At 34.1% G+C, this 72,089-nt stretch overlaps 1 protein-coding gene and 1 non-coding gene across 3 annotated transcripts; both read right to left on the reverse strand.

The window, feature by feature from the left end:
• Window positions 1-16,911: 16,911 nt before the first annotated feature.
• LOC128032121 (small nucleolar RNA R71) lies at window positions 16,912-17,018 on the reverse strand. The gene has a single exon (XR_008188251.1). It is a non-coding gene; the product is annotated as a small nucleolar RNA R71 (small nucleolar RNA).
• Window positions 17,019-26,665: 9,647 nt separating this feature from the next.
• LOC105791324 (ABC transporter F family member 3) lies at window positions 26,666-35,330 on the reverse strand. Of its 2 annotated transcripts, XM_052634263.1 has the most exons (19): window positions 34,958-35,330; window positions 34,624-34,836; window positions 34,341-34,530; window positions 33,957-34,165; window positions 33,683-33,841; window positions 32,269-32,397; window positions 32,086-32,187; window positions 31,837-31,983; window positions 31,291-31,353; window positions 31,140-31,186; window positions 30,969-31,028; window positions 30,664-30,746; window positions 30,225-30,319; window positions 28,734-28,820; window positions 28,539-28,626; window positions 28,071-28,156; window positions 27,887-27,949; window positions 27,615-27,774; window positions 26,666-26,845 (listed from the first exon to the last, which is right to left on the reverse strand). In XM_052634263.1, exons 1-18 carry the CDS (start codon window positions 35,159-35,161, stop codon window positions 27,649-27,651), a joined length of 2,151 nt encoding a protein of 716 aa, XP_052490223.1. In that variant the 5' UTR covers window positions 35,162-35,330; the 3' UTR covers window positions 26,666-26,845; window positions 27,615-27,648. The 2 variants fall into 2 exon arrangements, with proteins under 2 accessions (XP_052490223.1, XP_012474808.1); XM_012619354.2 differs by lacking the exon at window positions 26,666-26,845 and having other exon boundaries at window positions 27,275-27,774.
• Window positions 35,331-72,089: the final 36,759 nt, after the last annotated feature.

Consider the following 72,089-nt stretch of genomic DNA (forward strand, 5'->3'; position numbering starts at 1 on the left):
TATTGGTAAGGTATAGTATGAATGAATTTTTGGCTTGTAATTGATGATTTAAATGTGGTGCCAATGAGGGTACATTGGTTAGGCATTTAGGATTTATGATATTTGCATGTTTTGAGTTTTTTTGAAGTGTATTTGATGATGTTTAGATGATATTTTTATGCTTAAATTTTTAACCAAGATATGTGTGGTAATTGCCTTGTATTAGAAGCAAATTGTGGTACACATGTCCTGGGACACAAGCTGCCACACGGTCATGTGTCACACACAGTCTAACCACACAGTCGTGTGTTTTATTGTACCAAGGTGCAAGTTTCACATGGCCTGCGACACATCAGTGTATCTTAAAACAGTTTGCTACACAGTCTGAGACACGACCAGTGACACCGCTGTGTGACTCAACATTGAATACACATAAAGGTAGGCACACGACCTATGACACAGCCGTGTGACCTTAATTCAAATATATGCATGGGCGGACACACAGGTTGGGACACAGTTATGTGTCCGGACTTCAAATGTCCACATGGTCTAGGCTGTGGCACACGGCCGTGTGTCCCATTTTTTTTCAAAATTTTCAACTTTTTCCTAACTTTTTCATTTTGTTTCAAATTAACCCCCATAATGTTTTCAATATATTTTTAGGGCCCCGTAAACTCGATTTAAGGCCCGTAAGTGTATGTTTATTGTGAATGGATTGTGATTTGATAAATTCTAATTATAATTGAATATTTGTTTTGTAAGTAGTTTTAGATGTTAGAACTGTTATCGTAATACTTTGTAACCCCAATCCAACGATAGAGATGGGTTAAGGGTGTTACACCATTCTTGGATTTTTTCTTGCCGCCCTCAAAATTGGTGAATCATGGAATCATCGATTATGCTTCGAATGGGGTGTGGAATTGCTTAGTTGTCTCTATAGCCACCTAGGCTTTACAACATAATTTCGTAACTAGGTGTGGTAAATAGATACCAACCGTGCCTCCAGCTACACACTTTCTCATGTGTTTGTTGATCCATTTCCCTAGAGAAACACGCTTGCGTTGCAAAATAAAATACAACAAAAAAATCGAAAAACATTAACTATGTTAATGTTAAGCGCAGGGATAACACAAGTACAAATTAGTTACATCCACATTTTTGCAATATAGAACATGATATCCTAATCAAATGAGAGAGGAAAGTTATTCTGTACCTCTTTCTTCCATTCTCCTCTATTTTTAGTTAAGTAAGCCATTATGGTATCCATATTGACATTGTGAAAATGTTTTAAAGCAGTTGAAGCAATGTCGTCTTATTTATAAAATGAGACACCATAGTGATCACTCAGTTTTTATCATTACATTTTCGGTTGGAGTAAAAATCCAAAAAAACGAGTATAATCCTAGTTGTTTTTGGCAAGAGGCAAAAGCTGTGCCACTTATGGAACCGAACTAGATCCCATATCTCATTACACAAAAAAAAAGGTTGAGTCAAAACCATGTTCAAGGATGAATGTTCGTCCTTGAAGTGTTAGGAAAAGATTTCTAGCCTAATTGGTTTTAATTTTTTTCAGAACGTACTCCGATGACGAAGGTGGTTTCGATTGGGATCGAGTCCATTGGTTTTTTCTAGGATACATGGTTCTATTTTCCTCACTATTCAAACAAGCAAAAATTTCTTGACCTAATCTAACCAACTAACCACAACAAAAAAGAAATTCTAGTTTTCAATAACCAATTTTTTTAAAATATTTAAGTACGTGCAAATAGTTAAATCAACATGAAATGAAATATTTTGCAAGTATAACAAGATAATTGAAAAATAAGGGAGTTGGAATGTCTAACCTTCATAATTTTTTGTTGTTGAAAGCAAGATGGATTAACTCCTTTTTTGTGCAAATATTTCCCAACCAAAAAGAGAACCTGAAAAAAAATAAGAGAAGAAACAATAAATAATGCAGAAAATTTGAAGGAGAAGAGATTAGAAGATTATCTTGAAAGGGAAAATAAATTTAGGATTTATTAATGAAACTAACTGAAATGGGTGTTTTCGAGGAGTTTTTTGTTGTTAAATAGGCTAAAATAGGGGAGAGTCACGACTTTTAAACATGTATATCTCAAAACCTGATAATGATGTCACAACATTGAGGTTGTGGCATTGGGACACTAAGGGAAAATTAGTCCTAGTGTCGTGACTTCCACCCTTTGATGTCGCAACATCCTTGCACATTTTGAAACACCTATCTATACATAGTAAATACTAATCCTAAGCATGAAATAAAGTTAAAAATAAAATAAAATAGTCTCTACTCAAATAATTAAATTATTTACAAAAAATATCAATTTTTAATGGAAAACAAAAGAATATTATTATTTTAGGAGTTCCACCAACAATACACTTCTCGATAATACAACACAACCTCTCGGCATCATCATTTTCCTCACTTGTTTGGTTGTCTATTTTATCTCGATAGGGGCCACAATTCAAGTACTAGAATTCTTTAAATGAGTCCATTGTGTCTCCTAAATACGATTCCATCCTTTGCCCATTTACTAAAAATAGCTAACCATCTTTTGTTGTGAGTTCGTTTGCTCTAATAGTTAATACAGAGCTGACGGTGTATAGCCCAGATCACCAGGATATTAACTTCTCAAGAAACAATTTAAGACAAGAATTGAACAAAAGCATTTGTTGACCCGACACGAAGTTCTTCTGTTTGATCATTGCATCATGGAATAGTTTATTTTTTCCTTATACAACTTAGCGCTCTTGTACGCTAGAAACTAAAACTCTTCAATCTCATGCAATTGAAACAGGCGAGCTTTCTTCACTAAGCCAGGGTTTAAATTCAACTCTTTAACTTCACAATATGTCTACTTCTCTAATTCCATAGATAAATGTCAATTTTTCCCATAGATGATGCAACATGGGGACATTCCTAATAGGGTTTTGTAAGATGTCCGAAAAGCCCATAAGGCGTCATTTAATCAAATTGACCAATCCTTCTGAGCCAGATTCATTGCCTTTTCAAGGATTTGCTTAATCTCCTAGTTTAACGCTTTCTCTTAACCGCTAGCTTGAGGATGGTAGGCAGTGGTAATTCGAAGTCTCACACTATACTTTGAGAGAGCATTTTCCAATTTCTTACTACAGAAGTGTGACCCTTCATTACTGATAAGATCTTGCGAAGATGTTCTTGCATAGAAGTTCTTGCGTAGAAACTTCACAACTACTTTCATGTCATTTTTTGGTAAAGCCATTGCTTCAACCCACTTAGAAACATAATCCAATGCCAATAGAATGTACTGTTTCCTGAAAAAATTTTGGAAATGGTCCTAGTGGATCCGCCAAACATAAAAAATTTCAACCTTCAAATTTCCTTTTTGAAACATCTCATCTGGTTCGAAAATTTTCTTAGTTTGTGGACAGTGGCTACACATTACAAATTCATATACATCCCTGATCATCATCGGTCAATAAAATCTAGATTGTAGAATCTTCTAATCAATTTTCTTTCCTCCGAAATGGCCCTACAAGTGGAAGCATGACACCCAACTAGACTATCTTTGATTTTCTCTTTAGTCACACATCATCGAGTAAGCTTGTCTACATACTGTCGAAAGGTATATAGCTCCCCCTAAATATAATTTTTAGTATCATAGGCAATCTTCTTCTTTTATTGACTCAAAGCCTTGGCTGGAAAAATGCCTCACATAAAGTATTTAACAATATTAGCTTACCGAGGTGTGGAGGGTGCTTTATCTCTCACATGATAACACTGTAGTTGAAATAACTGCTCATTGATAGCTCTAAAATATAGAGTTATCTTCAACACTTCCAAACTAGGAATTAATGCAAATTTTAGGTGTTTGATAACAAATTTTGGATTTTTTTTGCATAATTTTTTCCTATTAGTTGATACTAAGATGAATTTTCTAATTTGATCACTTTATACACTAAAACACATGGTTTTTGTAGTTTTTGAGACAACTGATACACTAGAAGAAAATGCAGTCTTGAAGTACACCCTTTTGGTGCACAATGTTGTAGAATTTCTACAACATAAGTCATGCAAGATTTGGTTGATATCTGGTCATCTTTGGATGCCCAAATAAAGCTTACTGGCCTTTGGTAATATTCTTAACCCAACACAAGAATTGGGTTAGCAACAATGGACATCCTGATAAGGAGATAAGAGCCCAAACTGTCCACTAAGGAGGAGAAGGCCCAACCGTCCATAGAGGTGCCCAAATAAGCCACCCAAGACTTCATAATATTGAAAATTAACCAAAAAAATATCACATGAGACGATCTAACTCCCCTCCGCATTTCAAGCTTTCTCTCCCATGAATCAAGCGAAAATTTCAAAGTCATCCACCCACTTTCTTTAAATAAAGGGTCAGCCATATGAGAAGAGAATTTCAAGGTTCTATTTTGCTAAAAATAGCCAACCTCTACAAGTATAAATAGTCCCTATCTATTCACTTATTTCACTCATTCCTCACTCACCATCTCTTCTACCATTCTTCATTCTTTCACTTCTCATTTCAAATAGCAACATAAGACTTTGACGGATGCATTTCAGAAGTTCTTTGAGCAGAAAAATTTGGCATCTTGAATGTAATTGTGTGACGGAGCAAAGCAGAAGGAAGGAGGAATAGGAACACAAGCTGAGCTACGAAGAAAAATCGAATTTATCTTTTAGTTTGTTTCCCTTTTAACTTTTTATTTTTTTCTGAATTGGAACATAATTTCTAAATATTTTTCTGATTCCAATTTAATTAAAATGACTTAATTCTGGTATTTTTGGATTGATTGCATTCTTTTAGCTTAGATTGTTAAAATTTTGTTAATTAAGTTATGTGTCTTGGTTGCTTTTTCATTCAAATAAAATCATGAACGTGCTATTCATGCATTATAAATGTAGAGAAGCAATCAAATTAATTATTTAATCGAACAAGATTGTAATTCATTAACACAATATCCGAATGGTACATGTCCGATCTTTTTATGATAAATTAGGTCAAATTAGTAATAATATCGAAACAAATTTGTTACCTTGAATAACACTAGGATTAATGTGATTAAATTATTTTAGTATAGAAATATCACTATTACCTCATATAGTATGATGTCCGCTTATGAAAATTAATCATTGATTGAACATAAAATTGTTAGAGTATGCCCAAAGATCAATCATGAGATGGTTGTAATAACATACTTGATTTATCATGTTTATTAATATAAGGCGTTACCATTATTAATTCAGTTTCTTTTACGTGTGTATAAATAAACTGTTTTATAATAATGTCCTAAGAATAATATGATTATTCTTAAAAGATCCTTAGTCAAGTATTATTGTTGGATAGGAAAACGATAATGCATTAAGACTAACATGTAGTTGATTGATGATAAAGAGTTGTCATTGATATGGAATGTCGAATCGATGCATGAATATGTGTGTTAGAGAACAACATATTGGGTGACCCATTATGAGTATGTTTCTTGGATTATTATGTAATTGTCACGACATTACTCATAGTGATTAATATGTATATGATCCTCGGACTTGAGATCATCATAATCCCAACATCGTGAGTAGTATATTTTGATACTGATCAAGCGTAATCAGAATCGGTTGTTCTATAAAGGTGATGTTGGATATACCACAATCGATGTAAAGGGATATGGTTGGTCGATATAGAATAAGTCCCTCCTACATAATGGGAGTAATATCTTAGGCCACTTGATTAAGTGAGACTAAAAATGCATGGCCATGCTCAAATAAGTTGATATGAGATGTCATACTTATTTGTATATCGTAGTCTGCTTAAGATATCAAGGAACATGGAATGGACTATGCAAGTATGACTATTCCATGACTTGTGTCCAATCCAGAGATAAAGGACTTAGGATTATTGCATAAAAGGTTAATCATAAAAAAAGTTATGTCGAATCATGATCTCTTGTGAATTAGGTAGCAATGATGCATTGATAGATGCCACTCATTGTTTGTAACATTGGAATCGTTCTAGTATTACTGCTAACGTTACAAGAACCTACAGGGTCACACCCTATAGTTGAAATGAACGGAATAAACCATAGTTGGTATTGTTTTCGGGGGTCGCTTGAATTAAATTAATTATAGAATTAATTTAATTCGGTAATCAAATTTCCAACACATTATGTACAAGGTTGTTGTACGCATAATGAGGACATGAATTTGGTTAGCATATGATTTTAAATAAATATATGGTCTACCGAAATTATATTATAATTAATGTAATTATAATTTTCGGTTTAAAATATTATTATATTTATTTAATTCCTAAAAACCCTAAAATAAAAAGATATAAAAGAATCTCGTTTTTTTTGTTTTGGGTCTAGCAGCCGTCAAAGAAAAATCACTCTTAAAAACTGTTTTGGGGATTTTTGATTTCTTCCGTTCGTAGTCAACTGGGTGGATTACGTAGAGGTCGAGGTCTCGATAGATTTCGGCTTGGTTCGACTGTAGATCTGACTACACGTTGTTGAGACGTTGTTGTCTACTCAGAATAAACTTTCGGTAATTTCGTAACCTTTATCACCCTGATTCGTTCCTCACATATGGATCCTTGGTTAGGATCGCCAGATTTTTTTTGCTGCGCCATAGGGGTGCCGGCGACCCAACAGTGGTATCAGAGCCACTTGTGTGACACAGACTCGGGTTTAAATACTTGGGTGATGCAATTGTATGAGATGCATGCTTTAATTTTATTAAATTTCTGACTGTTTAAATCGTTTGAGTGTAACCTGATAATCGTTTCTTTTGACAATGGATTAAATGTTAACCATGGTGTTATGGCCTAATCGGTTTTATGTTATTACTGTTAAGTGTTAATAGGTCTATAATGGTGCGACGGTGGTGTTGACAGTTTCCAGTAAGAGTTAACTGGTTAGTGGAACAAGGGTTGTTCCGGCATGAAACCTCAGGGATTAAAATCCCGAAAACACGATTCTGTTGATAACAGTTATCAAATCATGTGGTTTCATTTTGAATGGGGTATGCGGTTCATACACCCCCTGCTCCCATCGGCTCGCTCCCTCCACCACATCAACCCCCATCTTCTTAAAGTATGTTTTTAATAAATAAAACTTGGTGGGCCATAAAAGTTGAAAGGATATGTTTTAATTCACCTTAACAAAAGTGTTTAATTATGTATGCTATTTTGACATGCACGGTGTTTGAAATGCATAGTTATAGCCTAACAGCTCATTTGATAAAAGGTTGTAATTTTATAAATACGGCCTGCGTGTCGTGCCTTACTACTAGTCTCTTGTATTTCTCTTCTCATCTTACTCCCTTGTATGCAAAATGGGTTTCTACATATTGTAATTTGCAAGAGTTGCTGTTGGCTAGCCGAGAAGGAATATGGGCCAACCAGTGTGGACTGATAGCTTGAGAAATAGCTTACACCTTTAGGTTTCCTTTTGGTTCTCCCATTGGCTTGGGTTGCACCACCTTAGTTTATGAGCTATAACTATTGCATTTGTTTATTGCTTAATTCATGTATGAGATGCTATGGATGTCTAAAGCATGCCAAATTTTAAACATGTTAAAATTTGATAATGAGAAAGTCTTTCCGAAACTAATCTATGAGGGTATTAGTTTTGTAATAAAAGTGGGAACATCATTTAATTAAGTCCTTTTAATGATTGATATAAATTTGATAAATTTTCACACGCATAATTTTATTGTTGTAGATATATTATGGCTGCAAACACTAATACACTCTCAATGCGATCGATCCTTGAGAAGGACAAGTTGAATGGTTTAAATTTTCTTCACTGGTTCCGTAACTTGAGGATTGTCCTCAAACAAGAACGAAAATTATGTCATTGAACAACCAGTTCCTAACGAACCACCCGCTAATGCCTCGAGGGCTGATAGAGATGCTTACAAGAAGCATCTCGATGACATGGTAGACGTTGGATGTCTTATGCTTGCCACTATGAATCCTGAGCTTCAGAAGCAACATGAGGACATGGTTGCTTATGAAATGATTGAGCACCTGAAAGAACTTTATCAAGGGCAAGCACGACAAGAGAGGTTCGATATCTCTAAAGCCCTATTCCAATGCAAGCTCGCTGAAGGAAGCCCGGTAGGACCTCATGTCCTTAAGATGATTGGCTATATTGAAAGCTTGTCTAAGCTTGGGTTTCCATTGAGCCAAGAGCTGGCCACTGATGTTATTCTGCAATCGTTGCCGGATAGCTACAGCCAGTTTATCCTCAATTTCAATATGAATGAAATTGATAAGACTCTGCCACAGTTGCTCACTATGTTACAAACTGGTAAAGGTAACATTAAAAAGGTTAGACCCAAGCCTGTACTGATGGTCCGTAATAATAAGGGCAAGGGAAAGGCCAAAGTTCAGAAAAAGCCCAAGGGCAAAGGTAGGCCCAAGCCTAGAAAAGTAAAGGTTGCATTGAAACCTAAATGAGGGGTGGCTAAGGAAGGAAACTATTTTCATTATGGTGCGACTGGACATTGGAAACGGAACTGCCCTATCTATCTTGAGGAAGTCAAGAAGGCCAAAATAAGTGGAACGTCTGCTTCAGGTATTTATGTTATTGATATTAATTTATCAACTACTACTTCATGGGTATTAGATACTGGTTGTAGTTCTCACATTTGTACTTCTGTACAGGGACTGCAAAGGAGTAGGACTTTGGCTAGAGGAGATGTGGACCTACGAGTTAGAAATGGAGCAAAGTTGCTGCATTAGCTATGGGAACATATAATTTATCTTTGCCTAGTGGGCTTGGTTTATGTTTAGAGGATTGTTATTATGTGCCTAGTTTGACTAAAAACATTATTTCAATTTCTTGTTTAGACAAAATTGGTTTTGAGATAATTATTAAGAATAATTGTTGTTCCTTTTACCTCAATAATATTTTCTATGGTTCGGCACAGTTGATTAATGGCCTCTATATTTTAGATCAAATGAATCCCATCTACAACATAAATACTAAAAGATCAAAAATAAATGACTCAAATCAAACTTTTCTATGGCATTGTCGTTTGGGCCACATAAGTGACGAACGCATATCCAAGCTCCATAAAGTTGGTCTCTTGGATTCATTTGTTTTTGAACAATTTGAAGTATGTGAATCTTCCTTATTGGGAAAAATGACTAAGTCTCCTTTTACTGGTAAAAGTGAACGAGCTAGTGATTTATTAGGCCTAATACATTCTGATGTATATGGGCCAATAAATATACAAGCTAGAGGAGGATTTCACTACTTCATCACTTTCACTGATGATTTCAGTAGATGTGGGTATGTCTATCCCATGCGCCATAAGTCTGAATCCCTTGAAAAGTTCAAGGAATTCAAAAATGAAGTACAAAATCAACTAGGAAAAACTATCAAGACACTGCGATCTGATCGAGGTGGGGAGTATATGAGCTTAGAGTTTGATGATCTTTTGAAGCAATGTGGGATTGTCTCACAACTTACTCCTCCTGGTAATCCTCAATGGAATGGATTTTCTGAAAGAATAAATCAAACTTTGTTAGACATGGTTCGATCCATGATGAGTCATGCTGATCTGCCGACTTTCTTTTGGGGACATGCACTTGAGACAACTGCTTTCACACTAAATCGTGTTTCATCTAAATCGGTTCAAAAGACATCGTATGAGATGTGGACTGGGAAACATCCTAGTATGTCTTTTATGAAAATTTGGGGTTGCGAAGCTTATGTTAAACGTCAAACGTCTACTAAGCTTGAACCCAAATCTGAAAAATGTGTTTTTGTGGGGTATCCAAAAGAAACCAAATGATATTATTTCTTTAATCCCACTGAGAACAAAATACTTGTTGCTCGGACTGGTGTCTTCCTAGAGAGAGAATTTTTTTCTAGAAAAGGAAGTGGGAAAAAGATTGAACTTGATGAAGTTCGAGAATCGCAAAATACCACTGAACCAGAGATAGAACAACAACAAGTTCCACAAGGATTGAGGAACAAGTAATTGCTGTAGAAACACAACCACCACGTATATCTTTAAGAGAACGCCAAGCACCTGAGAGATATGGATTTCTCGTGACAACGCATAGTGACGTTCTACTGGTTGATCAAGATGAGCCTAGGACTTATCAAGAAGCGGTGACGAGCCCAGACTCTGAGAAATGGATTGAAGCCATGAGATCTGAGATGGATTCCATGTATGAAAACCAAGTATGGACTTTGGTTGACCCACCCGAAGGGGTTAAGCCCATAGGGTGCAAGTGGGTTTTCAAAAAGAAAACCGACATGGATGGTAATGTACAAACATACAAGGGGCGATTAGTCGCTAAAGGTTTTCGCCAGGTTCATGGTGTTGACTATGATGAAACCTTTTCTCCTGTAGCTATGTTTAAATCCATCAGGATCTTGCTCGATATAGCTGCATTTCATGACTATGAAATCTGGCAGATGGACGTCAGAACAGCTTTCCTTAACGGGAAACTTGAAGAGGATGTGTACATGACACAACCTGAAGGTTTTGTCAATCCAAAGGATGTTGGAAAGGTATGTAAGCTACAAAGATCCATTTATGGATTAAAGCAAGCTTCTCGAAGTTGGAATCTTTGTTTTAATGATGCAATCAGAGAGTTTGGTTTTATCAAAAATGAAGATGAGCCATGTGTTTACAAGAAAGTTAGTGGGAGCACGATAACATTCTTGGTACTGTATGTGGATGACATACTTATCATAGGAAATGACATACCTACCTTGCAGTCTATTAAGACTTGGTTAGGAAGTTGTTTTTCTATGAAGGACTTGGGCGAAGCCACTTACATCTTAGGAGTAAATATCTATAGATATAGATCAAGACGACTACTAGGTCTAAGACAAAGTACATACATAGACAAGGTGCGGAAAAGGTTCAGTTTGGAAGAATCTAAGAAAGGAGTCCTACCTATGAGACATTGTATTTCACTCTCGAAGGAAATGTGTCCTCCAACTCCACAAGAGAGAGAACGCATGAGTAAAATTCCATATGCTTCCGCTATTGGATCTATCATGTATGCCATGTTATGTTCCCGTCCAGATATCTCATATGCCTTAAGCATGATGAGAAAATACCAAGTAGATCCCGGTGAAAGTCACTGGACCACAGTCAAGAATATCCTTAAGTACTTGAGAAGAACTAAGGATACTTTCCTAATATATGGAGGTGAGGAAGAGTTAAGTGTAAAAGGTTACACTGATGCCAGCTTCCAAACTGATAAGGACGATTCTCAATCACAATCAGGTTTTGTGTTTTGCCTTAATGGTGGTGCTATGAGTGGAAGAGTTCAAAGCAAAGTACGATGAGCGATTCTACAACAGAGATCGAGTATATTGCGGCCGGTGAGGCGACAAAAAAGCGATTTGGATCAAAAGTTTATTCTTGAACTAGGGGTTGTGCCTAGCATATCAGATGCTATAGAACTCTGATGTGATAACAATGGAGCCATTGCACAAGCTAAAGAACCTAGATCTCACCAGCGATCCAAACATATACTTAGGCGCTACCATCTTATTCGAGAGATTATCGATCGAGGGGACGTAGAGATATGCAGAGTACCTACAGATGATAACATTGCTGATCCCTTGACCAAGCCTCTGACACAGCAGAAGCATGATTGTCACACTAAGTCACTTGGTATTAGATATATAAGTGATTGGTCTTAGTGCTAGTGGGAGATTGTTAGAGTATGCCCAAAGATCAATCATGAGATGGTTGTAATAACATACTTGATTTATCATGTTTATTAATATAAGGCGTTACCATTATTAATTCAGTTTTTTTCTGTGTGTATAAATAAACCGTTTTATAATAATGTCCTAAGAATAATATGATTATTCTTAAAAGATCCTTAGTCAAGTATTATTGTTGGATAGGACAACGATAATGCATTAAGACTAACATGTAGTTGATTCATGATAAAAAGTTGTCATTGATATGGAATGTCAGAATCGATGCATGAATATGTGTGTTAGAGAACAACATATTGGACTGACCCATTATGAGTATGTGTCTTGGATTATTATGTAATTATCACGACATTACTCATAGTGATTAATATGTATATGATCCTCAGACTTGAGATCATCATAATCTCAACATCGTGAGTAGTATATTTTGATACAGTCAAACGTACACCATAACTGGTTGTTCTATAAAGGCTGATGTTGGATATACCACAATCGATGTAAAGGGATATGGTTGGTCGATATAGAATAAGTCCCTCCTACATAATGGGAGTAATATCTTAGGCCACTTGATTAAGTGAAACTAGAAATGCATGACCATGCTCAAATAAGTTGATATGAGATGTCATACTTATTTGTATATCGTAGTCTGCTTAAGATATCAAGGAACATGGAATGGACTATGCAAGTGTGATTATTCCATGACTTGTGTCCAATCCAGAGATAAAGGACTTAGGATTATTGCATAAAAGGTTAATCATAAAAATGTTATGTCGAATCATGATCTCTTGTGACTTAGGTAGCAATGATGCATTGATAGATGCCACTCATTGTTTGTAACATTGGAATCGTTCTAGTATTACTGCTAATGTTACAAGAACCTACAGGGTCACACCCTATAGTTGAAATGAACGGAATAAACCATAGTTAGTATTGTTTTTGGGGGTCGCTTGAATTAAATTAATTATATAATTAATTTAATTCGGTAATCAAATTTCCAACACATTATGTATAAGATTGTTGTACGCATAATGAGGACATGAATTTGGTTAGCATATGAATTCAAATAAATAAATGGTTTACCGAAATTATATTATAATTAATGTAATTATAATTTTCGGTTTAAAATATTATTATATTTATTTAATTCCTAAAAACCCTAAAATAAAAAGATATATAAGAATCCTGTTTTTTTTTTGTTTTGGGTCTAGCAGCCATCAAAGAAAAATCACTCTTAAAAACTATATTGGGGATTTCTGATTTCTTCCATTCGTAGTCAACTGGGTGGATTACGTAGAGGTCGGGGTCTCGATAGATTGTGGCTTGGTTCGACTGTAGATCTGACTACACGTTGTTAAGACATTGCTGTCTACTCAGAATAAACATTCGATAATTTCGTAACCTTTATCACCCCGATTCGTTCCTCACACATGGATCCTTGGTTAGGATCGCCGGATTTTATGTTTTTTTCGCTGCGCCATAGGGGTGCCGGCGACCCAACAAAAATATGCTAGAAAAACTTAATAATTAAATAAGTGTGATTTCATAGGTTAATAAATAGCAGTCGCCATGAATTTCTTTTGTAACATCATTAACACTACTTCAATAATTCTAAATTAAAGACTATAATTAATCTAACTATTTCATGTCATAGTAATTTGATCTGCCGCAATTGGGTGTACAATATTAAACTAATTTTCGTACTTTAAGAGCTTCAGAATAAGCATTACATTAGGTTTTAATTATGTTTTAGTAAGTTTAATTAAATTCAATAAAATGTGCAAATTGAGTCTTTTATTAACCTTAAAGGCCGAATGAGGCCTAAGGGTGAGCTAATGAAACTTATGAGTGTGTAGGAGACCATTAGAAGGCGTGCTAAACCGATACTGGTCATTATGTTGCAACATAGGGAGCAGAATGGAAGAATTTCGAGACTGCCTTCGATTTCATAACATAGCCTAAAGGTGTCATGACATACCTTTAAATACATCCTAAAGAAGAGTATACTGATTTTTATCTCGTGACATAGGTCTTGATATGTCATGACATTGACTCTGGACAGGAATTAATACGAGCCAGGGGCCATTTTAAGACGCACAATCCAACTTAAAGCTCAAAAATATCAGCTAACCTAGGGTTAAGGATTACAACCATATCAAATCTATAAATAGACTCATTTAGCACATGTTATTGACACCAATTACTTAGCTCAGAATCTCTCTTTTAATTTTAGTTTAGTTTTCCTCTTTTCTTAAGTTTTAGATTTATTTTCAGTTTGTTCTTTGTTTTATCTTGAGAAATTTGATTTGTGGATGCGATTAGACTTTGTGGATCCATTCTTATTCGTAATACAAATCTGACTTTTTCTTAAACCCTATACTTTTGATTCAATTATCATATTTTCGCTTTATATCAACTTTATATTGTTTACGAAAACCATGAGGAACTAACCTCTCAATGGGGGATTAGCAAGTGAAGGTATGACCTATTAATTATTTTGTAAGGTTACTCAACGGATCAACTGCTTGGGAAATGAGGAACCTAAACCCTAGGCTTGACGACCCTAGGAATTTATCAAAGTAGGAATTAACCTAAAATTAGTATGACATATCCATGAACACCTTCACCCTAAACCGATTTGGATTGTGACGTCGAAAGATAAGTAGTCCTTGCTGACTCATTATTCTAGTGGACGTATCGAAAGATGCTGCTAAGATATGGACTAATTGGTTGATGAGGAACCCAAAGCAGTAGTTGAGGAAGATTACCAAAGCAGCCTAATCACTCATAACTAGATTTGATCAATTTCACTTTTCAATTTTTCAATACTTATCTACTTGTCATGTTTTCATTATTATAAAAACCCTAAAAATCTTGATTATCTATATTTTCGTAATATAACCTATTTTAAGTACTAATTAGATCTTTTGGTGTTGACAAACTCTAGACATATTAATGTTCAGAGTGTGAATACTACAGTAAAAGATATATAAACGAGGCGATATCTACAAGTATACGGGTCCATTTGTAATATAGTTACAATGGAGTAAGTGAGTCCTCTGAAGATCATACCCAAAAGGAGGCTAGTGCTAGATCAATTTAAACCTAAACACCAAAAGATTATGCTAATATAAAAGGAGTTTTTTAATATTTGATACTAATAAAATATAATATCTTAATATTTTGATACTAATATAATATCTTAATATTTTGATACTTATCTTCTGACCTCACAGTCCAGATCAGCTTGGGGTAAAGGTGTTCACGAATAGGTCATACCGATTTTGGGTTAATTTCTACCTTAATGACTTTCTAGGGTTGTCAGGTCTAGTGTTTAGGTTCTTCCTCTCCCAAAAAGCTGATCCGTTGAGTAACCCTATAAAATAGTTAATAGATCATACCTCCACTCACTAATCCCTTATAAAAGGATTAGTTTCTCATGGTTTTCATAAACAATATAGAATCGATATAAAGAGTAAACATGATAAGTGAATCAAAACTATAAAGTTTAAGAAAAAATCTTATTTGTATTAAGAATGAATGTGAATCCACAGTTTGATTGTCTCCACAAATTAGATCTCTCGAGATAAAACAAAGAATAAACTGAAAGTAAATCTAAAACCTAAGAAAAGAGAGAAACTAAACTGAAATTAAAAGAGAAACTCTAAGCTAAGTAATTGGTGTCCATAATGTGTGACAACTAAGCCTATTTATAGATTCCAAGTGTCTGTTGTCCTTAACCCTAGGTTAGCTGACGTTCCTGAACTTTAAGTTTGATTGTGTGAACCAAAACACCCTCTGGCTCATGTTAATTCTAGTCCAGAGTCGATGTCGTGACACATCAAGACCTATTTCGTGGCATAGGAGTCAATATATTCCTCTTGAGGTGTCTTCAAAGGTATGTCACGACACCCTTAGGTTGTGTCGCAACATAAATGAGTTCTCTATTCTACTCCCTATGTTGTGACATTGATCATTCTGTGTTGCGACGTAGTGACCAATATTGATTTAGTATGCCTTCTAAAGGTCTCTTGCACATTTACAAATTTCACTAGCTCACCTTTAAGCCTCATCCGGCCCTTAAGGTCAATAAAAGACTCAGTTTGCACATTTTATTGACTTTAAGAAACCTTAAAAAAACATAATTAGAACCTAATGATAATGCTTGTTTTTAAGCTCCTAAAGTGCGAAAATTAGTTTAATTTGCTACACCGAATTATGACAAATTAGGTGTTTAGGTTAAAATTGATTTAATACTAGCCCTCTTTGGGTACGATCCTCAAAGTACTCACCTACTCCATTGTAATTATATTACAACTTGTTCCGTATACTTGTGGATACCGCATCACTTTTATATATCTTTTGGTGTAGTATTCACATTCTAGATGTTAGTATGGTTGGAGGCGGTTATAATTAAACTTGTGAATTGTTGCTTATTACTCTGCGTTTAAATTTCTCATTTATTTTTAGCATACTTAGTTGATTTTTAGTTAAGTTAATTATTTAATTCAACCTACTCACAATTATTTCCATCACCAATTTGCTAAGATTTATTTTCACAATATTTGCCTATATAGTCCCTATTGAGATGATTCTTTTTACTTACTACTTTATTACTTGTTGATGACTATGTACACTTGTACGTCATTCAAGTTATTTGTGAAATTTATTATTTTGCAATTTGATTTATTTTTCCATTAATTTTAATTTAAATATTTTTTGTGGCTTTTCAGGTGTTTATAAACGCACTTTGAGACACAAGAGAAGACAACAGGAAACTATGAGAAGAGCTAAAAAAATGAATTCCAAGCAAAGAGAATAAGCAACTAGTAAAACTCAAAATCAGATCATTGTTGCTGACGACAAAAACTTCGTCAATATGTTATGTCAATTTTTCATGAGTTTAGTCTAAAAATCGTAAAACCCAAAATTGAGGCACCATAGTTTGAGTTAAAGCTAGTGATGTTCGAAATGCTTCAAACGGTGGGTCAATTTAGTGGGATGCCTATTAGAGATCCACACATTCATCTTTGATTATTCATGGAGGTCAGAGTAATAGAAGACGCAATGAGATTAAAGTTATTTTCATACTCATTGAGGGACAGAGCATAAGTATGGTTAATTTTTTTACCACCTAGTTCAGGAAGTACATGGCAAGAACTAGGTAAGCGATTCTTGATTATGTACTACCCACCATGTAAGAATTCCAAGCTAAGGAATGAGATCACCATATTCCAACAGTTCGATGATGAATCCTTATATAAGACTTAAGAACGATTCAAGTAATTATTACAAAAATGCTCTCACTATAGGATTTCACACTGCATCTAATTGGAGACATTTTACAATGGTCTCAATGCACAGACCAAAATAGTGGTAGATGCTTCTGCAGATGAAGCTATTCTTTCTAGGTCTTACAATAAAACTTACGAAATTATTGAAAGAATTGCTAGAAATAACTACCAGTTGCCAACCAACCAAACAACCACATGAAGAAGAGTGACAAGAGTACATAAAGATGCTCTTACATCACTTTTATGTCCTCAATGCTTAAGAATTTTACTACTAACGGTTCCAATAATAGTATGTCAGGTCAGTAGCCTAGTCAATTTGAAAATATCTCATGTGTATACTGTAGAGATGAACACATGTTTGAAAATTTCCCTTCGAACCCAAAGTCTATCTATTACATGGGTAATCAAAATCAGAATAAAAGTGGACCAGGACCACAATCAAACTTTTCATGAAGTAATCACAGAGTGGGTCTTTACCTTTTTATAACTTAGCTTGTGCATATACCTTCTTTTAAAGGAAGACTCATTTATTAATATCCCCGTATATGGCTCTTAAATATAAGATTTGGTTGGTAGTTAAGCACCACTCTTCCCTTATGAAATGTACTAGTAAAATAATCTCACAGGACTTTCCCACTTCAGAACGTCTGAATAGATATTCCCAACAATATATAGTCCCTAGCAGATTATCTTTTCCTTAGATTGTCTTTAGCGGACTTACACATTATATAATCCTTGTCAAACTTCCCAACACTAGATAATTCTAATGGATGTCCTCTTCCTTTTCTTTAATCCCTAACGGATATTCCACCCAAGATAGTCTTTAACGAGCATTCCACTTAAGATAGTCCTTGATGGACATTCCATTGAAGATAGTCTTTAGCGAACTTGTAACACCTAATTTTGGTAGGTCTTAAAATGACAAGTAAACAAGAGTAATCTGAGTGGCAAGATCCTATTCGCCCAATTGATGCTTTTGGCGGATAGATCAGGCTCATAATTAATCATAGATTATCATGAAAGAATTGTTTTATGAATATGTTAAGTCGTGAAAAAGACAAGATTGGTAAGAAGGTTAATGATTCATGGGTAATTTTAGTTATCGCCAAAGGTATTGTACGCTAGTTTATTGAGTTACGTTCTAGTCACGTTCTAATGGGATAGTTAGAAAGAAACGAAAGGGTGAACCAAATATATGTAATTATTGGATTTTTTTTACAGCTATAAACCATTTGTAAAGATAGTCTTCAAAGTTTGTGACACGTGTCAAATACCACTATGAGAATAAGGGTTTTATATCATGGGCTAAGAGAGAGGAAATTTTTTTCTTTCTTTTATTTCAAAATGCTATGATCGTTTTATTTAAGAGCTGAAAAAAGATCTCCCTCTTGTTAAGCTAAAACCAAGGATCTGAGCTCATGAAGATGATTGTTTTGCATCCTGGATAAGTATTATGGTTTTGTATATTAACTTCTAAAAGAGAAAGTTTGTTTTGTAGGAATGAACAATAAAATAAGGAAGTAAGGTTTTTGCATGGAGGATTTTCTTGGTTCAGATGATTGTAAAAGTTGAATGAATGAGTTGTAATGATGTTCCTATGTTGGTTGTTACAAATTATCATTATATGCTGAATTTAGAGTTCCAACTGCTATTTATGGGTATCAAGTGAGTCCCTAGATAGACTCTTGCATGTGTAGGAACTTCTATACTAAGTGACTAAAGCATGAAATTGAAAATAGTAAAGTAAGATGTGATGAACTGATAAGAAATGTAAGACTTATGAATCTGAATGACTATGGTTTGCTTATGTTTGAAAGTAAGAACGAGTCTAATAAAAAGTGCATGTGTCTAGTAAGCATAAGAATGTGTCATGAGTAAGTCGATAGTGATAAGTCTGTATCTATCTTCGAAGTCATTTAAGGGGTCCATTGAGACTAAAAACATGAAATTCATGGCCATAGCGCTAAATACCATATCGTGTAAGACCATAACTGGTGGGTTATGGCATCACATGAAAAAAAGACCATATCATGTAAGATTGTAACCGGTGGGTTATGACATCATATGGAAAAATCTAAATTTAAAGAAGGTTATTACCTAATGTGGCAAATCCCTATTGTTTTAAACATTAGTAAAGGACAGGCTTAAAGGCAAAACTCTAGAAATGTAAACATTCGTGGTGAACCTGTTAAAGGACAAACTTTGTGGTTAGACCCTGAAAGAAAATCCTTTGTGTCAAGTACTTAATGGAAAGGACACATTTGTAGCAACCTCTATTAAAGGAAGCATTTGTGGCAATCTTTGTTAAAGGAAGGCTTTGTGGCTATCTCAGAAAAAGGAACACCTTCGTTGTGCAATCTAAGGAATGGCCCTTATGGTAAATATTTAAAGGAAAATTATGTGCGATGAACTCTATAAGAATGATATGTATGAAGGAATGGTAAGTATGGTAAACTCTGAAAGTATGGTATATAGATATGGCGAACCCTAAAAGAACAGTATGACAAACTCTGAAGAAATGGCTTTGTATAGTATGACAAGGTGAATCCTACATAGTATGAGATATGAACATTAAAGTTGAAACGTGTCAGGTGTGTGTGGCAAATCAAGAGTGTTTTGTCTATATAGTCCTTTATAACAGGAAAGGTTAAAGATTCATGAATAAACAAGACAAAAAAGTGAACGGTGTAACAATCAGGTGAAAGGCAAGTTATGATCGTTGTGTGAGGTATGGCAACTATGGCATGATGAATAGAATCTTAGAGACGTATTCGCCATAGTCAAGCTAAAAGTAAGAACAAAGAGATAGATATTCTCTACTCAGGTAAATTAAGGTTTACTCACTAAGTTCTATTGAACTTACCTCTTTGTTTTTTTTTTCACAGGTAGGCAGATTAAAGGGCTAAGCCAAGAGGGACGACACCAAGGCTATGCCAAGGGAGTGGCGAGAATAGGCTATGATGCATATAGAGCAAGGGAAGCGGCGTATTCAAATCTAATAAAAATACTGTAAATACATTACAAAAATTTTTCATAAGTCTTGTAGCGTGTACAGTATGTGTTAGTATTATAAACACTCAAATAGTAATATTTCTTAGAGGTAGAATAAGTGGAGTAATGTAAATAAGTAGGATATATGTAATTGTAAATCCTCGTGGAGTGAAAAATCTTGTTTAATGGTTGTAAGTACACTTTGTACGCCCAGACGTAAATTAGCTGGGCAATGTTATTAAAATGTATTGTTGAAAGTTGTATGTTTTGGTTAAGAATAAGTTTGTGTTAGAGTGGTAATACCCGAGATCTGGATCTAACAAATCACATCAGGTTGAAGGCGTTACAGGACTTCTTTTTTCTGACGACCTCTTTACCCATAGATACTTAAAATTAAAATCTGAAAAATCGTATCACTTTCTCATAACTAATGTTGGCTTATTCGTCATCTCAAGCGGACTCTTAATGTGGATACTTATTTGTAAATACTTTGAAAAAAAAAACCACTTTCTTTCGCATATATCTGAGTACAAGACGCTTCCACCTGTTCCTCTTACTTTCTCATTTTGGTGGGACCTCTTATTAGTACGTTTGCTTGCATTCCCATTCGCCATAACCTTTATGAGGAACTTTTCATCACGTGAGTCATAATGTGATTTCCCGGTATATGCCCTGACAACTTTCCTATTTACTATCCTGGCGATTTTTTTTTGCGATAAGGGCAAACATATCCCTAACTGGGTTATGCCATAACTAGTCATGGGTTTCCAACTTCAGAGAGTCAGGAAACCATTTTCATGGTGTCGCTCCAGAGCCTGCAAATAATTTTTATATTATCGCTCCATAGAGCCAGTAAACCATTTTCATGGTGTCGCTCCGTAGAGCCAATAGATTATTTATTCAACAAAACCTCCTCATATTCCCCTTTCAATCTGCCCATTCCTCCATTACGCCAGTTTTCTCTTCAACTAACCCACTAAATATTTCCCTCCATACACCAAATTTTATAGTAATGCATAACACCCACATCATTACAGCCAATAATACTTATTCCTATTATATTATGGAGTACGCCACATACCAGTTCATTAATACACAATTCTATCATGCAGATCAAAGATCATACTTGCAAACATTCATGTATTTACACAACTTTGTGCATGCATAAAATTTTCATTCACCGTAATCATCTACAACCATGGAACTCAAACTAAACTCAACGCAAACATACAAGCAAAACATCTAAGCAGAACAACAACCCACAAACATCCAAATGTGGAGTACAGAACTCACCAATTATCCTTCGTCCTTGCTAGCATAGCTTTTCCAAATGTTAGAGTCTCCTTTGTCCTGATAGCTAAGCACGACAACTCATATACCAATTAAATTGAAAGTATTCAAACTTTAAAAACCTAGAATCCAATATCTTGTAGAAGTTTTTTAAAGATTTCAGAAATCTTTCTCTTTTTCTCAAATTTACGAATATAGAGAGATTAAAAAAACTTACCAGTTCACTGGATTCTCTACTTTCCATACTCAACCCTCACGATCACTGCCCATGCAGAGTTTTTCTTTAAATTTCTCTTCTTCAGAGCAACTAAAAAAGATGATGCAAGAGAGAAGAAAATAAAACAGAAATAAAGAGAATTCTACCTCCAGAATAATTCTTCTCACACATATAAGTAACCCTTCACACACGGCTACCAAAGCCCCAAATAACCATACATCACCAGCCATTTTGTTTCTCACTAAGGAACTAGTCGGTTCCAACTTAACTGAACCAGAATTAAGGCTCAACTAATTACTATTCAACCACTAAAATTTCTAGAATTCCCAATAGAGTTCACCGATCTTACTATCTCTTTCAACTAACTTCTAATCTTCATTAATTTTCGAACCTTAATGAAAATCGAGTGTGACAACCTGAACTTGAATTTTCGAACCTCAACTTGGATTGAGCATCCTAACCCAATATGAGCACCACCTCTAGCTCAATTTCGCATAGCTGGCTAGATTAAAATTAGGAGAATCATATCAGATTGTATTGTAATTAGACTGATTGGTTTAGATTAAATAGATCTAGAGGTAGTTATTGACATTTAAAGAAAATCATTCACCATATAGGAGAATTTGGATCCACCCTACAAAGCTTTAAAACAAGAATATTCCTAAGAGATACAAATATTTCTAACTTCGTAGATATTATTGAATTTTGTGAGGTGATGTGAACTAAATTTCTGAATTTTGGATTTCTGATGAATTTTATTGTGAAATCTTGATTGATTGTTTAAGCTTAACTTTGGATTTATCATTTTATGTTGTTTGGCTATTGGACTTGATATGGAAGAGTTGATTGAATGAGAAATAACTTTAAAATAAATAAAATAGCTAAACATCTTAATTGTTAATATCAAAAGAATTGAGAATGCCAAGAAACAAGAGAAAATTGACTCTAGCATAGATGGAATAACTTAATATTAAGAGTTAACAATACTAAGGAACAAGGACGAGGGGACTTTAGGCTGTGTTTTTTATTGCTTTTCAGATGAGCTTTTGCATGTAAAATTACTTTTCCCTGAAAAACAATAAAGAACAGACATCATTTTAGAAAAATTTTCAACTTAAAAAAAGCACTTTTTGGCAGATGGAGAAGTTTTGGCTTCTATTTACATTTTTAACCTTTGTCTTCTCCCAAAATTTTTAGTATTTATATTTAATATATAAATATTATCCCTTTTTAAAACTTTAATCTAAATATATGTAATATTTTAATTTGTTAGGTTTATATTTTTATGTATATTAGCATCTAATATGAGTTATATATTCAAATACATTTTAAAATAAAATAATACAAATGTGTTAAAAGCATTAATTAAAAATAAAAATAATTTTAAAATAATACAATTGTGTCAATATCTAATTATAAATATTTAATTTAAATATTTAAATATAATTTATATATTCTAATTAAATTTAATAAATAAATAATATTAATTACTTAGAAATATTTAAAATTGATATTATATATTAAAATATTAACAATAAGTTATAATAAATTATTTTCTATAATTTTGCTAAAATATCATAATATTAATTAATTTGAACATTATTTAAATACATATTTGTTACTTTATAATATCATGTCTAAAATTAACATTTAATTTCCCAAAACATTTTTCAACAAAGAATACTAAACATTCAAATTTTTCAAAAATACTTTTTAAAAGTATTTTTTTACAGCATTTTTCAAAAGCAATAAAAAACCGACCTTTAGTATGGAATTCCATGAAAGCATTGCTTAATTACCTTAGGATAGTGGAACAAGATATGCTACTCTCCCATTTATCTAGTGAGGAGGCTAGTAATATCAGCGCAAAAGTTGATGACTAAAGATATGATTCGAGTTCATCGAGTTTGACTAATCAGAGAATTCATAACTACAAATTCATCCACTCAACTTGGTGTCTTTTTAAAGAAGCTTTACTTAGATTGCTAACTTAATTTCACTTTGCTCAATTCATAATCAATGGTGCAAATACAGATGTCTGGGTAATTAGTTGTATCTAGTAAACTCTTTTAAAAGTCAAATTTTGCATTCAGCTCTATGGAAACACTTCCGTTCCTCAAAAACACACTTACCACCCTTAGCACAACCTTGGACGTTTACCATCCTTAAGCTCACAATCAGTCCAGTTACAAGCGAACTGATAGGGAGGGATCCATATAATCAACAATTTTACTCCAAATGTAGAATTCCTCTACCTCTAAAGTAAGAAAAAAAAAAGAAAAAAAAAGAGGTACTATGCATTTGAATTCCTCGAAAAACATGACATTCTAGATGATTCTTCTTCTTCTTCTTCTTCTTCTTTAGTTTAGAAGACAACAGCATCAACTGTTCAGCTGGCCTTGATGGACGGTTCAATATCATGTTAGACTCTTAAGGGAGATCTACAAAGCAGATGAACATAGTGTAGAGAGTGAGAAGGTGGATATGCCCCTCAGAGTGAGTTCAGTTCCACAATGAAGCATTCAGAAATTGGAACGACTTGCAGCATTTCATACTCATCACCGGAGCCCTTCAAATACAGATTCTCTTTTACCAACAACAAAACAAGAACCATAAATACTCGCAAACTTAGAGACAAGGGTAATGCCTAGTCGCCGGCTACTACTTGTGATTAGGGTTTCAGTTCTGTTTTTAAACAAAGGACGAGGATGGGGGTTGGGGCCTTTAGGCTTTCCTCCGTAGGGCTGGCCCACAAGGCCCAATTACCTTGAAATTTGTATATTGAGGGCAGCCTCACATACATTACTGGTATTACTCTCCAATAGAAATTAGATTTCTTACATCCATAGAAGACTCGAGAAAGAGAACCCATTCCCCACTCTTAATATAACTATTACAAAGCAAAATTGCAGGATTTGGATATTTTGTTTCATTGCATAAATAGAGATGATCTATTTATTTACTATAACTATTATATTATCAGGGGTTCCAGCATATTCTGAAAATTGCATTCTGCTAATTACTTAAAATTCATGAGCAAGAAGAGGCCATTCATAAATCTAATAATAGCAGAGATAAGAGGAGAGTAGGTAAAGTAATCGCTGTTCAAACTAATCAATTATCTAGAATGTTATATGGTCCATGGATCATTTTTGGCAGTAAATCCTGGGAAAAGTGAAGAATCCTGGTTAGATGAAGCGACAAATAATCCAAATGTCCGGATGACAGACCAATATTTAAGTAGTTAAGTGCCAAAAACCCCGCTCCTTGGTTCAAAGCAAAAGCACAGTCAAGTCCTGACGTCTTTGCAGCTCCAAATTTTAATGAGAAGGAAATAAAGTTTCTTAGTTACTGCTGTAGAAGAGAGAAGTGATTATATAAATGTGTTAAACTGGGGATAAGGTGTCACAGCATATACAAAACCAGGACAAAGTTGATGGAAACGTCTCCACAAAAGCAGGCCAAAGTTAAGGTACCTAAGAGTAAGACTTTGAAGGGAAAGAGGGCAAGGTTGTATATCATTCGCCGTTGCATATTCATGCTGCTTTGTTGGAAGGATCAGGGAGACAAAAATCTTGGGTAATCTCAAACATTCATGCTATATAATGTTATTTTAGACATTTAGATTACAACAAAACTATGCAATATTTGTATAAGAACCAGATAGCATGGGCTAAAATACACAAGTTCATTTGCTAGAAATGCTAAAGGCGGCAACAGAAAATACAGTCTCTCTCTCTTTTTCCATTTTCTCCTTTTTCTTACTGAGCAAAAAATAATTGGCTTTTTTCGTTTGCCAAGCATAGTTATTAGTTACCTGAATCCATCTAATCGTCTTAGGTTTATTTTGCTTAGAAAGTAAATAAGAGTCTGAATAAGAAAGCAAGACTAAGCCATTGTGATAGCAACATGCATATTTCTTCGGTAAACATCCAAGTTCAGAATACACATGTGCATTCAAATAGAAGAAAATGACCTAGGAATAAGTACCTAACTGCAAATATAATCATATAACAGCTTAAGGTTGACATATCATTAAAGCTATAACTTTCCCTGGGGCTAATAACAGGCCAATGTATTGTACAAGGACATGTAAATATAAAGCTCTCTTGTGAACCATGACAGAATTTGAAACGAGCTTAGAGACGGACAATTCTAAGGGCCGCTAGGCCCCTAATTTACAGGAACATATTGCTCCATTTGAAGATAGGAAGGACTTATAGCTAAATGCCTAATTAGACACCTGATCATCATTTCTCAAGTTCCTTTCCATTAGTCAGAAGCCCATTGAAAGGAAAGGAGAAACCTTTGTAGTTAAAAATGTAGTTCTATGTCTGAGAAGCCTAAATCCATATGCTTGCTTACGAAGGCCCTAACTCAACTTTTATTTTCTCATCGAAGACCAAAAGCTGCCTACCACTCCCAAATTAAGCAACGAGATTGTATAGAACCAACATGGTTAATCCAGGAGCTGCACCTTTTGGCAAGAAAAGAAAAGGCATGTGTAGTCAATCCAAGTCAGCAATCGGATCTTAATGAAACACCCTAAAAAGAAAATGTGAACTCTCTCCTTTATGAAAAATGCACATAGTTTTGAAAGATTCCGAAGAACTGATTAAACCAATCTCCATCAATCATCTTAATATGAACTCATTGCATAGCTTCAAAAGATTACAATTCAATATTTAAATCACACACACACACACAGTAACTCCTTTAACTGATAAGGAAAAGACAGTTCCACAACGAAACCTAGGAATCAAATTCAAACTCCATATTGTTCGATCGGGTTTTGACTTGTGACTTTTGAGAAAACACAGCACCAACAGACTTAGATGATTGAATATCCAAAAAAAAAAAGGCCTTTATTACACAAGAGTTCCCTTTTCAATCAGGACGACCAACAAATATAGAGCATTTAAAGTTTCCTTAATACTTTTTTCTTGGTTCTGTATACAAAGACCATAAATCAAGAGAAAGCAAGAGAGTATATGACGTGGCAAGTACCGACAGAGATATTTAGGAGTAGGTGAGAGGGCGGTCCTTGGCCTCGTTGGGATTGTCGTCATCGTCAGGGTCGTTGGTGGAGAGGTTAACGCAGGAGAAGCGCTCGAGAGAGGAGAAAAAGGCGGAGACCACAGTGGCGCTGACCCAGGTTGCCACCTCTCCCAACTTCTCACGAGATATCAAGCTGGTGGAATTGTTGCCCTCGCTGTTATCCATTCTTATTCTACTTCTTGTTCTGAAATCGATTGGATTACTGAGATTTGAAACCCGCTGAAGGAGGATTCTCACTTTATCTCTTGTCGGTTAAGGAGGCGAAGCCGCCAAGGGGCATTCTAGAAGGCTTCTAAAATAATATAGAAAATATAGAAAATAAGGTCCTATCAAAAGTCTAGCAATTAGTGTAGTGGTATCATAGTACCCTCCCACGGTACTGGATGGGGTTCGATTCTCCGCATGCACAATAATCGTAATATGTAATTTTAAACTACATCACAACTCTGCATTTGACACACCTTTTTTATGTTACATTTTTTTGGAAAGTAGCCGAAAACATGGTTGAGGAAGTTATCGCAAGTTTGCGAGAACATTTAAGCTGAATGTTTCAGCACCTTCTTTAACTAGCTTGACCAGGGCTTAGATTTGATATTTTAATGTACTCGAATGCCTGAATATTTATTTTTTAAAGAACCCCCTTGAGCTTAGGCATGCCATGCTTTTCACTTGCATTTCAAGTCGTCTATGGAGTCCAATTGGAAACCCCAAAAGAAAAACCTGGTCTTTGAAGCTCGTATTTTTAACTATTAGCAGCAAATATTAAATATATATTTACATAAAAACTGTTTAGTATTTGAATTGATAGCTAAGCCCAAAAAAAATGCGGTGCTGTAGGTGTACTGTAGACCTCATAGCGCAAAGATGAAGCTTCAAGTAATCTCATGAGAATCAATAACAAAAGCAAACGAAAAAGCTTTATCCCTCAAATTGAGAAAGCAAATCATAGTTTTTTTTTTACTTCAAATTCCATACCCAGAAATCCCTCTTATTGCATTTGAACAAAAAAAAACTTTTTCCCCCAAAAAGAAACAAGGAATTTGCTCTAAACCTCGAATTACCTTCATGTAGAAAATTTGATATCGGATAACAGTTTTAGGAAGAGGACTGGAGAAGCTTCTTATAGTCCTGGAAAGTTCCATGGAAAGGGTTCACCCTCCCCTCAGACACCACCCACAGTTCATCTACACTTCCAGATATCAGATGTTCATCATGACTAACCTGCAGGAGCCATCACACACAATTCCATCTCAGAATTTCGAAATAGGACCAAAATAATCTTAATATTTATTTATTGTGCAAACTAAAATGACAAAGACAACACGACTTATACCATCAGAATCCCTCCTTGGAACAAGACAAGGCCTTGAATTAGTGCCTCCACAGCATCCAAATCCTAATTTCAGTGTCACAGTCAGTGGTTATAAAACTTTCCATGCAAATCCTGGAATTATTGAAGACTTAACCATGTCTTAATATCAAGAAATATGGAGAGAGAAAAAAATATTACGACTTACAAGATGATTGGATGGCTCATCAAGCAATATTATGTGTGGTTTCTTGAAAGTTATCTTTGCAAAAGCAACTCTACTTTTTTGACCACCTAGCATTGGCAATCAAAGCAATTAGAAACATGTCTGGGCATATGTAAATGCACAAGTATATAGGGTAAATCAAAATCCCAGCCAACAGCCATGCGATGTATTGTAGAAAGTACTGGACTTATGCACCCAATGATCAGGACTCACTCGTTTGTAGCCTCAAATACCACAACAAAAAAAAAAAAAAAAAAAAAAAGACAATTCAAAAACCAACTCTTTTATAACATCAAAAAACAATATTCTGCTGTTTTTCATGGTAGGCCTTCAATTAGCCAGTATCAAAACCTTTTGAGATTCAAAGTTCAGTCTCATTACCGATTTATAGAAACAAACTTCAAATTATCCATTATATCCTAACATGATAAGAAAGTAAAGTAAACATACCAGACAAAGTATACATTGGCTGCAGTGCAAGATTTCCAGTCACACCAAAAGAACCCAAGTGTCCACGAAGTTTTTGTTCAGGCACTCCCTGCAAGACAGAAACATCAAACAAGGGATTCAACCACATCCAGTCACTTAAGCATTGTAGATGGTTCTCACACCACAGGTAAGGACTCAGAAGAACACAAAACTTACTGGATAGCAGCGCATCATATATAGCAGGGGATTTGAGGACAGGTCTAGCCCATCAACATGGTGTTGACTGAACACAGCAATGCGAACCTGTTTGATATAATAATGTCAGTTTCCTTGAGCATAACATGTCAAGACCAATATTAGCTTTCACTAATGCGACAGTTGATGTAGTAATGTCAGTCTCCTTCAACCAAACATGTATACCACTAGTGGTTTTTGTTAAGCTGACCAGTTTTGTTATCAATCATGTCACATAATGTCAGCCCCATTTAAAATGCAAAAATATATCACTTTCCTTGAGCATAACATGTCAAGACCAATATTAGCTTTCACCAATGCTACAGTTGATGTAGTAATGTCAGTCTCCTTCAACCAAACATGTATACAACCACTAGTGGTTTTTGTTAAGCTGACCAGTTTGTTATCAATCGTATGTCACATAATGTCAGCCCCATTTAAAATGCAAAAATATATCACTGTACTTTGTGTATAACTGGTACTTAATCCAATTTTGAATAACCAAATCCCCTTATAATTAATGTCATTTTTCACCAACGCAAGGGAGCAATGATTAAGCCCCTTGTTTGGCACCCCAATGACCAACGTTCAAACCCTGCTGACATAACCCCCCCCCCTTCCCCCGATTTGTAACGTACCAAAAAAAAGTCACTTTTCTATAGTATAATATTGAATTAGTGCTATTTCTCTCTTTTTCAAATTTTTTAAACTTGAGACCCTTGGAGATTGGTATTATTGGAGAATTTTGAATTTTCTATGTGAGAAAACAAAGAATGTTAAACAGCATTACAGTTCCCAAAAAGCATCCATCGTCAAGCACAAGACTCAATCAAAGGGTGAAAGGAGTAGTTTATGATAACAGTACAGAATGCGAATGTGGAATAAATAATTAATGGATTCTCTTAGCAATGAACAGTCATTTTAGGGCAATCTGAAACTTAAAGACAGACAAATATTATGGGATGAAGGAGTCTAAAACTGACTATGATGCAGATTAATAGGGTGAGAGCCTAGTAATGTATTTGGTACAGGACAGATCTCAGAATGTTGAAACCTATAAGAAATTATGGTGAGTGGTTAGTTCTGAAAATGAAGAATTAAGAGAATGGGCCATAAGAAAGCCTATAGATAAAGCACACTACCAATTTCAATTACTTGAAGCAGTATGGTCTCAGATATTATAAAAGAAGAAAATATTTAAAAGACGATGAATGAGTAGAAGGAATTAAGTATTTATAGTCAAAGTATAGAAGTAGGTCTATGACAGAGAGACCCCGGAAACAGTACAATAACTAGTTAAATCCAACTCCAGAAGACTAAAATGTCATATAATAGAGAAGGAAAAAGTTCAAACATATTGCAAGACAAAAGAAGCAACATTATTAGAATTTGATTCATTAGTAGTAAGTGAACTGAGAAAGAATATGTAACATACAGAAAATCAATTATAGGAAAATGGAAAATTTAAGCTACCTTAGCCGAACGAAAAACTGTCCCAGAGATTGGTTGTAGTTCCCCAGCAATTAATTTAAGTATTGTTGACTTTCCAATCCCATTTGGACCAACCACTGCATAATGGTGGAAATAGAGGTTAAAAATGAACCATAAATATGACAGTAAAGGCATTAATTGCTCGAATATCCATGATTGCTTAAAAATGGGCATTTAGAGACACCATAAATTGGAATCACATCTTCATCTAGTTTTTCCTATAAATAAATTACACCTGGTACAAGCATTTCTTTTATTTATTCAAACACTTAAAGAGACCTTTTTTATTTCTTTTTCTTTTGTTTTCCTTTGAGGTAAGTGTGCCGTATAAGGAGTAGGAAAAAGAGAAAGGAACATGGATGAGGTTCCACAGTCGAAAAGTTTAAATGAAAAAAAAAACTCAAGGAGCAATTATCCTTACTTGCTATGCGGCTGTCTAGATCTATACCAAAATTGAGATTCTTAAACAATACTGGGCCCCCAGGATAGCCAAATGATGCATCACTGCAAACATTGCAACAAACATCAACACTGAACAATAAGCAGCCGATCCTAAACACTTCAAGAAGTCAACTTGATAAAAGTCAAAATAATTATACACAGATGTCAGAACCTGAGCCACAAAGTAAGACAAGTCAAATGTAAAGTACCAAATAGCCATTTGGCACTTGACGTTTCAGGACTGACATCATTATTCCAAATTCTTCTAAAGAACTGAAAACAAACCTGAAACTTATGATAGGAGGCCCTGGTCTATCATCTGGGGTTGGGAACTCAAATTTGTAACTGCATAACAAAATAGCCAACTCAGTTATAAATAAATAAACCCCAATGGAATCTAAAAGCCAACTCAAGGGTCATAAAATTGATAAGACAAAAGCACTGAAGGAGATATACTCGGGGTCATTAACAATTTCATCTACATGCTCCATCCGCTCCAATGCCTATAGAAGTAAAGGGAACCAATCAGCTCGGGCATATAAAGAGAGAATTGGACCAATATAAGTATAACTACATAAAATTATCCCAAATTATATATAAAATTGACCTTGATTCTGGACTGAACAAGCGATGCTCTCTTTGCATTATACCTAAATTTATCAATAAAGGCCTGCAGAAAAAACATTTTAAAAAAATCAACAAGATTTATATGCCAAACACGATGTAATACTATAATTCATGAAAAACAAAAAGAAATATATCAGTAAAAGCATCTATTATTTTAACAATGGAAAAAATTATCATAAAAAGATAAGAGGGGCTTACTGGAAACCATGAATGAAATGTCATTAATATGCCAAATTAGTAGGACAGAAATTTATAAATAACCCAAGCCTTCTCTGGCATGAAACAGAATAGAAGCAGACTTGTCATTTTCGCTATGGTTGATATGATGGTATTAAAGGAGGAGGGAGGGGATGAGAGAAGAACTAGTCATAGATTGAAATATGCTCTAAATGACTAACTACCAACATGTTGCATAAAAACATCAATTAACAAAAGAATAGTATTGATGTAATTTTATTAAGATGACCATACACAAGAAAATGCAGCAGCAATTAGTATTGTTTAAGTTCAGTTCAACGGAGAAGACCTGCATGTGGGATCTTGCTCGTTCATTTGCCTCAACGGCTTTCTGTTGGTTCTTAATCTGTTCCTGTCTTGTCTTCTCAAAGGTATCATAATTTCCTTTGTAGGCTGTCAATTTTTGTCCTTGTAGATGAATAATGTCAGTAACCACCTGAAAATAAAAGCAACATTGTAAAGAGAAACAGAAAATTATTATGTCAATTGGTAATTGTAGAAAGGATGAACTAGAAAACAAATAGCAGAAGGGCAATACCAAATTCAAGAATTCTCTAGCATGAGACACAACTATAAATGTTTTTGGCCACTTCACCAGGTAAGATTCCAGCCACAGGACAGCATGAAGATCAAGATGATTCTGAAAAGAATATAAAAATTACATCCTATCAGGTTCCAGAAAAAATGCATGCCACAAAACAATGTAAGACAAATAATTTACCGTAGGTTCATCAAGAAGCAACAAATCAGGTTCTATAAATAGTGCACGGGCTAGAGCAATTCGCATTCTCCATCCTCCAGAAAATGTTTTTGTTGCCCTCTGCTGCATTTCTGGAGAGAAACTGAGACCCTGGAAATTTTTCAGCAAGAGAGATAATAGTTAACATGAATGAAGTTGTCCATTATGCAACTAAATACAACATTGTAAAAACAACCTGCATGCTATTTATTATTTAGATTACATGCTATGTGTAGTTAATGAGGACCAAGAAAGAAAGCAAATAAGAAATTATATAACTTGAGTGGTTTGAATCCCATCCAAAGTCCTTATCATGCTTTGCCTATAGCACACTTGTTCTACAATGGAAGTCCAGGGGTAAATTTCCCTCACAATAAGACTCGGATGGATTTAAACAGGCTGCAAGCAGAACAGACAGAAAGATTCTTTTTTTCTTTCAAGATATTTAGGATGTCACTTCAAGTAACTATGGGACTCAGAACCCCTCCCCACAAAGGATACCTCCCAGAGAAGCCTGATGATAACTACTCAACTGCCTCCTCCAGCATCTGACTAGTCAAAGCATCCCAGAAACAAACACCTGTCCAAAGCCACAACTTTCTACTCTTTCCAAGTCCAAGACAAAATACCTAATTATAGGGAGTGGGAGTGCACCACCGACTTTGTCACCATTTAGGAGCATGGTTTCAGACAACTGACGTCCATAATGAAGTCCCTCTTCTTAGCCGAATAAGTGGAATGTGGAACTTTTCATAAAATACAACCTCTAGGAGGAGAAGACCCTACAAGTCTTTAACAGGGAGCCAAGAATCCATTCACTTCATAAGCTGTTTGATCCTTAAAAACAAATGTATTACTTTTTTCATCTAGTAGCAGTAGCTTTCCTGATCATGAGATTAGGAGGTTAGAATCATGGACTTAAATTGCGGTGATGGATGCATTTTCAGTTGCATCATGTTTTTTTACAGTTGCAGACATAACCAATATTGCCACCAGTTTCCGTATGAATATCAGCAACTATGGGGAGCCAAAGCACATAATAACAGAAGTAACAATGCATTATGATTTCTACTTAGCACACATAACAAAGATCAAAAAAGCAAACAACTAATTTGAGTGGGTTGAAAACCCATCCTAGGCCTTTTTCATGATTTGTCTTGTACCAGTAACTTTTCCTATCATGAGATTAGGAGGTTAGCACACATTAACCAACACATGTCTACAACCTGACTTCCTTAAATAAAATAAAATATTAAAAAAGAAAGGTTTTTCTTCCTCTGCTTCTTTTTACTTATTAAAACCTTGACTTATTGTCTCATTTTCATTGCAATTACTGTATCTACTATCAGGCATGCACTTTTAGGTCACCAACCAAAGACATTCTTTGAGAACTTACAGCAAGAATAGAAGCTGCACGAGACTCTGCAGAATCTGCATCAATGACCTCAAGCCTTTTGTATATCTGCTCAAGTCTTTGCAAGATGGCATCTTTATCAGGCATCCCATTTAGATCTTCTCCACTCTTTCCATTTTCATCTTCAAGGTCCAATTCTTTCTAAAGAGAAACAATAAAGTTATCAGAAAGATCACAAGAAAAAGGACATAAACAGTGATGTGAATCAATACAAAGATACATTGTTTTCCTAGATAAAAAAGTTAATTGCTTCAACCTGTCGTGCAAGTAAATTAGCTTCCTCTTGCAAAAGCTGGGTTCTTTCGATATCAGAGTTAAGAACACACTGCAAGGCTGTTGTATCATCACCAACTACTTCTTGCTCAACATGTAGAATCTGGCAGTTTGAAGGAATTCCTTCAATAGCATGCATAGCCATGTACCTAAGGAATGTTGTCTTCCCTGTACCATTTCTTCCCACAAGACCTGCAAAGAGAATGGCATAATAGATCAGAAACAACTCGCAAGATAATGATGCAAGAAGTCAACAAGGCATTGTCAAGGGAACAATATCCATGTCTCTTCATAAAGTTCTTAAATTTCTTTCTTTCCCTATTCTTGGTACTAGAGCAACTCTATGCAAACATGGAACATAACCCACCATAATGCCTTCCAAAAGAAAGTGTAACTGAACCATCAACAATAAGATCCCGACCACCAACTGAAACATTGAAGTTCTCCATATGAATATCCCTAACAGCTGGGCCGCCACTAGAGTCATGATTCACACAAACAACAGGCATTCCTTCCCTAGCTGCTTCCATCTCTGCTAGATGCATTTGGTATTGTGCCTGCACATCACATGACAGAAGAACACAAACAATTAAATAGTTTCTTAGTTGTTTCACATTACTGCACATCATAATTGATTTGACTAGTCATACCTCTCTTTGGCGCTCCTCCTTTCTCTTCCTCCTCTCGAGCTTCATTTTATCGCGTTCAGACAGTAATGGACCATCAACTGGCTCTGGCTTTTTCTTTGGAGCCGCCTCCTCCATACCTTCATTCATCCTAAATGGCGTTGCTAGGCTCCGGACAGTTGGCTTCGGTTTAACCAACCCATGCTTTCCGAATTTCTCAGATAGTGTACTACAAACCTGCCATGAATTCCACAAGAAATTTACCAATTGAATTCAGTTTCTTTCTTTCTTTCTTCCAACCAGTATTATCCATGTATAATATGGAATTAGGAAATAAGAGAAACGATGGAAGCTATACCTTGCGGCACTCGGAAAAGTCAGAAACGCATTCGGCGGCAACTAGGAGCTCACCGATGGCCTCGAAGGCGCCATCACCGTCCTCTCCGAAGTCGAAATCTTCGTCAGCGAGGACGTTGATGATGTAATCAATGATTGGTTTATCCACATCCTCGGCTCTGCGGCCTAGCACCTCGTGCACTACAGAGCTTGCCACTTCAGTCATGGCAATTCCTGATCTCTTCTTTGTCCCCTTTGTTTCGTTCAAAGAATCGAATTAAGGAAGGAAATGGGAAGGGAAATGAATGCCCTTTCTTGATTTTTTATGTGTAACGTTTTCGGGTTTTGCTGCTACCAGAGTAGATTTTACAAGTGTTAACGTTAGGGTTTAATCGACGGTATGTCCCCTTTTTTTTCTTAAAACAAAATGTAAATTACACCCTTTTTTTTCTTTTTTCTTTTTTCTTTTTTCTTTTTTCTTTTTTAATTCTCTTAAAGGTAACTGTTAGTCACTAAATTACGGGTAAATTTTCGTTTTAGTCACTTAACTAAAAAAGCTATAATTTGGTCACCGAATTATCCAAAATTTTTAATTTAAGTCACTATAATGTTAAAATTGATATTATATTAATACTGCTTACACCAATCGAAAGCTCTTTTTTCCTTCTTTTTTATAGTTCAGTTTTTTTTCATTAAACAACTTTGGACATTATGAATTTACGAACCAAAATTCAAATAGTTATTTTCTCCGATATCTGAAATTGACTGTCAGATCAACTTTGAATCTCAGGTATGTTCTTTTACTTGTCAATGGATACTAATCTACCATATAGATCATTGAATTGTCGCTTAAGCTTGCTAACGGAACTTAAAAAAAAAAAGAACCTTAATAGCCTAATGACTTAAATAAAAATTTTTGGATAGTTCAGTGACTTAAATGAAAATTTTTTATTAGTTAAGTAATTAAATTTTAACTTTTTAATTAAGTGACCAAAACAAAATTTACCTATAATTTAGTGACTAACGGTATAATTTACCCTTTTGTTAATTATGAAAATAAAACAAATAGGGACGGATTAAACTTTAAAACGTTGTCTATGAATCTTCAAAATATCAGTACTACATTAATTAAATCTTTTGTTAATTTAATTATCAATTTGGTTACTGTATCCTACCTGCAACATATTTAGAACATATTAATTAAATTTTAAACATGCCTAAACATAGCACATACACAATTCGAATCTAATGTATAAAAAATAAAGGCTTAAACATAACACATAACACATACACAATTTGGATCTAATGTGTAAAAAATAAAGGAATAATAGCATTTTTTTCAATTTGACAGCGATTGAACTTTTAATCTTTCAAAAAAATCAAATAAGATAAATTGGGACAAAATTATTAACGTGGTCATTAGCTAATTAACCATCTATTGAAATCTAGTGCCTTTAGTGTAGTGATTATGTCTATGTACTTTTAATTTTTCGAACAAATTCGTTTAATAAAACATCGTCATTATCATTAATATCTTTTTATTATGAATGTTTTATTATTAAGTGGATGTCCATCAAGATCTATATAAGTTTTGATGTACTTTAAATTCTAATAGTAATTAGAAGTAGAGTTCTATTTTATTTATACTTCTTATGTCTATAAATATAGAATTTGGAGAAGTACTGTAGATTATTCCAATTGATCAATAAAATACGCACTCTCTTTTGCTATCCCATTTTCTTTGTTCTTTAATCTCTTTCTTTTTATTTTATAACACATTATCAACACGATTCTCTTTTAATTATTTTTCTCCATAAGTCACAAAAATTTCCCCAAATCTGCTGTTGCCGATTGCCTCTTAAAGCTGCTGCTATTTCAATTGAGGTTTTGCGCTCTATGGAATTGAAATATAGCAATGCGTCCAAGGCCTTCCAACAAACAATTCAAGAAAGGAGGAAGAATTGATGGTTTCGTTAATGGTGTCAATAAAAATAAACGAAAAGAAAATTCATTTAATCATGCGTCATGTTTTCCCATCATTGACCATAAGAGCGCTTTCTTATTATCCGCTTGTGGCTTCTGTTAAGGTATGTACATGCCCAAACTTTAAGTTAATCTTAATCATTTTCCTACTCAATTTTTATTACAGTACCAAGAAATTTGAATAATTTAATCGTAGTTGATATTTTGTACAAGGCACCAAAGGAGACTTTATGCTCAAACTTTGGTAAAAAAATTTCAAATCTTTAATATTATTAATTGCAAAAGAAAATATATTTTGAAGCAGTGGAATGTTTCTGTCAAAAGATTTTTTTAATGTTGAATTTAATGTTTCTGTGAATGCTAAATTGTTATTTAAGAAATGTAGTGTAACAACCCAATTTCAATGGTGTCAGAAACAGTGGTTTCGAGACCACAACTCCGATGAGTGAGTTAATTTTTTATGATTATTTAATGTCTATGAGATTATTTTAAGGTCGTCTTAACTTTTCATTAGGAAATTTTACAGTTTAAAAGGTTAATTCAGTGAAAATGACTAAATCGAAAAATGTGAAAAAGTTGAATTCTATTAAATAAATGGACTAAGTGGCTTTGGAAATGAAACTTAATGGACCTAATTGATAATTATACCATAATGTAAGTTAGTGGGTGATGTTGGATTGATTATGGTGTAATTTATTAGTTTTTAAAAGGTTAAATTAGTAAATGAATAATTATGTTAAAAGATTAAGTAAAACAAAAAGAAATTTTGTGTCATCTTCTCAAAAGGATCTAGCCAAAACCATTTCTCCATTTTTTTAGAGAAAAACATTCGGCCAAACTTCTTTTGATGTATGGTATGTGATTTTGATTTCGTTTTAGTGATTTTTATGTTTTCGAGCTTGTTTTAGCTTAGTTTACTTAGCCCAGGGGTTAATTTGCAAAACTGTTAAAGGTTGAGGGACTTGCCATGATGGTTTTTGAATATGTTTTGGTGTTAATTGATAGATTATTACTCTTGGTTGTTAAACAAACATGTTTTGTTAAGTAATTTTTAGTGAATTTGGGGTTTAAAGACTTATTCATGAAAATAGTAAAATTTCATGGTAACAATATGAAATGATGATTTAAGTGGGTTGATGTGGGTCCCTAAGAAGTTTGGCTAACATGTATGAAAGGTTAAAATAGTTAAATTTCAAGTTATGAACTTAAGGACTAAATTGTAAAAAGTTAAAATTAGAGGGTAATTTTGTAATTTTGTGATTATATGAATAATAGATTGAATTGAATATGTGAGGTTATTTGAAGTACTTAATTGAATGAAATTATCTATTTAGATCAAGATAAACAACAACCATATTTAAATCGAGGAAAGACGAAAGCTTTGGATTAGTCTCCAACTTTACTTCTACGGCTATAGTTATCGAAGTAAGTTGATATAAATTATAATATTATTAATGATAGTTTGATTAATAATCGGTTATGTTGTGTTAATTATAAACTGACTTGAAAATGCATATATATTGATGTTTTGAGTAATTGATGGATAAATAATCCAGTTTGAACCTTAAGAATTTTTAGGATAAGAATGACATGTCATTAGGGGTTTCATGTTTCAGGTGCTGGTCTTAAATGTCCTACCGATGGATGAGGTCCTATATTTATTACGGATTTTCCACAGCTCTTATGAGCACTATTGAAAAGGAAAGGTTACGGTTATAAGGAAAGGCACAATATGTATGAGCATTCCCGAGTATCCAATGTAATTCTAGATGGTTCAACGGGTAAGTAAAGGCTAATGGCAAGGTATGTGTACAATTGGATAATGGTTCATAATCTTATGAAATGGTTAATGTGATAGATAATGTGTACATGAAAATCTACTTAATATATGTTTGAACTTATATGTATCATGTATGAACTTACTAATTTGTGAGTTTGGTGATGCTTATAGGATTGTATTAAGCTTATGAGTACGGTAAAGATGTTATGCACATTTTATAAATTAAGCTTATGAATGGTAAGTTATGTTTAAGTTTATACGAGCTTACTAAGCATTTGTTGCTAACATAGTTATTTTCCTTTGTTTCGTAGATTATCGAAAGCTCGATTGGTTGGAAGCTTGACGGAGATCTATCACACTATCCAGCAACCACTTCGGTAGTTTTTGAGCTATTTTGGCCAAGGTTATAAATGGCATGTATAGGACCTCTTTATAATGGTAGTTCTTGTATGTGTTAAGGATCAAATTGGCATGAATATGCTTTTGGAGTTTATGTCTTTATAATGGTAGTTCTTGTATGCGTTAATGATCAAATTGGTATGAATATGCTTTTGGAGTTTATGTCTTGTTTGATGGACTTTTAGAGCCTTGACAAGTTTAAGTCTTTTGACAACTTTTAAGTTCTTGTAATATATGGCCCTTTTGGTATGTTTGTGGTGAAATGTGAATGGTTAAATTGATGTCATTAGGGAACTAAATTGACTATGTTTTGTGCTTAATATGTGGCATTATAGTCTTGTTTGATTGAAGTTGTTTTGGTATAAATGTGGTGCCTTTAAATGGCATATTGGTTAGATGAAGTAGGTTGTTTGAATTGGTATGTTTAGATGTGTTTGAAAGATGTTTAGGTCCATTGAATGTATGCACAAATGGAATGGTTGATTAAGTTTTGGTCTTAAAATGGCTTGTTTTTAAGGTCTAATTATGGATCACACGGTCTGAGACACGGGTTGTCACACGGCCGTGTGACCTAACTCAGTGAGTTACACGGTTTAAAATATGGGCTGGGATACGGCCATGTGTCCCTTTGTTCAATTGTTACACGGTTTGGGCTACGTCACACGGCTGTGTGACCCCTGTTTTCAAAATTTTCAACTTGTTCCCAAATTTTTTGATTTGTTTCGATTTAGTTCCGAATCATTCCCAAACTGATTTTAGGGTCTCGAAGGCCCAATTTAAGGCCCAAATGTACATGTTTGCTAGGTTTATAATGAGATTTAAATAATTATTGTTAAATGACATTAATGATATATTTTGATATTAATTGTTCGGATTTGTACGGTAATGCTCCGTAACCCTAATCTAACGACGGAGACGGGTTAGGGGTGTTACATATAGAATACCTTAACCTTTGAATTTGATACGAAAACTATTTAGGTTTATGCATGAATTAATCATTATATATTAATTTGGGTCAATTATTATAATCGTATGTTAGCATGATTAAAATAAATATTATGCATGAAAATTTATATCTATTGGATGAGGTGATTTGATGCTTTACAAATGTTGTATGTATAAATACTCTACGTCTTTGCTTATAAACTTTCATTATAATTACTCTATGTATTTAATATGCATCCCTTTAATTTTCATCATAATATGATCCCTACTTTTCATTATAGATATCATTCACGTATAAAATAGAGAAAATATAGTTTACGAATTGATTTTATTATACACAATTTATATTATGATTAAATTGTTTTTATTATAAATCTATAAATGTTATCATTAATGCAAAGTTTTTTAATACTTGTAATAACACTCGTGATAGTAACTAGAGTGACGACAGTGATTATGAAATAAAGAATCAATTGAGACATTTATAAGTTCGTCTTACTAAATTTGTTGCATTTCTCAAAATGAACATAAGCATAAAAGAAATTTTAAACCAATATTATTCCAATATTTGATAGTACAAAATTAGTCGAAAGCTTGAGAAGAGTTAATATATCAATATTTGGTAGTACAAAATTAGTTGAAAGCTCTAGAAGAGCTAATATATCAATATCTAAAAATAACAAAATTTGTGATGGTTAATGTATTGGTTTTAAAAGATATTTATTGTAATCGATCTTATATTGAGATTGAGAATGAGGAAAGATTATATTTCATATGAATCACTATTGCTATAAATATCTATTTTGAAAGGATGAAAAAGAGAGGATTGAGTTATGATTTATATATGTTACTCTTGTTATTAAATTGAATTGATTGTGACTATCTTTATGATCTTTTTTGTTATCATCCCCATTAAGGGATCAAAAGAAAAATATTTGACTATGAAATATCTACTTAAATTGTGGAATAATTTAAAAGAAAAATATAAGCAATTGAATATGGTAATCCTATCTAAAGCTCGTTATGGTTGGATACACGAAGTTAATTTTTTAAATTGTGAGTATAACTCTATAGTATTCGAATAAGTTCTCAATTAAAATTACGTGAAAAATATTACTGATAAGAACTTACAAGAGGACTTAAACTTTTCATGCATCAAATATACTCCTACAATAGAAATATCGTGAAATTTTTTCAAGAGTTAATATCATGTTTACTTATGATTGAAAAAAGTTCTTAATCACAAAAATTAACCATTCCCTAAAGAGAATGTAACAATATGTAATAAATTCGAAAGACGTAATATTCGATGTGGATGTAGTAAGTTGGACTATAATAATAATCATAGGGGATGGTCATAATAAATTTCTCACCTCCAAAAGTGGAAAAATGAAGAAAGCAAGAAAAGAACAAGAATTCTCAATAAATCTTTAAGAAGAGAGACAACTTATGTATGAAAAGTCATTGGTTATGTACTTGTTGTGCACCTGGAAAATAAGATCTACTCTCAAAGTTTGCTATTAATAAATTTTGATTGGGTTCAAAGTCTACTACTGGAGTTTAATTTTCTTATTTCTTGATAAAATCGTCAAGACTCAATGTGGAACAAAAAATGTAAATCTTTAAATATTAAATCAACTTGATATATGGTTTAAATATTTGAGATGATTTTCTTTCTAAGTTTTGATTCTGGGTTACATATTATTTCAAGCATCTCATTTGTTCATGAAAATGAATATTAACCGATTTATTTATGTCGCTATAATAGGTTTTATAATTAAATAATATATTTGATTAAAACATATCTAGTATGCAAATTTGTGCTAATGAACCAATAAATTTTATTGATTTGATTTAGTTCAAAGAATTGTTAAAGGTAGTAGTTCATATGTTTTATATTATTCCATTTGTTTATTATTTAGAGAAATGACATGAGCAATTGTAAATGAAAAGTTCTATGAGTATGAATGGTTAAATTTTGAATTAAATTTCATGCATGCTTACGATGATGATTATGAAAAATTGCTAGTTTTTCATTATATAATATTTTTATGTTTGAGATGTGACTTTTATTCATATATTTAATTTAGGCTTGTTTCTATACATGACCTAGATAGTTATTCTTAGTAGTGAACTAATTATGCATAACCCTTGTTAAAAGGACTTTAAAAGTATTTTGAATTGATCTCATATCTCCTTATGGCTAAACAAAATAACAAGTTATTTGTTCCACCAATTCTGCTCCATTCCCCGAAGTGGATGTAACAATACATAACAATTATGAAAATTTAACTTATTGCCATTATTGAGAAATAGATAAAAAGAAGATGTGTAACACCCCAAAATTCAAGTATTTAATTTTTGCATGATTTGTCACAAATTTCTTGTTTACTTTAATGGATAAGTTATTTGGGTGTGTATGGGAGTGTTTGAGAAGTCTGGGTTCAAGTCTGGGCTTTTGCAAAATTTTTAATTTTTGCTCTTAAATGAGTCTGGACATAGGCTTGTAGGCCTTATAAATATTAGTGTTGGTTTTATGTCACAAAATGAGCTTGTGGTCTAGTGGCAACGTGGTGTGTAAAGTTTCCTTAAGGTCTAAGGCTCAAGTCTTATGCTGCACTGAGGAGTGTTTATTTTTACCACCTGTGCAGTAAGGTGGTGGAGTTTGATTAAAATACTGTAGAATTTGAATGGAGGAGTGAATCATGGAGGGATTAGTAGGGAGAAAATCAAGGAGTTGTTTAGTGAGGAGTCTTGTGCCATTTGGGGTAATTGAGGCATTGAGAATTCGGTTGGGGAGGGTGTTTGTGCCGAATTAGTCACTTAACACTAAAGGTTTTCAGTTTTGGTCTTTTTTGGAGTTTCTCTCTCAGTTTGCTGTGATTTCGGTGAGTTTCGGGTTTCTCGTTTTAGTTTTGGTGCCAAAATTTTCCTAGTTTTGGAAGTTACCTCTCGGGTTCGTTTTCTTTTGATTGCTCTTTTCCTTTTTGCCTATTTTTCTTTTTTTGGCCGAATACTCTTCTCTCTCATCTTTTCTTTTCTTTTTTCTTTCGGTTTCTCTCCTCTTTGATTGCCGAATACACTCTTCTCCTCTTGCTGTTCTTTGTACCTATCCTCTTTACCGTTCATTGTTCTGTGCACTGCTGCCGATTTACTCTTCTAATTTTTCCCTGCTTTCTTCTGTTCTTTTCTTTTTCTTGTTGCCGAATCTTTCTTTCTTAAGTGGCCGACCATGTGTTTCACTTTTCGTAGTTTGTTTCTCTTGCGTTTGGTAAGGGTGATAGTATTGAGTTACTTTATTATCTATTGTTTAAGTGCTTATCGGTTTCGGTTGGTGCTTAGAAACTATTCAAGGGGATAAAGGTTTGTGATTGCTTTTGGATAGACGAATTTCCCTCTTCACTCAATCAAATGTGGTGGTAAGTAACAGATTGTGATCACTTGTGTTATTTGTTGGTTTAACTGTGTAAGTAATTAATTCGAGGTTGTTGGTCAAGTGTAGGTTTCCAAGGCGTGGGAGGTTTCTCAGCGAATAGAATCAGGTGTGTAATCACCCCACTACAACTGTAGATCAGCGAAAAGCTAAAAAGCCATAAACATGGCATTTTAGACCACAAGGACGTGCGATCACTCGAGTGGTAAACCCAACTTGCGATTCGTGGGCAAATGACTGAAATACCCTCGATGGGTAAAATGATAGAAATACCCTGAAGGGTAAAATGACCGAAATACCCCCAAAAGGTAAAATGACTGTTATACCCCTAGGAGTTGAAATGAGAGTATGACCGATTTGCTCTATGTTATATATATTTGACTGTTTCTGGGTATGACATACTGCATACACGTATAGTTTATGACATGACATACTGCATGGGGTTGGGATTCTGATATAGGGGAAGTATACTGTACTAGTGACTTTGCCACATATCTTTATTCTTGGTAGCTTTGTTGCGTTACTATTCTTGGCGACTTTGTTTGCGTTACTATCTTGGCGACTTTCTTTGCGTCATTATTACTAGCAGCTTTGCTGCGATATTGGTGTATTGGCTGGGTGGGTCAATTTTATCCCCACATGGTGTGTTAGTGGTACGGAGTGGTGTGTTGGCTGGATTGGGATTGGTGCATTCGCATTGTCTTTATTACGGATTAGGCTAAGGCCCACATCTTATTCAGATTGGGCTAAGGCCCACACTGTTGCCGCATAGGGCTCAGGCCCAGACTGCTACTGCATGTTGTATACTGATTGACTGATAGGGGATTTCACATTGAGTTTCGTAAACTCACTCTTTCCTCTTAACTGCGCAGGTAATCCTCAATCTTAGGCGATTCGGTGCCGAGAGGGACTCGGAGGTGGCCACACAACTGCTGTTGTTCACACTTGCTTTTATTTTACTTTAAATTATAAGTTGGGTTTTGTTTTGTAATAAGGCCTTTAATTTGGGTTTTAAATTTTAATTGGGCTTTTTCTTACATATTTTATACTGTTAGTTAGGTGAAAACGAATTTTCAAAATAATTACTATTTTCAAATACACGAACTTTAAACGTTAGAGTTTTCAAATGCTTTCGCGTTTTAAATCAACTTAATATAATAATAGCAGTTAATAAGGCAAACATTTGGTTAAGTGTTCCGTTAAACATTACTAAAGAGGTTTCCAAACTTAAGAAACGAGTTTTATCAACAAGTCTAAATTTTGGGAGACACTTCAATGTGACACACCATATACGGCCATAACGTCTAGGCCAGGTTTAGGGTGTTACAAGATGGATGATTCAAAATGTTGCCAAATGTTTATTCTTAGTATAGAATGCTCAATTATTTATATTAATTTATCATTCCTTGAATTAGATGATATCTATATAATCTATTGGTAAAAAATATGATATATGCTCACATTATTGTCTGAATTGCTTTTTGCACATTCTTTGAAGTGAATGTCTACAATAAATATAATAAATTTTATAATTATTGTTTTTATCATTAAACTCAATTTGGAAATTTGAAGATTTTGACATATTCCTTAAACGAATATTGCATATAATTGTTTGGAAATTATATTTATTTTGTTGACTTAGTGGCATTATAGACTTCACATTGATTTAGACATTTCCAGTAGTAAATGTTACAATAGTACTTATATGTGGATACAAAGTAAAATGAATGGCGATAAAATTATCAATTTGTCACAATTTATATTGACATTATTAGTACAATTGAAGTGCATGTTAAAATAAAACTAGAAGTTTCTTGATACAAATACATTTACTACTTGGCATGACCAATTAGACCATCTTGAATCATATATGATGCGAAAATTAATTGAGAATTCATATGGACGTTAATTAAAGAAAGAAGATTCTTTAATTTAAAAATTCTTATTTGTTGTTTGTTCTCAATGAAAATTGATTATTAGAAATTTACTAGCTAAAGTTGAGATTTAATGTCTTGCATTTCGAAATGAATATGGGCTCATTCATCCACCATGTGGATGATTTTGATATTATATGATTTTGGTAGATGCATCTACAAAATAATCACATATGTGTTATCAACTTTCAACCTATCGTTTGCAAGATTGTTTGTTTAAAGAATTAATTTTAGATTATGAAATTAAGGCAATTTATCTTGCTAATCTTGATAAGTTTATATCTCGATCTTTTATTGATTGTTGTATATGAGTTTGAAATTTTTTGTAAAAGCTTGTTATTTATGCGCTTAATGGTTTAAAAAATTATTGACCTGAATGCCTCTAATTAATATCTAAACCATTACTTATGATAACTAAAATTCCTATTTCAACATGAGATTATGTTGATTTACATGTTTTACGCATCAAACTAATAAGTTATAAATACTCTCCATTATAATTTGTTTTTGGTCGGGAGCTAAATATTTCCCATCTTTGAATTTTTGTATCTGCATGTATGTTCCAATTACTCTACCATAACTCACAAAGATGAGTGAGTCCTCAAAAAAGTTGGAATATATATTAATTATGAGTCTCCTTGTATTGTTAAATATTTTGATTGTATTAGAGATTCAATTATGACATGATTTGTGATTAATATTTTGATTTGATAGTTTTCCTGACATTAAGGGGAGAGAGAAAATAGTTGAATGAAATCACTACTTGTAATGAGTTATCATTATCTAGATCCTTATAGAGTGTAATTTGAACCAGAAGTTTAAAAAAGATAACTCACTTTATTAAAGCTAAATGTCAGACGTATTCACAAATTTAATGAGAATAACCATGTGTTATATATCATCAAATATTTTAATTTGAATCAAAGTCCCAGTAGGACAGTCAGCTAGAATAAATGATAGATTGATCGGTTCCAAAGATGAAAATTCTTCTAGATGGTCATATACTGGAGGCAAGTGCTCCAGAAGAGGCCCAAGACATAACTAATAACTATATCTCCAGAAAAGATTCAGGTAACTGAAACTAAAGATTAAAACAGTGAAAATAAAGAAATCTCAATAAGTTATGTCAATTCGAGAAAATGTGGAACCAATAATAAAAGTGGTCGACAATGGTTTTGCATGCAATATTATTGTTGAAATAATGAATAAAAGGTGAATCTTGAATAAATATATTGGGAAATATAGATATGGGATAAATTGGTCAAAATAGAAAGACGCAACTCAAGTACAATTAAATTCATTGAGTTTTTAGACCAGTAGCTAAAATATCTAAAATATAAAGCCAGTGAGGATACAAATGAAGTAGTTTTGCAAAAAACAGAATAAAAAGATGAAGTTTTTCACTAAGTCCGGGTATTGATTATGAAAAGATATAATATTCTTTTGTGGTGGATGCAATAACCTTTAGATATAATATTGAACAGATAGTTCATAAAAGATTTAACTTGCGTCTAATGGTTGTTGTTACAACCTTTCATGAATCACTATATAGTAAAGTTTATTTTAAAATCCTTGAAGGATTTAGAATGCTAGAAGCATATTGAAATTATTGGGAAATTGTTCATTTATATGAATTGAAATAATTTGAACATATGTGATAAATTTGACATAGTGAATAGTAGTTGAAGGAGGATTATAAAATGATCCAAAATACCTATTTGTATTTTTATAGAAGAACCATGATTAAAGTTTCCTATGATTATTGTTGAAACTCCTGAAGAGATCAAAATATATTTCTCCAAAATTTTCCTCACTCATGACTTTCAAAAGAATGGTGATATAAATGCTTAGCAAATATGTTCAAATGATCATTTGAAAAGCTAGTATTCAAGATTGAATACGTAGAATATGAGATATTATGGATGTTTTCATGAGGGGGAGTAAATACGCGTTGTACTCTTTTTTCTTTATCGAGGTTTTGTCCAATTGGATTTTCCTAGTAAGGTTTTTAATAAGGCAGCCTGTTATGTGAAGTATAATATGTATACCCTTTGTCCTTCACTAGGAAATTTTTCCCATAGGGTTTTTATCTTAATAAGGTTTTAACGAGACGCATTATCTACCAATGGACATCCAAGGGAGAGTGTTATGAATATTTTATTATTAAGTGGATGCCCATCAAGATTAAGATAAGTTTTGATGTACTTTAAATTCTAATAGTAAGTAGAAGTAGAGTTCTATTTCATTTATACTTTTTATGCCTATAAAAATAGACTTTGGAGAAGTACTATAGATTATTCCGATTGATCAATAAAATACGCTCTCTCTTTCGCTCTCCCATTTTCTTTGTTCTTTACTCTCTGTCTTTTTATTTTATAACATATTTTATATTGTCTTCAACAGTTTTGCATGCAAAGAAAATGAAAGAAAATATTCGAGAAGACAACTTATATTAGTAAATAATCTGAACATGTCATTAGTCTAATTGAAATTGAGTAAGTCAATTAAAAGACTAATATGCTGTCTATTAAGTCCAATTAGGGAGATATCTTGTATTGGTTAACAGAGCAAATAACTCCCAAAAGATAGAGACATAGTTGTGACTAACTAAACTGAAAGTACATCAAACAAGACCCAAGTAGAATAGATCCTAGATTTGTTTTTGAATTTATTCACTTATGATGTTCATAATGTGACTTACCTTAATCCTGAGTAAGGGTGTGCCTTTAGCTGGTTCAGCCGGTTTGATTTTTTTATATAAAAAACTAAATTATCCATGGAAACCAAATAAACTGACCCAACCTAGGAAAAAATTTTGAATAAATATTTTTGGTTCAATTCGGTTTGGTTTTTAGGACTAGTTGACCTATAAAGTCCCATTTCCAAGTATATTGATGGAAATGGGCCAATTTCTGCATTATTTACCGAAAAGGGCCGATTTTGGCAAAACGCGTCCACGTAGGAGCATTTTAGGGTAAAATTTTCAGCAAATCGTGCCCTTGGGGGAATGTTTTGCCATGTCAGCACAAAACACGCTGACGTGGACGCACTTTGCTGACGTGGAAAAAACGTTCCCCTAGGGGCACGTTTTGCTCCGTGTTTTTTCTAGGTTAGGGCTTTTTGTATGTTTAGTCCATAAGGTTTTTTGGTTTAGGATTTTTAGGGTTAAGGTTTTGTTAAAATAATTTAGGGTTAGGTTTGTAGGGTTTAAATTTTTGTTAAAATAATTTAGGGTTCTGGGTTTTAGGAATTTTTAAAAATAAATTAGGATTTAGTGTTATTTTTTAAAAATTAATTAAATTAGGGTTTAGGGTTTTAAATAAATTAATTAAATTTAGGTTTAGTATTTTTAAGAAAATTAATTAAATTTTGGTTTAGTTTTTTTAAAAATAATATTGTGTTTAGGTTTAGGGTTTAGGGAAAATCATATTGACACTAAGGATTTTGATTTTTTTCTACAGTAGTTCCTGAAAAAATAATTTTGAGAAGACGGTTCTGAACAAATAGTGTCAAAAACGCTTCAAGCAGGATGCACTGTCAGCAAAATTACTGAAAAAAGCTCACACATAGACGCTCATTTTCTTCAGTAGTTCCTGAAAAAATAATTTTGAGATGACGGTTCTGAACAAATAGTGTCAAAAACGCTTCAAGCAGGATGCACTGTCAGCAAAATTACTGAAAAGAGCTCCCATGTGGACGCTTTTTTTTACTGTAGTTCCTGAAAAAATAATTTTGAGAAGACGGTTTTGAACAAATAGTGTCAAAAACACTTCAAGTAGGATGCACTATCAGCAAAATTGATGAAAAAAGCTCCCATGTGGACGCTCTTTTTATACAGTAGTTCCTGAAAAATAATTTTGAGAAGATGTTTCTGAACAAATAGTGTCAAAAATGCTTCAAGAAGTATGCACTGTCAGCAAAATTACTGAAAATAGGTGGACACTCTTTTTCTACAGTAGTTCCTGAAAAGATAATTTTGAGAAGACATTTCTGAAAAAATAGTGTCAAAAACGCTTCAAGCAGGATGCACTGTCAGCAAAATTACTGAGAAAAGCTCCCATGTGGGCGCTCTTTTTCTACAATAGTTCGTGTTTGGCCTTAGGCTATAAATGTTTCAAATTTCATTCTCAGGTTGCATAAGTTACAGCAAGAAAAATTAGAGAGGCTAAGAAAAATTGAAATTGAAGTTGAGTGAACGTATTAGTGTTGTTATTTACTATGATGGTAAGGTCCGTGACACCGAGAACGACGTTTTTTTATTGGAGAACACAACGCGAATGATTTTTAACCAGACTATAGATTTGACAGAATTTCGTAAAAGAATTAGGTGCAAAATTTTCGGAATGACACCAATGAGGGTTTCTTCTATTAAGTATTGATTTTGTGCTTCGGTTGATCTTGTGACATATGACTCATTTGATATCAAAGGTGGTCGTAGCTTTGAGGCAATGGTGCAGACTTATCTCGGTAGTGGATCACCCTATCTTGAGTTATATATACGATTTTCATCGCCAAATGAAACATTTGCGACTTTAACATCTACTTCTGTTTGATAGGAAGACATGACCCCTACCCGACACTCTGTTAGTGGGAGGCAAAACACGGAAGCATCTGTATTTGGTGGCAGTATGGAATACACAACTCGTGCATGACACTCGGTTAGTGGATGGGACATGCACATCGGTGGGTGGTAATTCACATCTGATTGGGGACGTTACAAAATGTCCACAAGAAAGGATGATGTACTCCCTACAACGTCTACCAGCGATGGGACCTCGTACGTTGCAGATGATGGTGGGTTGAATGATAAGTCCGATGTGTATTATTTTCTAAACTGTAGTCTGTTCTATCCAAACCTGAAAATGTTGTAGGGGGTTCAGATGAAGAAAAAAAGATCCGCGATTTAGGGCGTACTCGCCTTCAGCCCATATGCATAATGTTGATATATCGGCAGATGATGCGTTGGAGTTTCCAAATCTACCACACAAAAGGAGTGACCGTACAGGTTCATTATTGAATTCAAGTGAATTGGAAGTTGGTAAGGAGTTTTCCAGTAATGATAGTTTTCTTGGTGCATTGAAACAACATAACATCCATCATGGGGTTAACTACAACGTGGTTAAATCCAAATCCGAGAAGTTTGAATCCAAGTATGCAGTGCAAGACAGGCTTGTGGGAGATAAAAAAGTACAAAGGTCCACATATCTATGTTGCTGGTACAGTATCATTGAGTGTTTAGGGCTTTTGAATAATAATGTTATTACTTAATGTTGCATTATTTAACGTACTTTGGTATTTCACAAGATCATCCCAAGATGAATTCAGGTATGATAGCTAGCTTAATACTACCGGTGTTGAAGGCGGATCCCAGGACTTCTGTGTCGATCTTAATTGCCAATATTCGTATCCAATTGAGGTACACGCCCTCTTACTGCAAGGCTTGGATAGCTAAGTAGAAGAAGTTGGAAAAGATGCATAGTGGGTGAGACCTTTATATAATGAGGTGTGACAGTTGTGTTAGGTGCTGGAGAGGTACGTCTCTGGTTGCATAATAGACCTTGAAGCGGTCCCTACATACTACAACGATCGGTTGCTCTGTGGATGCCAAGTGTTCAAGCATCTGTTCTGGAGCTTTAAATAATGTCGAGATGCATTTGTGTACTACAAGCCATTGGTACAAATTGACAGTACCTTTATGTATGGTAGATATACCTATCGACTATTGCTAGCTGTGGCACAGGATGATGGGAGAATCCTTCCAATTGTGTTTGCAATAACACCGAGGGAGTCAGGTGATGATTGAGATTTATTTCTTTCTAGGTTAATGAGGCATGTATGCCCCAACCTGATATCTGCGTTATATCGGATCGTGGCACTGGAATACTAGCAGCAATTGTGTGACAGGGAAGCCTATGGGATCACACACACCATCAATATTGTCTAAGGCACGTTGCGTCCAACTATTACGAGCAATATCGGTTACCACTGAGCGACGGCAAGTGACCAACATAGGTATTTAATCTCTATTAATATAATTTCGTTTGTAATATTCAATTTATTCTGAATGGAATAGTGGTATGTAATTTTTGCTATCAACTTATATTTGCAGGGTGCGAGACCAATAATGACCATTTTCATGAGATGTTGGGGATTTTGTGTTCAGTTAACAATCAATGCACAGACTACCTCTGTAACATACCTTTCAAATAGTGGACACAAGCATACGACAACGGCCTACAATATAGTCATATGACCATAAACTTGACTGAATACATAAATTCTGTTCTAAAAGGAACTCGTCATTTGTCGGTAACCTCTTTTGCGCGAGAAACATATTTTCATTTGGTGGCACTATTTGCAAAGCGAGCAACGAGTTATAAAGGCCAAATGCAAGGAGGCGATGTATGGTTCCGAAGGTATTGCAAGAAATTAACAAGGCAAATGCACGGGCCAACATCATACACACAGTGTGTCACGATCGCGAAAACCCGTGGTTTCGTGTGAAGGAGTTTGACAAACCGAGCCAATGTTTATCGGCGGGCAATATCATATACACCTGATAAATATGACTTGCGACTATGGGACGTTTGACGCACTTCGTTATCCATGCGCTCATACAATTGCAACTTGTTAGAATCTCCGTTTGGATCCCATGAGTTATGTCGACGAAGTGTACAAAATAGAATATATGTATAATGTTTGGAGACACGTATTCCCACCTGATGAACGTAAGTTGTCGTCTGTATCAGTTGCTCCGTTTAATTTGTTATTGGATAGAGAATTGCGTTGCAAACCAAAAGGTTGACCTTGCTCGAGTAGAATAGGTAATAATATGGATATCCGGGAAAGAACGAACAAACAGAAGTTGTGCGAATGGTGTAGGAACCCAGGTCATACAATTCGATCATGTCCAAACCGAAATAGTTGATAATTGCTGTAATAAAATTATGTTGCATTATTTCTATTGCGTCTTATTCAAAAGAACTTCTATTTTATTAAAAATATAAAAATAATTTACTATTAAAATATTAAAAACGAATTTTATTTTATTAAATGAAACAATATAAAAATATTTTTTAAAAATATATTAAAAAAATTAATGTATGTACCGGTTGGAATCAGTGCCACATGGGGTGGTCAACGAGTACAGGCTGGATTCCTCTTTGGTTTAGCTTCCGGCGGGGGTTGTGGTTGCTCCGGTTGTGGGTATTAGGAGGATGACCTACCTTAATACAATAAAGGATGTGGAGGTGTTTGCATCACCTACGGTGGAGGTGTTTGAATCCCATAAGGCAATAGGGATTGGTAATGAGATGAACTCCCCGATGGTGCCTGGTGCGATCCCTCCGGCGACGATGGCCTATATTTTGTCGGTTGAGTTGTAGTCATTGGGAAAGGAGATGCACCAGGCCATGCATTCCAACCTGGCATAGGATTGGGAAAAGGAAGCATATAAGGGTTATGATATAAATAAGGGCTAGGATACGCACCTAGCATAATCTGAGGGGGCTGTGCTGTGGGTGTCGTCGGTTGAGGCATTGGGCCCGATGATTGTGTGGGCGCTATTGATAGGCCAATACCGTCATCCCTTTTCTTTGGATTTAAAAAGCCCCGTCATTCCCTTTTAACACGGATTTGCCAACGCCTCTGCTCTTCCGACAGCAAATATGGCTTGCTATGGATCTTAAACCATGGCATGTAATTCGGCGCCCACGCTAACTCTGGGACGATGATCGGTTTGCGAGCAAGTATATGATCATACTGATTTTCCCAAATTTTAATATATTTTGAAAAGAATATCAGCCAATTTGTATTCGTTTACCGTAAATCAATTTTGTGCTCTTTATCGAGCACCTCAGGTGCCTCGGGAATTGGTTGTCAGAACCTAAATTACCGCAACACTCTATCCGCCTGGTGCATCTCGACAGTAGCATAGTTGACCAATGGGATCTTAACATGCCAAATGTTCAGATTTTGAAAGAATTCATCTAGAATTACTACCCGAATTGTCGGATCCTCGTATAGTGTCCATTGAAACTATATGAACGTGATAAAAATATTAGTTATATACATAATACTAAATACTAAATATGAAACTAGTATTTTATGTATATATATTTTATTTAATACTTATTTGCGCTTCCGACCGTTGGTCTAATGGAAGCCGTATATCTTCAAGAGCGGTAGGTATTCCAACATAACTCGCCGGATGGTTCCACCTAATTAAATAAATTTTTAGCATACAATTTTATTTTAAATCTATGTAATACTTGTAATATCAAATAAAAATTTTACTTCGTTATGAGTGGGAATGTATATGGGTGGTTCACTCGAGGATGTAAAATTAAAAGCGAAACTGAGCCCTTGATCGTAATAGTGATAGGCAACCTCTGATTTTGGCTTTATTTGGTGGCGTCGCCCCGCACATCTCCCGGTACAATATTGCCAACATGGCAGACCCCCAACTAAATTCGCCAGCTACTCTAAAATCAACGAGTTTCAGCAACCACCTCAGATGTACTAGGTTTCGTGGCAAGTCCGGCATCAAATAACTTGTAATCATCTCAAGGATGTATGCCCGAGCATATCATATTCTTTCTACTTTAGTCAAATCATTCCCCGACTCTAGGAATGTGTCTTGTTACCAGCCCATCTCGATCTGACCTCCGTAAATATTATCCAGAATCATACCCAAAAGATCGTAGCATACGGCTCCCCAATTAGCAGATTGAATGGACCTGGTGAGTGTGGACCCAGCCACCGGCAATCCCAATTGTTACTGCACGTCCTCTAAAGTGATGGTACACTCTCCGCATGGAAGATGGAATGTGTGGGTCTCGGGTCTCCACCTCTCTATTAGCGCGCTGATGAGTTTTGGGTCCAACTTGCACCCCCGGCCTATAGTGGCCACGTGCCAAAAACCCGCTTCCCTCAAGTAATTTTCTATCAACGGTGATGGAGGACCAAACATATTACAAATATAACATTGTAACATCCGATCTATAGACTGTTATAAAAAATTATAAAATACAAATTAATTAAAATTACATAAATGGAAAAATATTAAATAATATTCAAAAATTAAAATTAACCCTTACCATTTTCATTTGTTCGAGAGAGATATGTTTATGATCGAGACGAATTAATTTCCCGACCATTTCTAACACGATCAAATATTTTTGAAATTATAAAAAAAATAATACAAATTTAGAGAGAAAATTAAAGAAAATAATTAATTAAAGAGAGCTTTGAGAAATTTAAGGAGAAGTTTGAGAGCTTTGAGAAATTTTGGGAGAAATTTTAGAGTTTTTTGCTAAAATTTGAAGAAATTTTGTGTGAAATAATAGGAGGGGGTTTATACATTTTTTTGATCATTGGACCCCCCCAACAGTAAAAAAAACCCATTGGGGACAAAAGAACATAGCAAAACGCGCCCCTGGGGGAGAGTTTTTGCCACGTTAGCAACGCGCGTCCACTTTAGCGCGTTTTGTGCTGACATGGCAAAAATGCTCCCCCAGCGGCGCGATTTGCTGGAAATTTCACCCTAAAATGTTCCTACGTGGACGCGTTTTGCCAAAACCGGCCCTTTCCGGTAAATAATGCAGAAATTGGCCCATTTCCGTAAATATACTTGGAAATGAGCCTTTATAGGTAGATTAGTCGGTTTTTAAATTTTTTTAGTTGGAAAAAAATTCTAATTGAGGTTCTTATAATTTTATTTCCTTTAAAATTTTCACATAATTGTCTTTTTCTTCAATTTAGTATATTTTATTACTTTTAATTTTAATTTTAATTTTAATTTTATTTCAAAATCAAGATAAAAATATTAAAAATTAAATAAAATAATTTTAATGAACTCAAAAGATATCTATTTTCTTACATGACCAACATACAATTTCCATGTATTCTATTATTCTTAATGGGTATATATCAATTTAAGGTTTTTATATATTAAATAATAAAATTAAAATGAATATCATAAATTTATTAAATTATCAATTTGGGTTTTAAATATTAATTGGTTTAGGCTTGTAAGAGTATTAAGTTTTAATAGATATTTTAGTTTAAGGTTTAAATTTGGATTTGATTATGTAAATGGTTTATGGGCATCGAAAATTGACCAAATAAACCAATTAAATTGAACATGAAAATCAATTAAATTGAAAAATCGAATAAACTGAAAAAATTCAATTTTTCGGTTCAGTTCAGTTCATTTCGGTTTAGATTTTTTTGCACACCTCTAATTTTGAGTAAGTGATTGACTATGTATACGTGACTCGTATACTTTGATGTGTTGATAGTCTATATTCAATTGGTAATAGAGCCAAAAATTAGTATGTTGGGTATACGACTTCACTTGCAATAGTGGAATTCATAACCCAATAAAGGGTAAACAATATCCTCTCATCGGCATTACATGATAGATGGAAAGTAAAGTGACCATGAGTCATTTGCCTTAAAAATAAATAATTTAATTACTATTTGTTAGTAATTGACTTTTCATGAAGGAAAATGTAATGATTACCATGAGATAAAATAGGATCATATTAGGAGAACAAATTTATCCCAAAAAGATTAAAGATTTTCTATGAGAGTAACACACATATGACAAGATCATTGGACAAAAACTTAGTAAAGTAGCTTTTATAATGGTATATAATGGTACAAAAACTTTAGTAAAGTGACTTCATGACTAAATAATGTTATAATTAATAAATGAAAAGTTAGAACTTAATTTCAAACCATTTGAGCCCTAATTATATATGTCTAATTGGTCCCTCCGCTAGCTCGATATAACCTTAAAGGTTTGCATTAATTGATGAAATGAAAAAAGTGAAACAACGAACTAGAGAAATAGATCACATGTATCACTATCTGCAATGAATACATTTTCTCGCCACGAACAAGAAATTACTCGGGAATTAATTTATGTTTTTGAATTATTATTTAATTTGAAATTAAATAATTGAAGTTCGGAGTAAAAATTAAATTAATGAAGTCATCATAGTTTCATGAGAACAAATTAATTAAATTAATTTGTTCATAGGTTCTAGTACGGTAAAGTCATTATGACTTTAATGAAATTAGAATTGGGTTGAAAAAATATAATTAGTACAATTGATTATTTTAATTAATTAAAAACAATAAATAATATTTTGGACATAGGAAAATATGTTTATCGGGTTTGGATAAATTATATGAGTTGATTTAAAGACCAGATAACACATATAATTGACTCGATACATGAAGAGGCCCAACGAGCCTAATTTAATAACAAGGGGCGGGAAACCCTTGTCCTAAAAGAGGGTTGTCGCTGCCCCTATAGTAGTTTCCTAATAGGAGTTGTATTTTCCTATTTAAATATTATTATTCGGTTAATAATTGTTCAATTGAAACTCTTGTTATCCTCTCTATACATGGAAACCAAGGGCTAGGTCAAAAACACATCTCATATACTTCAATATAGAAAGGTTATTTTCCTAAATAAATTTTACTTTTTTTTACAAGAATTCGTCTTTTAATTTCTAGCTCCTTAAAGTTTCACAATAAAGTTTTCATCGATTTGCTAATAGAGCCCTCTAATAAGCTGAGGTCAAGGATAACAGAGAAGATTGAATGGTCTAAATCTGGAAACAATTTAGTTCGCAACATACAAAACACAAGTACTGTAACATCCCGATACCCGACCCGATCATTGGGTTCGAGCTACAATGTGCCACATTTATTGCTGGAATAATTATGATAAAGTTACATTCGATTTTAAACCATTATACATTCAAATATAAATAAACTTGTGTATAAAATGATACATACTCATTTCTGGGTCTTATGCGAGCTTACGAAAGCTCTTTTGCTAATTCGAGATCAAAATAGGACCAAATTGTAAATATTTCAAAGTTTTGAGTTGACGTTACGACTTTAAGGATTCTTCATCGTGACGCAACTCACTAACATAGGCTCGTCATGACCTTGAGCATGCATCATCATGACGGAACTCTCTGACTTAATCTCGTTGCAACGTGACTCACTATTTCTAAGTGGTTCATTTTGGTACAAGATTTAAAACTCCTGAAATAAGGTTTAGACATTTCAATACTTGCCAATTCAATATCACAATATTTTCATTCATATCGAAACATACCAAAATGTCAAACCAAGTTGACATATACTAAAAATTTTTCAAAATGATTGTTTGGGATATAAAAACTGAGTTAAACCCTAGGTACATGTCATGTACTAATCAAAAGAGAACTTTACAAACTTTGTTGACTCAGAGAATTGCTTCTTGGATGCTGAAACTACTTCTCGAGAAAGAAGCTGAAACTACTTCTCGTATTCTCGAGGAGCACCTTATACCTATTTACAGAGAAAACAAATCGTACGCTAAGCAGTAAGGCTCAGTGGTACATTCATGATTCAAGATATATATAACAAAGCGTTAACAAAATGGTTCAAGATAAAATATGCATATGTGCACCAAATATCCAACCAATTTGTGATCCAAAGTGTCAAGCAGCATACTTATATTAATACCAAAAAAACCTATCCAACATTGCAACATATACAATCAACTCTAACTTGTTTAACAATTAACAATCATTCAATACATATCAATTCCATATCATTCGAAAATCAAATATTCATTTATGCATCTTAACAATGTGTCGTTATCATTAAACCATTCATGTTCCGTGGGACTTATCTTTTTTACTTTAATTTCATACCATTATACTTATTCCTAGAGTCTATCGACTTATTTGTATTCATTTCGGCCCCCAGGGTTCGTGTTCATTTGATTTGCTCAATCAGCGGTATGATTTCAATATTCCACTCACATTTATACATAATTCAATCCAATAGCATCAATTGATATCACATTCATATTGTTTACCAAATATACATTTTGCAACCCCTATTAACCTAAATCGGATTCTGCCGGATACCTGGATCGTCCAACTAACACACCAAACTGTCACCAAAGTGCATCATTAGATAAACTGAAGTAGGGTAATTAACACACAACGTGCATACTTGCATACAAAAGGCATCCTAGTGCACAAAGCGCATACTGGCACACAAAGTGCATCCTAGCACACGAAGCGTATATTTGGCACACGAGGTGCATCCTGACAAATTAAGTGCATCCCGGTGCATAAGCGCATAATCCTGTACACAAACCAATCCTATGGCATGCCAACTATGTAACACCCTATACCCAACCCGTTTTACCAGACCTAGATATAAGATGCCACAATACCTAAATTCTTAACAAAATTTTACAACTAACGAAAACAATACTGAACATTCTTCTTATTTATTTATTTTCTTTTCTAAGTCAAAATATTTTAAAAGAAACATTTATTGATTACAACAAATTCTCAAAATAGTATAAGACATTATGACTTAAATCTTTGTTAAACTAGACTTAATCATGGTGTGGAGTACTATATGCCATATTCCTAAAAGTGCCCTTCTGTATGCATAATATCTCTCTTCGAATCTCCAATTTGTCTCATTCCTAGCTTGGTCCTTCTTGGCGCACTGGTTCAATACTAAGAACCTACATTACAAATAGATGCTTGTAAGTTCAATGGAACTTAGTGAGTCTCAACCAATGTTACCTCTAGCATCGTTGTTGGATTCCTTTTCTTGAAGCTTTTGGACTTCCCTTTAAGCTTTGACGAATACTTTTCTGATTCTTGGCGGATAACCATACACCCATCTCTACGCTTAACCACCTTATACACATTCCACCTGATGAGCGAATCACAAACTTCACACCATAATGCAGATCCTATTTCACAACCCTTTTTGAAGATAGAAGTTGGATGCATTTCTCATAATGATATACATACGGAGACTACTCTATGCAGATTCTTATACTGGCTTTGACGACTGACAAAATTTCAGTCACACCATATGTTTAAGTCAATCTAGACAATGAACTTAATCCAATGAATGCGATGTTTTAGATAATCTAATAGAATCCTAGATGACTTCGATACATAATGTGAGAACTTCCAGATTTGGCGGGCACTTACCCACTTATAATTACAAATATGCCGATCTCCCTATCCTAATTGGCTGCTATAAAGGATTCATCAGTCGAATACATTCCCAAGAACTCTTTTAGAAAATGCCTTAAAGGCATACCTAGATCTTGTCACAAAGGCGGATTGACAACTAGCCACTTAAACGTTATAGAATTTGCCATACAGGCTTTCCAGATGACTTGCCACAAAAGGTTTTCCAGATAATACACCATATAGGCTTTTCAGATAATATGCAACATAGGCTTTCTAGATAATACACCACATATGTTTTTTAGATAACTTGCCACAAAGGCTTTTCAGATAATACGCCACATAGTCTTTTCAGATAACTTACCACAAAGGCACTGCATAAACTATTTTATTTGGCGATATGGATTTATCTAAACTCAACATCCCCTGAGGTTTGCATATCATTGCCCTCCAGACACGCAGAAACCTTAGTAGATAAATGTCGCTCATCCGCCATTCCCAGAAAGTGCCATGGCCATGGTCTTTCAACATCTCTTCCATACCGGCCTTTTATTTTCATGTTTACTATCTCGATGGACGTCATTAAAGCACCATTGTGGGGCCTATTATCATATCACATATTTTTCCAATACTCCGACCAAACCCCCTTATTGCAAACCATACTTTGTCATGCATCACTCAAATAACATAATGGCCACATTTACATAGATTTCACTCATACCCATAACTGAGTCATACTTTCCAACACATAATTTCTTATGCATGCTTACCACACATCGTCATATTTATGCAACACATTTTATACTGCATCTACATACTTGTAGATGCTTCATTGAACACACACATACATATACATACAACATCTCCTCAAACACAAGTACAGGAACATCAATCATACAAGGAATCATCATAAAATATCACACATGAGTCGGGTCTAGAGACTTACCAGAGACCCACCTTTACCTTGGCCTGGAGCTTCTGTGCTAGTTGTCTTTCCTGGTCCAGCAACAAAAATTGCTTAAAAGATCATAAAATTTCCATTAGAATCCCCATTACAGATAGTTTACTATTGTTTCAACTATATGCGACCCCTATGCAGGGCCTTCCACTCACTCCCTATTGTTCTTACATCTTTTAACATCCTTACTCCTCAAAAACCGTAACATACAAAGCTATAAGACTTACTAAAAGGTTGAATCATCCACTAATTAAATAAAATTTTAGATCTATCTTAACAAAGAAGAAGAGAACATTTGTTAGAAAGAAGGACCAGAACGTCGAGCAGAAAGAAAAACCATCTGAAATGTTCCCTTCCCTTTACTTTATATACTCTCGGCCACCCTGATTTCCCTACCAAACCCGGGGGTAGGTAAAAAAATCTGGCAAAGACTTACATTACTTTTTAACCAGTCATGGGGAGGGCCAAATCAATCCAATTGACTCCCAACTAATCTTGTAACAAGAACCAACTTAAATAGTGCTTATGTAAACCGAGCATACTATACCTTGGTGGTGACTCGCATATGGTGTGGTCTTGAGGACAATTAAGTCTCTTACAACTTTCTCATACACTTGGTAGGCTCTTCATGCTCAACCAAAACTCTAGGGCGTACTGTTCCTTAGGCGTACTCGTTCTTCACTTGAAGACACCTTGTAATTAAATCCTTAGATACTGCTAACGAGCAAATACTTTAAAGTTAGTATGCGCTAATACTTTAATTCACCGGCAAGCCAACAAGGTGGTGAGTTATGCTACCATAGTGTGCCAAAATAGTTAAAATGCATATCTGACTTGCCTTTTTGGATCCACCGTTTTTGGGGTGTGACAAACTATATCCGACACAACCCAAAAAGGTAATAGGGTACCAATATTCAATTCATTCACATTTTAGTACATATATCATTTCTCAACCATATTCACTATCACAATCCATTTTATCATCATATTACATATATTTCCATTCAATTTCATAGCACACATCATATTTCAAAACTTTTCATACAACTTTACATTTTATTCATTTTAGTCCTCTATTTCGGCAGTTCATATTAAAGCTTAACCCAAGGGTTCATGTTATGATTATCTACTCACCTTGACACCTTCAAATGCAGTTAATATGTTTATGCAACAATTCAAAATGTCCCCAAATCATAAATGTACAAACTAGAGTTTTTGGGTCACTCGTCCATCACTTTCTTTTTTCCTTTCCCTTTTAAAGGTTCTGCGTCGATGTTGTTACGAACAGTCACAAAACATATCACACAATCAATTACCAACCAATTCATAACCAAATATCAGTTTATGTATATTTTGAAATTTATTCAATTTAGTCCTTAAAATCGGGACAACCATAACTTTCAATCAAGAGTTTTGGATTAAAATTTGATTTCACATATATTCATTAGGGAGCATCTACTTCCTAATCCTACTGAAAGTTCATGTCAAATTTCATTTTATTCAATTTGGTCCCTAATGTAAGAAACTAACAATTAAGATTTACAATTTAGTCGTTTTTCTTAATCAAAGCTTAATTTCTAACAATTTCACACCAATTTCATCTATTTCTCAATAGTAAAAACATTCAAAAACTTTAACAGTTTCACAAATTGGTACATGGGCTAGCTAAATCAAGCTTCCTTGACCTTAAATCTATATAAAAAATAAAGAAAAATGATTAGGGACTTACTTAAAATCAAGGGTTGAATGTTCCAACTAGGTTTTAATCTTTCTTTCTTCCTCCAATATGGTGGACGGTGGTTTTGGAAAGAAGATGACAACTTTTTTAATCTTTTTTCCACTTATTTAACTTATATATGAATTAATTTTAATTAGTTAAATTAATTATGATTAATTAGACTTAAATATTTAATTAACCTAATCTAATGATAATTAACATCACATGTAACAACCTGAAAGCCAGTGGTGTCAAAAACGGTGGTTTCAGAATCCTGTTCTTTGATGATCGAGTCCATAAATGTTATTAATTAATATTTACGAGTCAATTATAATATTATATTGAACTTTGGTCTAATGAATTTGTTAACTGGACAGTTGGTTAAGATACAATTATATTGACCCTAAAGTTGGTGGTATTGAAAAATGAGATATCAGGACCTTATTTTCGTAAACCAAGACCGTAAATATTTTTATTAAATATTTATGGAGTTATTGTATAGGAAAATTGAATTTTGGATAGGTAATTTCACCGAATTAGTGACTAATTAAGGTATAATGACTAAATCATGAAAGTGGTAAAAGTTAATTGCTAGAGATTTTTAAGTAACCGAGGGACCAATTGAGTAATTGACCCCTTTTAGTTATGAAAGGCGATAGTGGAGATGAACTATAATACACTAAAATGGATTAAAAATGTTTAAGATATTATTAAATTATTGTTTAATTAGGTTTAATTAACTAAACTAAGGGTAATTTCTAAATTAACTAAACTAATTATATATATACATGCATTTGGTGGGAACTGAGAGAAGAGTTCATCTTCTCCACCGAAATTGAAGAAACTCCATGGTCGAATCTTTAAGGTTTTAAACAACAAAACAAAATTGGTTAGTGCAATTTAGTCTTTTTCTTATAATTTTTATGTTTTTGAGATCCCGAGAGCTTGATTTAGCTAGCCTGCGTGCTAATTTTTGAAAATGTTAGAGTTTATAAATATTTCCATTGTTTAATTTTGAAGCTTTTGGTGTTATTAGGTTAGATTTTAAGCCTAGATATGAAAAAGGACTAATTTGTAATGTTAAAACTGTTAATTTTGAACATAAGGACTAAAGTGTAAATATTTGGAAATTGGTATGTTATTTCTATAATATTAGTTAATAGAAATTTATAGAAGGATGAAATTGAGATTGGTTTCAAAATCGAGGCTCAAATTTGAATGTTATAGTAATTTCAATTTTAGGGACTAAATTGAATAAAATTTAAAACTTTAGGGGCTTCGAATAATGAAATTTAACTTATACAAGTTTATAATTGGATGAAATAAGAGGGTTGAAATTGAGAAATTAAATTGAATAATTGTATAGATCGGGAACTGGATGAAATCGAAATTAATTGTTGAAAAAAGGTAAATTTGCTGATTAGTCTTTAGGGAATTGATCATTTGCTGTTTTGACTTGGTAAGTTCATACAGTATGTTTGTGTTAATTTGGTTTTTTTTTTAATTATAATTGTAAATATGTTTAATTGAAATTTTTATTGTTTACGATTGGGTTACAAAAGGTGAGATATAGATTAAATCATAAAGAAATGACAAATTGACTGATAAAATGAATATAATGGGTTGTAAATGAGATTTTTAGCTTAATTGAATCAAATTGATATCATTATGTTTGATCTTTGAGATAATGGACTAAATTGAATAGATTTGGAAATATTGTATATTGTTACAATTACATAATTGGCTTTATGATAAGATAAGTTATATTGTTATGCATAAAAATTGATAATTGGTTGATGAAATGAAAACATTGAATTGAGAAATTGGCTTATAAATGAACTTGAGTAAATTGCTATCGTATTATCTATTCGAGCAAATTCGAACATAGTTGGCATGCCAGAAGATAGGAAGAGTTCGGGGTTACTTCGACTAAGTGTTGATAAGGCATTGGGTGCCAAATTACTTCGGTTATAACGATGAGGTATTGGGTGCCAAACATATTGATGAGTGATGGGCACGAACTATTTACTTCAACATTGTTCGATGAGGCACTTGGTGCAAAACTGGTGTGATTGGTTGGATCCATGGATTTGTTTGAGTCCGAGTTAGATTAATAGAGGTATAAAATTAAATTTTGATAAATGATATTTGAATTGGATTGATATTATGATTTGAAGATTTGCATATATATTGTGATTAACGAATATCGATGGCATGTGAAAAATCATACAAACTGGTTATATGAGCCTGAAGGGCCGATATAGAAATCTGACGAATTAATAAATTTGATTCTAAATTCGAATAGGGAAATGAAATGGTAATTGACATTAAATTGAATTGGATGTATAATTGATAAATAGATGGAACAATATGATATTATGAAAATGATGTTCATATGGTTAAATGTTGAATTAGTTTAAGGATGGTATTGAAATGTGATTCTAGGTGATTTGGTTTATTTCGTATTGAAATTTTATAAGAGAGGTTAAGTGTTAACTCACCTTTTTTATTTTGATTTTCCTTGGTAGACAAACTTTACCAAGCTAAGTAGCGTGTACTGTTAATTTATAACCTGAGGTAAGTTACTTGATTTAATACCTGTGAACTTACTAAGCATTTGTAATGCTTACTCTATTTGTTTTTCCTTTTCTTGTAGATCGTTGACTTGCAAAATGTGTTAGGCGGATCGTTGAGAAGCTCACACTATCATGTTGTTGATTCGATAATCTTTTAATCAATTAAAGCTCGATTTTGTGGCATGTATATAGGTGCTGTGTTTTTGGTCAATCTTGAATGTTGGTACTTTGGTTCTTAAATGTGGTTTGTGTTTTGAATAGTTATATGTTATGTACGTAAGTGTGAAGGTTGGTAATTGTTATAGGCTAAAATAAAAGCATTTGAATGGTAAGTTGGTAATGAAATGATTGAATACAAGGTGAATGTGAATAGTTAATTGTGTGATTGGGTGATAGATGAAATTTGGTATGTTTTCTTTGAATGGTATAAGTTTATGATTAACATAGTTTAATGGATTTGAAGGATTGATATGGATGAATATATTGCTTGGATGACTTGTAAATTTTGATGTAACATTTGTGTTTGAGGTGCCAATTATGACATATTGGTTAGGTGTTAGGAAAGTGGTATGTTTTGGCCTGGTGTTGAGGTGTTTTGTGAAGGTTTATGTTTGCAAAATACATGTTTTTAGGTTTTGGTATGGTTGGCTTGAACAAGGATCAAAATGGCTTATTTTTGCACCACACGGGTTGGCTGCACGGCCATGTGATAGACACAGGCTAGTGGCACGATTGTGTGCTTTTTGGTAAAAAAATCATTTAGGGTCACATAGCTTCCGATTGTTACTACTGGAGGACATGGCCATTTTTGTGCCACACGATCTCAGAGAGTTACACTAATTCGAAACATGACCGTGTATCTCCTATTTTTCATAAATGTTCTTAACTTTTAAAAATGTTGCAGTTTGATCCCCATAATTTATTTTGATGGATAACACTTATACATATAACCGAATGTTTTATTTTTATTTTTGGGCTTCAAAACTGTCCAAAAAAATAAACTTATAATTCCATCCTTTTTTAAGTAATCCTATATAGGATTGCAAGTTTCAAGTTTTCATTTTCATTTTCATTTCCATTTTTGGAAACCTACAGTCATTTTAAAATGATTCCATTTCTCCATTTCAGAGAAAACCATAATCATTCTTAAATGTTTCTCATTTCTCTTTTTCCGTTCATTTCGTTCATTTCTATTCAAACACGCAATTCATTTATGGTTTTAACGAGCTAGCAGAATGGCCGATTGGACATATGTAGTTGAGGCTCAAATGATTTATAATTAAGTTCCAGCTTTTTGCCTATTAATTATAAACTCATTTAATCACGATTTCATTTCATTATAGTATCGTGACTAAGCTCTCCTCAACAACATACCATTACGACAGCAACTACTTAATGCTCGTCTAATGACCTTGTCATAAGTGTGTTGCCCTTATAGGATATCCTTGATCTCCTTAGGATAATATCCGCTCTCCCAATATGATCCTATTTTATCTCATGGTAACTATTACATCTTCCTTCATGAAAAGTTAATCACTATTAAATAGTGATCAAGTCATCCATCACAAAGACGGACGACCCGTGGCCATGTTTACTTTTCATCAACCATGTAATGCCAATGAGAGGATATCATTTACCCATGTTTTGGGCTATAAATTACACTATTGAGAATGATGCTACACATTACAGAAGTCGTACACCAAACTCACCAGCTTTTGTGTAACGCCTTCCACCCAACCCGATGAATCGTATTCGAGTATTGAGTGTTATCTCTTGTAACAAATGTAATTTAAACTTTTTGCTTATGCACCAGTTCTATTTATGAATATGACTAAGTCTCTTGCGGATGTACATTTCATGGGTTACATATACAATTCATGACAATAAAATTTCTGCGATTTCTATTTTATATCTCAACCTACTATACACATATTGGAAAACTACTTAATAAACTTATGCTTAGACTTCAACATGCCACTTAACTTCTTCTGTATGCATAACAATCCATCACGCCACTTTGTTTTTGCGTAGCTTTGGCATCGTCCCTCCTAGCGCATACTTTTTTGCAACCTAAAACATGATATAACCTTTGTAAGTTCATAAGAACTTAGTGAGTTAAACCTTAAATACTTGATTCATTATATAAAAGTGTGATAGATGCTTCACATGTACTTCATATCTCCTTTGACTTTTCCTTATTCCTTTTGGTGGATACTTTACTAAGATTTCCCCTTTAACAAATTGTAGTTACTCTTCTATATTTTAGACTTTTGTCTTCCTTTCATATTCATTAAGATTTCACTCTATTAGACTCTAGATTCGAGGTCTAAACTCAAATGGTCGTTTCTTTATTTTGAGCGTACTATACTTAAAATCTCTTTACTTTCCAAGTCCCTTCTTAAACTTAACTTTAAATAGTCCTTAACCATTTCCTTTACCTTATTTACAGACTTAAAATCTTCTCTCATACTTACTGACTTTTCCACTATCTTTGGGCAAGGTAGACAATGCCCTTTACTTAACACAGAGTTCGCCCAAATCTTCCTTACTTCAAGGTGCTATCTATTCATACCTATAACACTTATCCCAAATTCACAACCTATTCTAGCTTGCTTTAGCTTCATTTTTCTTTCCTTGTTATTATGCGGGGTTCACTATTTCATTTACATACGGTGCCTTTCTTTTAGAGTTCACTGAATACTTAGTTTCTTCTACTTGTCCATACATTATCTCTTACACTTACCTTACCTTCAAAGTCCTGTCTTTACTTTGCCTTCAGAGAACCGTTCATGCCATTCTTTACACGCCTTTCATTCAAAATTTGTCGTGAAGGCATTCATTTATTTAAATAGCAACAAAGGTTTTCTTTGTGTTTGCCACAAGGTCTTTCCTTTACAGAGTTTCCACCAAGGTATCCTGTCCTTAGGTTGCATCACGAAGGCATTTCTTTTTCAGATATAGCTACAAAGGCTTCTTTTACGGAGATTGTGACAAAGGCTTTCTTTTGACAGAGATCGCCACAAAGGCATTTCATTTCAGATATTTTCCACAAAGGCGTTCTTAAACAGAGGTTGCCTCAATGTCTTACCTTTCCAAAGTTTCGCCACAAAGGTTGTCTTTACATCCAGTATTTGCCACAAAGGCTTTCCTGTCTAAAGTTTTGCCACAAATGCTATCCTTTACATCCAGTACTCGCCACAAAGGCTTTCCTGTCCAAAGATTTACCACAAAGACTATGCTTTATATCCATTACTCGCCAAAAAGGCTTTCCTATCTAGAGTTTTGCCAAAAAGGCGTTCCTTAACTGGTGTTTCAAACGATAGAGATTCGCCTAAACTCACACTTAGTGAGGTTTTCACCTAATCTTTCTGGACACATAGAGAACCACGTTAGGTAATCAATTTCCTTAAATTTCCCCACAAAATGCCATAACTCACTAGTTACAGTCTTACACTATATCGTCTTCTTCCCACATGATGCCATAAACCACCAGTTACGGTCTTACATGATATGGTATTCTTTCTATATGATGTTATAACTCACCAATTACGGCCTTACACGATATGGCCATGGACATGTCCTTTCAGAGATTTATGTTTTTAGTCCCGACGACCCCTTTAGATGACTCTAGTGACAGACACATACTTTTCATACTTAGATCCATCTTTAATGAACTCATCATATCTTGACTTACTCATAACAAACATATCAACACATTTCCATTATCTAAAAACAAGCATACTTAAACCTCAAGATTCATGTTTCATACTTTGACCACAAAACTTCATGTTATCCATACATGCAAGTTCATAAATCTTATATTCCTTATCAGAGTCATCACTTCATACTTTACTAGTTTCTATTTCACGATTTGGTTACTTAGCATAGAAGTTCCTAGAACATACATACTACATGTAAGAGTTAGCCTAGGGACTTACTTGATAACCTCAAAGAGTAGCTTAGCCTTCAGATCCATCATTTAGTAGGATGTTACAACCTCCTCTGCCTTGTAGAACAGGAACACTTCGTTATAACCCATCCGAGTAACCATTATCATCATTTAAAAGCCAGAAATCACTCAAAGCCATATTTCTTCAATCATACTTATAGATCTATGTTTCCTTGATAGTTAGAATCATGAAATGTACCTTGTAGTGAAAAAAATCACTAGATATATCCAGGATTCCTAACTAAGCTCAGAGTAATGTTTCTATTTCTCTTTAGCCCTAAATCCTTTTTGTTTTTTAGAGGAAAAAGGGAAAGAGGATAACATTTTCTTAACCCTATCAGAATGTCCCTTTAACTTAACCCAAGTCTCTATGGAAACTTGGTAAGCGTCACATCAAGATTGAGTGGCCTTATCAAAACCTGCCACCTTTAAGAACTTACTCGATTACTCCTTTAGCCTTTAACCGTTCTAATTCGTGTTTGGTTAATTCTTAACCAGCTTTTCTTGCATTTAAGCTGGCGTAGGACCATAATGGCTACGGGATGTACTACACCATTAGCATTAACTCATATCCTAAAGGTCATTTTACATCACCACACGTCTCATCTCACCTTTTATAGTAATCGAACATGAAATCTTTACTTACTTTATTCTCATTTTGGAGTCCACCTATTCTAAAAGCCAAGAAGTTCATTTGAGCGAATACTATTTTTTCGGTCGTGCCCTTTTATGACTATGCGCCATATCCATATATTCATGGGTTCATACTATTATTCCTTTTTTGGTCATACCTTTTCCATTTCATGATTTCCTTTAGCTATTCCTATTACAGAGGTCCTTACAAATATAATACTTTTTGTTCGCCAAAACACTTCTTACGGAGCTTTTTGTCAAAATCAGTCAAGCTAGGGCGTACAAGCATTTTCGAGGAATTTCTTATACTTATCCAGATCCTTATGTCTTACTCGCTCAAATCTTACTCTTTGTTTCTTACTTTCATAACATCGTTCAGTCATTGGGACTTCGTCAGGAAGGATGTTAAGTTTTGGTTCCTTATCTATTTGAACTCAGGCTTTTACTTACATCAAAGTGTACAAGTCACGCATACATAGTCCGCCATCCACTTAGGATTTAGGTTTTCCAAACTACGAACGCCACAAGTGAATAAATCCATAAATGGATTCAGGATATATTCTTCTTGTGTCCTGTTCGATGTACTATCAGTCTAGTTAGTCACATCTATGTCTCTATCTTTTGGGAGTCATTTACTCCACTGCCAAAGATAAAACATCTCCCCAATTGGACTTGATAGATGACATATTAATCTTTCAATCGATTTTCTCATTTCCATTAGAATAATGACATGTTTAGGTTCGTCTATTAATACAAGTTGTCTTTCCATACTACGAACCGACCACATAATACCTCTTAGTATTAGTTAAACATTAGACAACCAATAAGCAACATTTGCTTCCATTTTGCTTTGCATGCAAAAACCATGTGAGGAAAATTATACAAATTATATTAATATAATCAATGAATTTGTTTTATTAACCAATCTATTCGGAAACATTACAAGTGTATATTGACTAAAATACTACACTTAGGGCACCAGATCCAACAACCCCATCAAAGAAACATTCAAATAAAGATAAAGAACTCAAAAGAAGTTGAGTTTGTAATTCCATCATCCATGATTCCTCGAGAAATGGAATGGAGTGGATTGGATTTTGACGAGAAATGGCTCAAAATGAACATCTTGTAGTGGCCTAAGCCAAGGCAAGATCGATTTATGCATTTACTGAAGAGGGCCCTGATTCACCCAATGATGAACAAGAAAAGGGTTAGAGTGTCTAGGACTTCATGGAAATTTCATTTCGATGGACTGACAGATCGTCCAAAAATAATTCTTCGAATCCACTTTTGCATATTTAACTCTCGTTTTATAAATAATCATTGTTTCGACTTGAAGCTCACCTTGGGCGACCCTTGATTCTGAAAAGAGTGAATACTTGGGGTACAAAATAATGGAATCACGATATCTATCATAGGATATCACGGCATCACTAGTAGTTTAGTGGAAGGGGTTACTCGAATTTTTCTTAGTATCGGGATACCTAGGTTAGGTCACTTCAAAAACGAATCATATTTTCGTGACCTGCAATTTTTTAGAGGTTTTTAAATCCTTTAATGTCCTAAAAGCTCTACATGCTTCAGTTGGATGCCCTAGCTACTTACCAACTTCATCTATCAAAATTTTCTCTCTAACAGCTCCCACAAACATCTTTCAAGTTCCCTCTAGGGTTTGACCCCTCTTTTATGATTTTATTCTTACTATAACTTCTTACTGTAGATTTCTCCTTCGGTATGGTCGGGGCAAGAGTGTGGGGCTCTTTATCACGATTTAACAACTTTTTCCACCATAACAACGAGTGTATCGTACTTCTTCATTGTATTATAAAGCATCTATCATACCTCTTAATACTTTTATTGATTCCATCAAAATTTGTGTCAACGGACGCAATAGGTTTCTTTCTCGAACTTTATGGACAATCGCTCGTCCATGAATGTGGGTTTAACCTTGAGGCCTTTTTTGAAGACGAGTTTTGGGACCTTATGAAATTTCACGATTGGCAAGAATTTTGCCTTTGGCCTTAGAGGCCTGTAGTGCCCTCTATGGTTCTAGATTTCTGTGCTAACTTGAATTTTTCTAATGTTGATAAAGTTTATGTTAGGGGAAAAGAGGTTGAAGTTTCTCCTTTCATAATCTCTAAGTATTGTAAAGTTCATTTTCATATAAATGATGAGATTGAACTGGTCGAGCTATAAATTTCAATGGCATAGATTTGGACTCTATAATGCATTACCTGACGATAAGTTAAGAAGAGTGGGAATTAAAGATTTATAAAAATCTACCCCATTCGCTCAATCCGATCCTGCTCACTCTATTATCCATAATATGGATACATTTGCTCCGTAGAAGAATCAGTCTTGCACCTAGTTCTAGAATTGTTGACCCCTTCCAAACTATTTTATTGGCTACTTTTTGTAAAGGAAACAAATTTGTGTAGGGATATGGATCTACAAATTTATGTTGCGTTGCGTGAACAGGGATGAAGCCAAAATATTCTTCCCACATCGAGTCATAGACCTGTACAGAGTTGTAGAAGTGTCTATGGAACCACTTGAAACTTTTCGCTGACCAACCACACATGCGATAGGCGACTCAATCTATAAGAAATTCAAGGCACTCCAATAGGAGCAACGTGAAAAAATGGGAGTGAAGACATGAAAAAGGTGAAGGGTAGATGCAATCGTACCCAACAAAATAAGAAATAGAAAACATGTTAGAAAGCATTCAGAAATGGCTTGACGAGCTAATGGAGTTAGGATGTTATGACTCCCAAATGATCAAAGTTACGAAGCCGTATATGGAAAGATGTGCGAGCAACCATG

Source organism: Gossypium raimondii, chromosome 8 (assembly GCF_025698545.1).
Source record: "Gossypium raimondii isolate GPD5lz chromosome 8, ASM2569854v1, whole genome shotgun sequence".
In the NCBI taxonomy this organism is placed as follows: Eukaryota; Viridiplantae; Streptophyta; class Magnoliopsida; order Malvales; family Malvaceae; genus Gossypium; species Gossypium raimondii.

What these genes read in the sequence shown, in the direction of transcription:
- LOC105791324 (XM_052634263.1), bottom strand. Translation starts at nt 35,161, where the DNA reads ATGACTGAAGTGGCAAGCTCTGTAGTGCACGAGGTGCTAGGCCGCAGA. An exon ending in ACTTTTCCGAGTGCCGCAAG is followed by an intron (nt 34,837 to 34,957) that starts GTATAGCTTCCA and finishes AATTCATGGCAG; the next exon opens with GTTTGTAGTACACTATCTGA. An exon ending in GAAATTGTTAATGACCCCGA is followed by an intron (nt 31,029 to 31,139) that starts GTATATCTCCTT and finishes TTTGTTATGCAG; the next exon opens with TTACAAATTTGAGTTCCCAA.